This window comes from Borostomias antarcticus (genome assembly GCF_949987555.1).
Source record: "Borostomias antarcticus genome assembly, chromosome: 1".
In the NCBI taxonomy this organism is placed as follows: domain Eukaryota; kingdom Metazoa; phylum Chordata; class Actinopteri; order Stomiiformes; family Stomiidae; genus Borostomias; species Borostomias antarcticus.
This window is the reverse complement of record NC_140234.1, coordinates 11,892,495-11,954,994: the sequence shown is the minus strand read 5'-3', so window position 1 is coordinate 11,954,994 and position 62,500 is coordinate 11,892,495. Positions and strand designations below refer to the sequence as shown.

The 62,500-nt window shown below is 47.7% G+C and overlaps 5 protein-coding genes across 7 annotated transcripts in view; 3 read left to right on the top strand and 2 right to left on the bottom strand.

The window, feature by feature from the left end:
- The window catches only part of smtnl (smoothelin, like), a gene marked incomplete at both ends in the record, with an annotated part of 12,550 nt that extends 9,722 nt beyond the window's left edge, over positions 1 to 2,828 (bottom strand). The window contains one exon of the mRNA XM_084437778.1: positions 2,337 to 2,828. Within this exon, the coding sequence (XP_084293904.1) occupies positions 2,337 to 2,828 (492 nt within the window). The remainder of the gene's footprint in view (positions 1 to 2,336) is intronic.
- Positions 2,829 to 10,534: 7,706 nt separating this feature from the next.
- LOC311310442 (tapasin-related protein-like) lies at positions 10,535 to 14,597 on the bottom strand. Its single transcript, XM_084439946.1, has 8 exons — positions 14,495 to 14,597; positions 14,007 to 14,192; positions 13,601 to 13,864; positions 12,975 to 13,307; positions 12,565 to 12,894; positions 11,027 to 11,116; positions 10,897 to 10,916; positions 10,535 to 10,741 (listed from the first exon to the last, which is right to left on the bottom strand). The coding sequence occupies exons 1-8, from the start codon at positions 14,541 to 14,543 to the stop codon at positions 10,727 to 10,729; spliced, it is 1,287 nt and encodes a 428-aa protein (XP_084296072.1). The 5' UTR covers positions 14,544 to 14,597; the 3' UTR covers positions 10,535 to 10,726.
- Positions 14,598 to 29,336: 14,739 nt separating this feature from the next.
- Positions 29,337 to 33,862, top strand: eif3k (eukaryotic translation initiation factor 3, subunit K). 2 transcript variants are annotated; one of them, XM_084439768.1, is made up of 8 exons: positions 29,337 to 29,502; positions 29,886 to 29,984; positions 30,183 to 30,303; positions 31,769 to 31,843; positions 32,221 to 32,287; positions 32,443 to 32,520; positions 33,386 to 33,511; positions 33,713 to 33,862. In XM_084439768.1, exons 1-8 carry the CDS (start codon positions 29,441 to 29,443, stop codon positions 33,742 to 33,744), a joined length of 660 nt encoding a protein of 219 aa, XP_084295894.1. In that variant the 5' UTR covers positions 29,337 to 29,440; the 3' UTR covers positions 33,745 to 33,862. The 2 variants fall into 2 exon arrangements, with proteins under 2 accessions (XP_084295894.1, XP_084295893.1); XM_084439767.1 differs by having other exon boundaries at positions 31,766 to 31,843.
- A 580-nt stretch (positions 33,863 to 34,442) lies between these two features.
- Positions 34,443 to 47,307, top strand: LOC311308653 (calpain-9; the record flags this gene model as incomplete). The annotated part of the gene is made up of 21 exons (XM_084437660.1): positions 34,443 to 34,679; positions 36,081 to 36,150; positions 38,160 to 38,278; positions 38,565 to 38,698; positions 39,189 to 39,351; positions 39,807 to 39,878; positions 40,403 to 40,494; positions 40,816 to 40,890; positions 41,378 to 41,541; positions 42,418 to 42,575; positions 42,760 to 42,968; positions 43,238 to 43,283; positions 43,513 to 43,566; positions 43,673 to 43,747; positions 44,026 to 44,083; positions 44,182 to 44,246; positions 44,399 to 44,467; positions 45,880 to 45,958; positions 46,158 to 46,274; positions 47,014 to 47,072; positions 47,202 to 47,307. 21 exons carry the CDS (start codon positions 34,443 to 34,445, stop codon positions 47,226 to 47,228), a joined length of 2,142 nt encoding a protein of 713 aa, XP_084293786.1. The 3' UTR covers positions 47,229 to 47,307.
- A 10,049-nt stretch (positions 47,308 to 57,356) lies between these two features.
- The window catches only part of actn4 (actinin, alpha 4), a 55,352-nt gene continuing 50,208 nt past the window's right edge, over positions 57,357 to 62,500 (top strand). For both annotated transcript variants that reach the window (XM_084461748.1, XM_084461747.1), the window contains exon 1: positions 57,357 to 57,648. In XM_084461748.1, the coding sequence (XP_084317874.1) occupies positions 57,517 to 57,648 (132 nt within the window). In that variant the 5' untranslated portion in view covers positions 57,357 to 57,516. The remainder of the gene's footprint in view (positions 57,649 to 62,500) is intronic.

The window sequence follows — 62,500 nt, the reverse complement described above, 5'->3', positions numbered from 1 at the left end:
ACACACAGACTGACTCTGTCACTGCCTCTGATAGACTTACTCTGTCACTGCCTCAGACACACAGACTGACTCTGTCACTGCCTCAGACACACAGACTGACTCTGTCACTGCCTCAGACACACAGACTGACTCTGTCACTGCCTCAGACACACAGACTGACTCTGTCACTGCCTCAGACACACAGACTGACTCTGTCACTGCCTCAGACACACAGACTGACTCTGTCACTGCGTCAGACACACAGACTGACTCTGTCACTGCCTCAGACACACAGACTGCCTCTGTCACTGCCTCAGACACACAGACTGACTCTGTCACTGCCTCAGACACACAGACTGACTCTGTCACTGCCTCAGACACACAGACTGACTCTGTCACTGCCTCAGTCACAGACAGACTCTATTAATTCTATAGTTAAGTTTGTTTCAGTAAAAGTTCTGAATAGTAATATGATCCACTCTCTGTGTTTTTGATGTTTGTAAATATACGAGCTGTTTTGGCCAGGAGGGATTATGGGCTTGTGTTCAGAGAAACCTGACCCTGGAACACAGATCAACTCCTCTGTTTCATAGATCTCATGGTGTGCTGTTAAGATGTTTGTTTGGGTAAGTATGGTGTACACATGTATGTCTGTGTGAGTGTGGTTGTGGTTGTGAGTGTGAGTGCGTATGCGAGTGTGCTAGGTGTGTTCATGCGTGTGTGTGTGTGTGTGTGTGTGTGTGTGTGTGTGTGATGTCTGCAGTTTTTTGCCAGTGCAGACAGTTGCCTTCCCATGAACAGCTGTGGGTTTACAACCAAGACAACAAAGAGTCCTAGAGTGCTAGAGAGCTGTGAAGAAAGACTGCGGCAGATAAAAACAGCCTGTGTATCGGCCTCATAAAGGCTGAATGTAGCTATTCTAGTTTCCACAGTGCAGCCCCAGGGCCCGGTGGTGGTGGAAGCGTGTCTACTGGGCTCAGTGGCCCAGTCTCTGACACCCCAGCCTGGCTCGTGGTCTCTCAACACAAACATGTTACAGCACCTGTGAGGAACACTGGCCATGCTATTTGGCACAACGTGCTTAGCCTCAACACGCAATGTGAATGATCGAAAGCATCACAACATTCATGGGTAAACTTAGGCAGCACAAAGGTGAGTGGTTGCAGAGGATGTGTATCAGCCTCCTGTATCAGTCTGGGTCTTAAATATGACATCATCCTGTATCAGTCTGGGTCTTAAATATGACATCAGCCTGTATCAACCTGGGTCTTAAATATGACATCATCCTGTATCAGCCTGGGTCTTAGAGCTATCATCCTCCTGTATCAGCCTGGGTCTTAGAGCTATCATCCTCCTGTATCAGCCTGGGTCTTAGAGCTATCATCCTCCTGTATCAGCCTGGGTCTTAGAGCTATCATCCTCCTGTATCAGCATGGGTCTTAGAGTTATCATCCTCCTGTATCAGCTTCTTCATGTAGATAGAACAGATAGCATAGCACACAAGCACATGTCCATAAGCCCTCATGCGAACAGTTTCTTCTCACTGGAGAGTTTAAATATTTAGTTGAACGTGATACAACTTCCTCACAGTTGACCGACGAGCCAGTCAGAACACCGCCTTATGACGACCCAAGTCAACACAGTCCCCATGGCAACATCCCCCCCCCCCAAGGTAACCATAGTGATCCAACAGTAAGCCTTTTGCAGTCTGCAGTACCCGGGGAGCTATAGGAGCTATAGGTGGAGAAGGTCAATAGGCCTCGTCCACCCTTCACTACTGTTGAAGCTCCAATGGCCGCTGAAACCCCCAAATCTTGAATTTGAAAGGAACTATGAGAGAGAATTTAGATTGCTATTCTTGCACTTTGCCTTCAGCACTACATTATGTTCTTAGTCACTTGTTTTAGAAAGGAGATGCACTTGTGAGTTCTGGCAAGTAGTGGTACATCGGCTTTTCCTATGGTAAATGCAATTATTGTTAGTCGCTTTGGATAAAAGCGTCTGCTAAATGACTGTAATATAATGTCATGTAAAATTCAGGAGTGATGATTGGTTGTTCATCTGCGTTCTTGAGTAGCTGTCTGTACATTAACATTTATACGGACTGTTCTAAAATAAAACTGGCAACTGTCTACATAGGCCTACTCTTTGTTTTATGGACTTTTCTGTAGCGAAGAACCTCTGTATGACACTTCGCCATTAATTCACTTTCCTAAGGCCTTTCGAAATCCTGAGGAGAAGTTGGGGCTCATGGACAATCCCCCAGCCCTGGCATGTCAAGACACAGACAGCGTAGCACAGTATGGCATTGTCAGTGTGGCACATTATGGCGTGGTCATTATTTAGGCTATACTCACATTAGCCCTCTTGCTGGACACAGAGAAGGTGGCTTTGCTGGAGAAGCGGGCAGTGGAGGGGCTGCAGACCGGAGCCTGTACCCCAGGACCGAGGGGTCTCGCAGGACTGCTGGAGGAGTTGGACTGGCCGCTGTTTATCTGGGCTAGCTGGGCCTGGGCCTGTGCTTGGTTCTGGCTCTTTGTGAGTTCAGAGTCCTGGAGGTCCTGGTGGTGGTTGAGCAGGACGCTGTGGTCCAACAGTGTCCCGGTGAGGAGCTCCACCTGTCGGGTCAAAGCCTCCAGCTGGCCCCGGAGTTGCCGGTTCTCCTGCTGCAGCTGTGTCACGACTCGGCCCAGATGCCCGCTGAGCTCCGACTCCTCCAGGCGCCGGTCCACGCCTTGTTTGAAGGCGCTGACGTCGACGTGGATCTCCCTGACCGCGTCCCGCAGCGTGACCTCGTAGCGGGCCAGCGCCGCACACACCGTCTCCCCCTCAGGCCCGCCCTCGTCCATCAGCTGGCCACTGTCCATGACTGCTCTGGGTTATTGACGGGGAGGGGCTGGGGGGGTCAAGGGTCAGGGTCACACTCGAACCCTCCTGCCTGCCTCCTCAGGCTCACTGCTGGATTCTCTTCCTACTGTTTATTCCCTCTCTCTCTTGCTCCTCTCTCTCTCTCTCTCTCTCTCTATCTGACTCTCTCTCTCTCTCTCCTTCCCCTTGTCTGACTCCTCCTGAATGACCCCTGACCTCTGGATAGGGGGGAGAGTCAGGCTATCAGCAGCAGTCAGACCTCCAGACCTCCACCAGAGCAGACCTGAGGAGTCAAACACAGAGCAGACCTGAGGAGTCAAACACAGTGCAGACCAGAGGAGTCAAACACAGAGCAGACCAGAGCAGTCAAACACACCGGGCAGAGCAAAAGTCAAACAAGACCAGAGCAGTCAAACACAGAGCAGAACGGAGGAGTCAAACACAGAGCAGAACAGATGAGTCAAACACAGAGCAGATAATAGCAGTCAAACACAGAACAGACCAGATCAGTCAAACACAGAACAGACCAGATCAGTCAAACACAGAGCAGACCAGAGGACTCAAGCACAGAGCAGACCAGAGGACTCAGACACAGAGCAGACCAGAGGAGTCAAACACAGAGCAGACCAGAGGACTCAGACACAGAGCAGACCAGAGGACTCAGACACAGAGCAGACCAGAGGACTCAGACACAGAGCAGACCAGAGGACTCAGACACAGAGCAGACCAGAGGACTCAGACACAGAGCAGACCAGAGGACTCAGACACAGAGCAGACCAGAGGAGTAAACCCTGCAGGACAGAGGTATCAAACACATTTCTTTAAAACTGCCCTTACAGACCAAAGCATTCTGAGATCTGACAGAAACCTTCAACATAACATTTCACAGTTAAAACCAGTTAAAACAATTCAAACACAACTGCCAAAACGGTTAACCAAAGAGGTTGGAACGGGACAGATACTTTCACAACTATGAGTCTGCGTGTGCGTGCGTGCGTGCGCACGTGTGTGTGTGTGCGTGTGTGTGTGTGTGTGTGTGTGTGTGTGTGTGTGTGATAGCACTAACCCATATCCCAGTATTGGTAACCCAGCTCACCTCTCAAGCTCCGGTGTAGTTTCCTCTGCGTTGGCCAGCTGTGTGAGTGTCAGAGAGAGTGTGTTCCGCTTCATCTCCTTGGCCAGCTGTGTGTGTGTGTGTGTGTGTGTGTCAGATAGAGAGTGTTCTGCTTCACCTCTTCTCACACACTCCCCCTTCCCCTCTGCCTAAGGGGCGGGAACAGTGCAGAGGAGGGAGGGAGAGAGGAGGGAGAGAGAGAGGAGGGAGAGAGAGAGGAGGGAGAGAGAGAGGAGGGAGTGAGAGGGAGAGGCGGAACAGTTGTTTATGTCGCCTGTCCTCTCCTCCTTCTTCCTCTCCTCCCCTCCTCCAACTGTAGTTGAGTCATTCCTCAAGTGGTGATTTTTCAATAGTGGTACGCTCTCCCTCTCTCTCTCCCTCCCTCCCTCCCTCCCTCTCTCTCTCTCTCTCCCTCTCTCTCTCTCTCTCTCTCCCTCCCTCTCTCTTTCTCTCTCTCCCTCCCTCTCTCTCTCTCTCTCTCCCCCCCCCCCTCTCTCTCTCACTCTCTCTGTTTGGTCAAATCAAAAGGCAGACGCAACAAGAGAATCCAGTTGCCATGAGTCTGGTGTTTAGGTTGGACCAAACGGCGAGGCTATGTTGAGATTCTGTTGTGGTGCAGTCGTTTCAGACCAGGCTGACAGCAGAGTGTGGGCTGAATGCCCCCCCTCCCCTCCCCTCCCCCATGTAACAGGACCCTCACTGAACAAACATTCCAGATGAGATAGAGAAGTGTGTGTGTTGTGGGTACAATGCCTGACAGGGCCAATAGTGCCACCATCATGGGGTCACAGCAGACGGACGGATAATTAGTCAACATTCCGCCCTGACTGTAGTAAACCCTAACACTAATCCTCCTGTAGACACGGGGGAGGGGCTTTACAGGCAGAATGTTGGCCCTGGACATCTTCTCCTCCTGAGTCACCTTCAGACACTCTCCAGCCTCCCTCAGGCTCCCCCGTCATCCGCTGCCTCCCCAAGCTCCTCCAGACTCCCCTCTGTTTTCAGAATAACTAAAAATGACGTACCCTATCCCCAACACTGAATATGACTTACACTATCCCCTACACTGAATATGACTTACCCTATCCCCAACACTGAATATGACTTACACTATCCCCAACACTGAATATGACTTACCCTATTCCCAACACTGAATAATGATTTAACTAGCTCCCAGTTCAGTCCCCGTGCGCCTGGCTCAGGTTAGTCAAGTCAGCCAGGATTAGAGGGATTTTTACAAACTTCTGTTTTGCTCTGACTGGCTGGCTGGCCTCTCTGCTTCCAGCAGGTGTTATTGTAGCTGGGCCAAGGCTCTGTTCCCTGTAACCCAGTTCCCTGCTCTCCGAGTCTCACAGAGAGCAGCAGGACGCACACAGACCAGTGGAGGCTGGTTCTGCTGAAGACTGAGGACGGTAGGACGGTAGAATCAGGGTTAGCGCTAGTAGGAAAGGTATTGTAGGCTTAGGTTAGGGTTAGTACCAGTAGGGTAGGGTTAGGGCAGCGTAGAGTGAAGGGAGGATTAGGGCGGTTAGGGTTAGGGTAGGACAGTTACAGTCAGTCACACTTATGACAAAATGAACGCCTTGTGTTAAAGTGGTAGTGTGCCCTTTTTATGGTCTGTCTACCATGAACCTGAAACATAGAGATCATAATTTCACTGGTCGTTCCAGTATTGAGCTAGCTGCCGTTTTTCTGCAGGCTCTCACTGGGCTACAATGGAAGTCAATGGGACACCCGTAAATGAGTCTGAAAAACTATGATTTATGTGCATTTCCGAGACGGGAAACACAGGGTGTTATCTTACCAGTCCCAGTATGCTCTCCTGTGAAATGTATCACAATCCAAATATTTGTACATGTTTGGAATGGCTTGAACATAATCATTCCCCTGGCGCTTGTTTTCACTGTTTCCACAGAGGTCTAGTCATGCCAAACACCTAAAAGTATTTGGATGGCGTTACATTTAACAGGAGAGCATACTGAGACTGGTAATATTACACCCCGTGCTTCCTATCTCAGGAAAGCACATTCATTGTTGTTTTGGTAACACCAATCCCCCATTGACTTCCATTGTAGCCCAGTGAGAGCCTGCATAAAAACGACAGCTATCTCAATACTGGAACGATCAGTGAAATGATGGTCTCTGTGTTTCAGGTTCATGGTAGACAGACTATGGATCCTTGATGGAGATGACCAGTTCAGGTAGGCTGGCTGGCTGACTGGCTGGTTGTCTGGGTCGGTCACAAGATTAGGAGACAGGCTGGCTGGCTGAGCAGATTGGGTGGCTGGGGGGGTGGGTGGGAGGCTGTTGCACAATCAAGCATGACACATGCATAGACTGCTCTCTCTCCTGCCAAGCTGTCTCCATCGATGACACATTTACAATGATAACTTATCACAGCAGAGAGAGCGAGGCAGCGGACTGACCAGATGAGACACATCTGGTCACACATCTGGTCTATGACATCACATATCAGGTCTGTGACAACACACGTGGTAAGGATAGGGCCTTGGGCTGCAGAGAGAAACTATAAATATCAGCCAACTCTGGCAACACCACCACACACACACAGTCAAGGTGCAATGCTGTAGACATCTGACAATATAACGAGAAGCATCTCTTAAAACTGTAGTAGAATCATTACATTCACAGCCTACTCTCTAATTTTGGTAGATAGCATCAGCTTCTGCTGCAAAGATGCCTGGTGAACCACATTCCTCTACCCCCTGGTAAATTCAACCCCCTTCAGCTTTCATCCTTCCCTTCCCCACCCTCCTCCCTCTCCCTCCATCCCCCTCCCCTCCCCACCCTCCTCCCTCTCCCTCCATCCCCCTCCCACCCTCCTCCCTCTCTCTCCATCCCCCTCCCCAGCCTCCTCCCTCTCCCTCCATCCCCCTCCCCACCCTCCTCCCTCTCCCTCCACCCCCCTCCCCACCCTCCTCCCTCTCCCTCCATCCCCCTCCCCACCCTCCTCCCTCACCCTCCATCCCCCTCCCCACCCTCCTCCCTCTCCCTCCATCCCCCTCCCACCCTCCTCCCTCTCCCTCCATCCCCCTCCCCTCCCCACCCTCCTCCCTCTCCCTCCATCCCCCTCCCCACCCTCCTCCCTCTCCCTCCACCCCCCTCCCCACCCTCCTCCCTCTCCCTCCATCCCCCTCCCCACCCTCCTCCCTCTCCCTCCATCCCCCTCCCCACCCTCCTCCCTCTCCCTCCATCCCCCTCCCCCATCCTCTCCCTCCCTTCCCAGACTCCCCTTCCCGGTTTGGAGGCTGTAAACATTAACAAGGTTAGCTGCGCTGGCCCGGAGAAGAAGCTGCGTCATTATTCTATTAAACTGTACACTAACATGTCCAGTTTCTCTGCCAGAACACCCTTTAAACCCCCCGTACTCGGCCTCTCGCTCCTCGCCGGTCCACTGCAGCTCCAACCGGCCTCCGCGCTCTGATGACATCAGTTTCCATGGGAATCCAGCGGACAAACAGTCAACTTATGATGTCATCGACACTCTGAAGTAATTGAGAGAGAGAGAGAGAGAGAGAGAGAGACAGAGACAGAGACAGAAATGAAAGAGAGAGTATGGGTAGAGAGAGGGGCCAAGTCAGCAGGTGAGTACTGTTTTAACGGTTGATGACATCACCAGGGGAACACGTAGACAGGCCCCTTAATGCTGTGGATAGAAGCCCCCCCCCCCTCCCACACACACGTCTCTCCCCTCCACACGTCCGCCCTCACCCGCTCTTCACTCTCGCACACATACACACACACACACCAGGATCCACACACGTCTCTCCCCACTGCCCGCCCTCACCCGCTCTTCACTCTAGCACACACACACACACACACACACACACACACACACACACACACACACACCAGGATCCACACACGACGTCAGTGTAAGATATGCTGAGACACAGGAAATGATGTCAGAGAGACAACGAACAGACACACAAACAGAGGAAAGAGCGGCTCATGGTGAAGTGGAGGGGGGGTCGGGGGAGGGGTCGGCTGTGTCAACAGACCCAGACACTTAGCGAGGCTGATACGATGTGACTTAAAGTGCCTGGCTGAAACATTGGCCAGCTTTGCGCTTGTGAAAGGCTGTGACTCAGCTGTGGATGTCGTAGTATTTAGTACATACACACACACACACACACACACACACACACACACACACACACACACGTACACACAGACATACATCAGTCCACATCCGGCTTAGGCCTGGACCTGATGCTCTTAGCCTTTCTTGCTCTGATTTAAAATGTAATTTAATGTAATGTATTGCCCTATGGATGTTCTTAGCCTTTTATGGCTCTGTGTGCTACTAACCCTGTTCTGCCTTCCCTCTCCCTAGTGCCTCTCTCTCTCCCTCCTATCTTCTAACCAGGTCCAGTGGATGCACCACTGTCACCAGCAGACCTCCCTGAGTCCGATAGATACCCCTGTGTCTGCTGTGGATGTCGTAGCATTTAGTTAACACACACACACACGTACACACAGACATACAGACAGCCCACTTCAGGCTTTAGGCCTGAGCCATAGCAAACACACACCAGTATTTGCCATGTCTCTCCTAAGATGCTTTTTTAGCCTCTCTTACTCTGAAATGTAATTTAATGTAATGTACTGCTTTATAAATGTTCTTAGCCGGTAGAAAAACATACTCCTGGAGCTTGCTCGATCGCCTTGTTGAGAGGGGTCAGGGAAGAATTTTTCCAGCTCACTTATCTGGCCCCCGGGTGATACTGTTTTTTTGCTTCCCTCTGGAATATGTAGAGACTGGATCGTATGCCCACCTCCCTTGTTCTCTGTAAAGCGCATTGTGTTGCCTCTGGGTATGAAATGCGCTATACAAATAAAGCTTTGATTGATTGATTGACTTACACAAAGGTAAACACACAGAAAGACTAATAAAACACACATACTGTATACATGCACGCACAAATCGACAGAGACATACGCACACATACACACACTCATGAAAGTGCATAGCGTTCCCAGTGAGCAGCTTGAGGCTTAAACCTCAGCAGTGATGGATTCTCAGGAAAGCGTGCAGCGATGAGGTCATTCTCCCAGCTCTGGCCAAAACACTGCTCTGTCAGATCCATCTCCCACACACACACACACGCACACACAGGAGTATGTGACGGATAAAGCTGACTTTGGCTTTTACACACACACGCACACACACACACACACACATACCACAATCTGTTCCACTAAGTATCTACTGTATACCTCACAAACTTCCCATGTGACCCCCATCCTGACGGCCAAGCACTGATTCAGCATGAAATCAGACTCTGTCTGGGGCTCAACCACACACACACACACACACGCACACCCACACACACACGCACAAGCAAACGCACACACACCTAACGATACACTCACGCACACACACCTAACGATACAGATTGACTGGGTCCCTGAGGGTCTGATAAAACACTGTATGACCACCCTTTCTTCAGCCTGGGATGGGCAGAGAGTAATGTGTGTGTGTGTGTGTGTGTGTGTGTGTGTGTGTGAGTGCTGTTTTACTGTCTGGGAATCTGTCTGTCTGACCTTTCCCGTGTGGCGCTGAGTTGAGGTGGGGTGGAGGGGGGGGACTGAGGAGCCTGACCTCTGACCTCACGGCTGGCCTGGTTGCTGTAGAGATTAGAAGATATTCCTGACACATCTCCTGCAAGCTCAGTCGTAGCGACGGCAGGTTTGACCAACCAGAGCTCATCCTGACCAACCAGAGAGCTCATCCTGACCAACCAGAGCTCATCCTGACCAACCAGAGCTCATCCTGACCAACCAGAGAGCTCATCCTGACCAACCAGAGAGCTCATCCTGACCAACCAGAGAGCTCATCCTGACCAACCAGAGAGCTCTCCTGACCAACCAGAGCTCATCCTGACCAACCAGAGAGCTCTCCTGACCAACCAGAGAGCTCATCCTGACCAACCAGAGAGCTCATCCTGACCAACCAGAGAGCTCATCCTGACCAACCAGAGAGCTCATCCTGAACATAAGCAACCAAACCCACGTACAGTAACTAGTCAGTAACCGGATGGTTGCCTAACCCCCTACCCCCTCAAAACTAGCTCTGTACACCCCCCCAACACACACCTTCCCCAGAGCCAGGGGGCTCTGCCCCAGCCCTCAGCTGAATCCTGACCCCTGAAGCACGTACCTTTCCACTGGCTGACAGACCGCACTCGCACACACACTCCTCTCAGTGCGAAAGAAAGCTATAGTATGGGTGATAGTGTGTGTGTGTGTGTGTGAGAGAGAGAGAGAGAGCCAGCTGGCAGGCAAGAGAACAGCTGTCATTCCAGTATAAAGCATTTACATAGTTGACTCCCAAGACATGGGAGTTAACTAGAGTGATTCTCAGTACCTACAGTATTAGACAATATAGTGATCTTGAATAAACAATCTTCTGTTTTGTCAAATATCTTTTAATATTCACATTTGTACAGATATTTTTTAATATTCACATTTGTACGCTACTTTCTCATAGTTTCCTTGCTTACAAACATTCTCAATCATTCAATTCAATTCAATTAATTTAATCCAGGAATTTGGGAGCAGATCAGCAGACTTACACACAACTCTCCTCACATTCCAGTTCCTTCCAAGATAATCACATGGGAAGCAGGGGAGGAGGAGGAGGGAGGAGGAGAAGGAGGAGGAGGAGAGAGGAGGAGAGAGGAGAGAGGAGGAGGAGGGTCGGATTCATGGTGATCAGGTCCAGCCACTCTGCTGCGTTCTTTAGTAGGGTTTCCTCTGTACACACACACACACACACACACAAACCACACACCCACACACACACACCCACACACACACAACACACACACACACACACACACAGAAGCAATGAGCGTATGGAGCAAGAAAAGTCAGATACATTAAGTCATATACAGAATCGTGTATCTTACCTTACTAGCCTCTCGTCGAACTGTAAGAGACAGATTGAAAGTGAGACTTAGTGCTCCTCAGTGTCTGAACACAGCGTGCCGTCTAGAAGGCTCCAGGTCTAGTGGTGAGCTGTGATCCACGGTGCCTCACCTGAGTGCAGATAGGGCAGCAGCACCAACAGCATGGCGAACGCCAGCACCGCGAAGCCCAGGCCCATCAATGGCCACCAGCTGCCCGCCTCTAGAACACAACAGCAACCTTCCATGAGCTACAAAGCTACGCCCACGGACACAGCTACTCTCCCTATACAGCTACATCCATCTACACAGCAGCGTCCAACCCTGAGCTGCAGCCTGCTAACTATACTACCTTCCTGTAGCCTTGAGGTACCATGTAATATAATGTAACCACAGTTAAGTCTGTCTTCTGATGTTAATAGCTGTTACTGTGTACAGTTACTGTCAACTGTTGTTACTGTAGGGCAAGGGCACCCACACTTTTTGGGCTTGTGAGCTACTTTTGAAATGACCAGCTCAACAAGATCTACCGCCCAAACCCCGCCCCCGCGGTGGGCCCCAACCTCACGACTCCCGAACGCCTGCCCTTCTGTCACGTGTCACTTAACACTGGCTAGGTTTTAATTCATGTGTCATTAAAGTCATATCTTATCTTAAAAGAATCCCTTTCTGAAAACCCATAAAAAAATAACAACATACAACCGAAATAACAACGGACGGCTACTGTTTCAAAATAAATGATTATTCATTATTAATCAAGCTACCAATTACTTCACACTGGAAGTGGAATGTTAACTTTGTTGTATATTTGCCTTGAAAATCTTAACAGGTAACAGTCAGCTTAGTGGTCAGAACAGAGAACAGCTGTATACACTCTGATGACTTGCACTGATTGGATCAGCCAGGGTTGCATAATCCTGACTTTTTTCAAGTTTCTGACTGATTTTGCTAGACTACTATTAGCTATCAACTACACATGCAAGACTAAACAATGATGAAATCAGCCCACACATGATTAAATCATTTAAACACTCAGCTAAACTGCAGGTCACACTTGTAAACTACAAAGAAGCAGGAGGAAAAAGTTGCTCATTTGGACGACAAGAGAGGTGACGTGACTGCTTGCCTCCGCACACACAACTTGTGTCGCGTCAAAGTCGCCTTTTTATGGCTTTTCTTTTGAATGTCTCAAGATCTACCAGCATAGCCTCTGAGATCTACTGGTTGATGGTGATCAACGTATTGGGCACCCCTGCTGTAGGGAGATGACCACAGTCCTTAACCCCAGCTACCACCCCCCCTTCCAGAGGGACATTATCACACACCCTCATACCTGCTTGGCATGCAGTTGAATAGAGAAACATCATAGCTGAGCTTACCAGTGTGTAAAAAGAAGCCATAACCAGCAATGACTGGACAAGTATCACACAGGATCACTATATTACAGTGACAGTCCGCTATGTAAATGAAGGCCAACTGAGACAGAAAGTCCCATCGACCCAGGCAGTGTATGAATCCCGAAGTGGTATCGATAAGAGTATCGATAAGTATCGGTATCAATAAGCAACATCGGTATCGATACCGGTATCGTTAAAATCCTAACAATACTCATCCCTAGTTGTGTGTGAGGCGTGTGTGTGTAGTGTGTGTGTGTGTGTGTGTCTGTCTCACCAGTGACAATAAGGGTGAAGCTCTTGCGAACGGGCATGCGCAGCGAGCCGTGAGACACCCTGCAGAAGTATTGGCTGCCGGAGTCCTGGAGGCGGGCCTTAAGCCAGAAGAAGGCGGATAGGGTGTACGTTCCGTCCTGGTGGTGGCGGTGACTGGAGAAGAGCACATTCTTCAGCTTCTCCGGCAGCAGGCCCCTCCCCTTGGGCTCCCTCATCCACTCCATGTCCACGTCCAGGGGGTAGTAGCCCGACGCCTCACACACCAACTTCTCCTCCCCCCCCTCCACCAGCGAGATGGTAGAGTCCACATTCAGGGACACGCGGGGGGGCTCTGAGGGGGACATGTTACACAATCACATGATCTATCACACTCATATCGCATTGTGGCACACATGCATGCGAGGAGCGTACCGCTGACGGTCAGCGTGATGTCCAGGCTGGCGTGGAGGGGTCCCACGCGGACGGTGCACGCGTAGGTGCCCTCGCTGGCCATCCGGACGGACTGGAGGGAGAGGGAGGCATCCCCGCCCGCCAGCGCCCTCATCCCCACGCCCTCGCCCTGCGTGGGGCCCGATTGGCCGGCGGTGTAGCCGAACAGAAGGGAACGCTCCCCGCGCCTCTGCAGACGCCACTCCAGGCTGACCTCCGGACGCCGGTGGTCCACCGAGTAGCGGCAGTCCAGGCGCTGGTCAGCACGCAGACCCACACGCACGGCCCGGGACCGCGTCAGCACCAGCATGGTGGCTACACACACACACACACACACGCGCAAGGATGAGATAAAAATACAGTGGAGTGTGTGTTTATACCTGTGGTGGTGAGTGTTAGTGTAAGAAGTGTGTGTTGATACTTAACCTGCAGTGGTGAGTGTGTGTGTGTGTGTGTGTGTGTGTGTGTGTGTGTGTGTGTGTGTGTGTGTGTGTGTGCGAGTATATATATGTGAATGTATTGGTTTTTGCAGTGGTTAGTGTGTGAGTGTACGTGTGTGTGTGTGTGTGTTGGTATCTTTGGTGGTGAGTGAGAGTGTATTCTGGTACCTGTGGTGATGAGTGTGTCTTTGTCTCCTATGGGCCAGCTGTACCAGTCAGCCTGGGCAGGGGGCGTGGCAGGGGTGTATCTGAGGAAGCTGGTGAGGAGGAAGTGGCCGTCATCATGGCGAAGGGTACAAGTGAACCAGAGGTCGTTCTCCCGGGCCCCTGGCCCCGCCCACACCTGAGACACCTCGGGGAGGAACCTGTGGATCTCACACTGCAGCTGGTCAGCCGATCCTTCCACGTGAGCAGACAGGTCCACCTTAGAACCTGGACAGAACAGGGCGGAACCAGATTAGACAGGAATCAGGACAGAACAAAAATGAACTGGATGGAACACAATAAAACACGACAGAACAAAATAGAACAGAGCACGATGGAACGGAGTAAGTTAGAACAGAACAGGACTTACGCGTTACTAAGAAGGTGATGATGTGGGGGTTTAGGGGAAGGTCTCCTGCGTGGCCAAACTGCAGGCGAGCATCTCTGTTGTGGAAGCGGGTTTCATTGTAACCTTGAGTACCCAAGAAGACGTGCCGGTCCACCAGCTGGCAGGGCAGCCACGACACCTGCTGGCCAGATCGCGCTAGTGACAAAACTGGCATCAACAGCGGAGGAGGAAGGGAGGAAAGAGAGAAAATAAAAGATCTGTTTATTAGCCATGTATATGGTTCACACATAGTATGAATTTAAAAGTTATATTTATAGTAGTCTTGACTTGAAATTCAACAGGGATTTAAGGAACTAATTTGTAAATCAAGCAGTCTTAGGCAAATGTATGCGGCAGTCAGAAGTCAGCCTACACATGACACGTCGTTACTGAGGAGCAGTCCTTGGCAAATGTATGCGAGACAGTTGACGTCGTTACTAGAAAGAGAGAGTTAGAGGGGGGTCGCTTACCTGTGCAGAAGTGCAAATAGATTAATCCATTTAAGAAGATTGAACTCATAATGAATTATACATTGGTATCTCTCGTTGTCATACGAGCGTCATTCGAATAGCTAGGCAATCAGGAAGCACTTTCACTTTCGTTTAGCAACGAATCTCTACTTGTATTTAGGGGGGGTGGGGAGGGGGGGGACTTCTAGTGACTTGTGGTTTAAAGGATTAACATGGTGGTTCAATATAACACTTTCCAGGTATCTTTAGGCAACAACAAAACACATGTGTTTAACTATTTCAGAATTCATCCATACAAATTCTTTTAAAACATGTTTTTAGAGGTCTGAATCTGCCACTCAAAAAGTTCACTCACTCAAAACTGGGCGTGATTATTAACAACTGATTGACAGTTCTCTGAGCAAATGACCAACTGGAATCATTCTGATTGACAGGCGTGTGCCCCGTTACCATAGCTACCACCGCTCCGAGCTAGACAACACGAGCTAGATCGCACAACAGCCAGATCAATAGCCATTTTTCTAGCTGCTTACCAGGGGCATTTACAAAGTCCTTAATATTATATTAACCCCCAAACATTATAAAGATACACGCTACCTAACAGGCCGTATCCTCGAATTTGCATTAGGCCTATTTGGGAAAAGTACGATAAAAGTATAACGACGACACGTCTCCCCCACGACACAGAGGAAAAAGCACCCTGCAGCCGGCCACGCAAGCCTTGGGCTATTAGACTAACGTGATAGCTTTCAGCCAGCTACGAACAGTACCTATTTAGTCAAATAATTGCAATTGTGGGTCTTGCCAGAAGACAGATCATTTGCGCTGTGAAACCGACATAACATCCGCATTGTTCACCAGTCTAACGTTATTTATCTTAGTAGGTGTCCAACAAAGCCAGTTGAACACTGAAACGTTACTGTTCTGGGTTCAACATCTGTCAGTTGTGGTGATATAAAGGAATCGAGCGGAATACCACTGCAATAACTGATTATTGGTCAGATCAATTAAATCATTATAGCTCATTTCACATACAAAGGCAACACAATACATTTTGCAGAAAGGGGCTGGGGATGTAGCCTACATATAGGCTAGCCTACTGATCCTACTAATATGTGGCAGACTGCATGCGTAGCGCAGCGATTCAACATAATGGATGAGTTTGGAGACAGAGGGCCGTGCACCACGACTCCGTGAGCGCAGCGGTCAAGGGGTATAGCCTACTCCGGAGTCTGGAGACTAACAGGTCATGCAGTCAATAGATCTCGTTTTGAATGTTATTGTAATGCCCTCTGGTTATAATAGAATATCCCTACTGGAGCTGTTTAATCCCAAAATGCGCAATGCTTCCTGAAGTTGGGTCGGATCGAGGTGCTGGGATGATCAACATTATGTGGAGCAGATGCCACAGTGATGATAAGCCTTACACAACTTTCAGAATGTTTTGCAGAATTACAATTATTTGGAGTTGTAAATTATGAAAGGAACATAACTTGACTTAACATCTTCACCTCCACCCACCCTGAAATGTAGTCATAATTTTAGCACAGTAGCCTCTATATGCGCATCACAACGCTGCAATACAAGACCTTAGGACAAACGATTCAGTACACAGCAGGTGTGTTTGATCAAGTTAAGATCTCAATGTGAGAATAAATAAATGACAAAAACCCGCACGGGTAGGACTACGTCTTTATTTTCCGAGGTAATTGTTGCGCATACAACATGACATTAAATTAAGACATAGGCTACTTTCTCATAAAACAGGGCGGTGTTGTAACATTTATAATATCATTAGGTGACATTGGCTGCAACCTGCCCTCCAGGACCTGCACACCCCCAGAGCCCTGAAGCGCGGGACCTGGACCTCCCGAGTCCCAGTATTGGAAATGTAGTGATCTGGCTACAAGAAAAGAGGGCAAATTATAAAAGCGATTAGTAATAGCATCGTTATTTTGCATATGCAAAACAGTGTAACAGAGTTGTTATTGATAATTGAAGTTCGCCAAAATTATGTTTTATTTTATCTGCACCTTAGAATTGTTCTGGTTGTCCATACAGGCATACCATACATGTGACCATGTATTGGAGCGCCCCCGTGTGGTTTGGAGTGGGTGGTTGCTATGTATATTTGCTGTTAAGCTGCCTGCTCGTCCCTTTTGACTGTGACAACGGACGAGTGTGGTGAGTTGAGATCGTGCTCTGCCGTTTTGTAGATATCGTCGAATAAGATCCTATTGAGAGGATCTAAGATTGTATGATTTGTCAGATGTTTGTTTTCTATTTGTTTTCTGACGGTTAATTTGCTTCGTGTGATGTATTTTACTATTTTAGCGAGTGAGCTAACGTGTCTGTCTTGGAGCCGTTAGCTAGCTACAGTAGGCTAGCTACTGCCCGTCGCGTGGCTGGTGTTTTGACGGCGGGATCTTTTCCCCCTTTCTTTATTTCATTTTGTTCTTAGTATGTAAAGGGCAGCACAAATGAGTGACAGCAACCATCCCATCTGTGTTAAAAACAGGTATGTTTGTGTGGAGAAATGTATGTATGAAGTTTGATATTGTTGAGTGCATAGATACATTTAGATAAATTAGGAATAAGTTAGTAATAAGTTAGGAAACTATACGATCACTTTGCATCTGTTCAAATTAGTTAAATCAGTAGTAAGCTGCGTGCCCTTTTGACTGTGACAACGGACGAGTGTGTATGTAAAGGGCAGCACATCTGAGTGACAGCAACCATCCCATCTGTGTTAAAAACAGAGTGCAATAAAAGCTGGATGAGCGATGAACCTGGCGTCCTGACTGGTGTGTGAGGCAGAGAGAAAAGAGAAGGGTTACATCTGGTGCCGTGACTCCGTGACTACGTTGGAGATCAGCTTAATCGCCGGTCCCGGGAGAAGAGCTTCTGCAAGCAACTCAGTAGACGCAGCCCAGGTTACGCTGTTAGCGACAGTGATATTGAATGCTGTAATATTGCACGGTTGATGTCGTGAATTGTACTTTGATAAGCCTATATTGTGTTTTGTATATGATTAACAGTGTCAGAAGGGAGGAGTGATATGATGGCTGATGGGCAGGCTAGGATGATGTTAGGTAGAGGGAGGGCCGTTACTTATCATTCCGTTTTGCCATGTCCAGTTGGTTCACCTGTCCTGGGCGAACAGTTATTTACTGATGATGATGGGTGCAAGGCAGCACAGGGCCCATGTACATCCACTCCTTTACACCAGCCTAATGAGACAGATAATGCACTTAGGCATTTGAGTGTTCTAATCACAGAGTTGGGAAAGAACATTGGTGATTCTGTGACAGCTAGATTAATGTCGGACACGCACACGCAGTTCCGCAACAGTGATTGCAACAATGCGCCTCAGACGCACAACCCTACTACCATAGACCTCTCTCAGTTGAACGTGGTCGTCAAATCAGACGCAAGAGAGCCTACTGTCTTCCGTGGTGAGGGAGCTGACAAGTGTTCCGTTCAAGAGTGGATTGACCTGATGAGGGTCTACCTGAGAAAGAAGAATGTCTCTGCTGCAGATCAGCCCGACGAAATATTGAGTAGGCTGATGGGAAGGGCTAAGGATGTTGTGAGAATAGGATTGCGTAGTGACCCGTCTCTTGATGTCGCTCAGCGCGCTGAAACAATCTATGCTATCCTCAAGCAGCATTTTAGTGATCTCTCATATTCCTGCATGCCACTCGCAGACTTCTATAGCACTCTGCCCAAAGCCCACGAGAGCCCTGTTGATTATTGGATTCGTCTGAATAATGCCGCTGACATAGCACATGAGTGTCTCCGACGTCAAGGGAGGGGGATGGAGGACCTGAATAAAGAGGTGGCCATGATGTTCGTGAGGCACTGCCCTGACCCATCTCTGTGCATTGTGTTTAAGAGCAAGCTTGTTGGCAGTTGGACAGCGAAAGAGGTGCAGGAGAGGATCGACGAGCATCAGCGGGAGCTGAAATCCGGTCCCAGTAAGCACACATTTGGCAACCAGTCCAGACAGGCCGTTGCTATGGTGAGTGATGACATACAGTCAGGGGCAGCGTGTGATCCGGTCCCACCCGTGTTGCAGACATGCAAACAGACCATGCAGCATTCTCAAGGGAGTGGTGAGACTGCCTCATTGCAGAGGAGCATGGATAGAATGGCTGATGTGCTGGGTCAGGTCCTGAGCACACTATCCGAACGAGCTACTGCCACTCACAGCCAAGGTAGGCCTCATCCACAGCAGAGAGGGAGGGCCACAGGGCGAAGGGAATGTGAAATATGTCATCAGCATGGCCACTCCACCATTTCACATTGTATGCGGCACAACCTCTGTTTCAACTGCCATGAGCCAGGCCACATGAAAGACCAGTGCACTTCATCTTCGTCCCCCAGGTCACGGCCAGTCGCCGCCGCGGCTCCCCACTCTCCCAGTTCGGGAAACTAGACAGCTCGCATTTGGAGAGGGGAAGTGTGGGCTCTAGTGTTAACTCCCTCGGTAGCACACCAGATTTACAGTCGTTATATGAAGCGGTCAGTGAAGGGTTACCCAGTGGTTCTCAAGTCATAGTTCAGAACACGCAGCGTGTATGTGGTAGTGATAGCTTGTTTTATACCCCAGTTGTTGTTAATGGGTGTACCACAGTGAAGGCTATGCTGGACACAGGCTCTATGGCATGTACTGTGAGTGAGAATGTAGAGAAAATGCTTGTTGCTGCTGGCTCGCTAGACTGTGATCTGCAGCAAAGTACTGATGTGATTTTAGTCGGATGTGGGGGGAAGAGAGTCTATCCAAAGGGAGTGTGTGAGTTGAGCCTTGAAATATATGGATGTAATGTGGTGGTTCCCACTCTGGTTGTTCCGGGTCAAGAGGATGACCTTATTATCGGAACCAATGTACTTAAATACCTCACTCACAGATTCAAGGAGTCAGAGAGATACTGGGAGATGGTCTCGGAGCCAGGCAGCCCTGATGATGGAGGGCGTGATGAGTTTCTCGCCATGCTCGCTGGTGTCGATCGGTGGAAAGGTGAGGAAATTCCGGACGTCGTCGGGACTGTGAAGCTCAACCGAGCCGTCACCCTGTTGCCTGGCCATGAGCACCTGGTTTGGGGTAAGCTCCCTGAGAAGTCACGTGGACACCCTGGCTGTACGGTGTTGGTTGAACCCACTAAGTCTCGCTCCATCCCTCGCAATATCCTGGTTGGCCGTGTCGTGACTCCGCTGTGGGGTGATGGATGGGTCCCTATGAAGATCATAAACCCTACTGACAGACCTGTAACATTACGTAGGAACGCCAAGCTAGCTGATGTGTATCCATGTATAGCCCTGGAAGATGTAGTGACAGCAGACAGTACATGTGTTAAGTCTAACCAGCAGCACATCTCTTCTGAACGGTCCACTCAGCTGCCTGCAAAGAAGACTGACATATCTGAGAGACTGAGACAACATGGACTGGGTGACTTGGACCTTGACTCGTGTGAGGTGTCTGACAAGTGGAAGGAGGAAATGTGCAGACTCACCTTGGAATACTCCGATGTTTTCTCAAGAGACAAACTTGACTGCGGTGAGGCAAAGGGCTTTGTTCATAGGATTCATCTGGTGGATGAAAAGCCGTTCCGTCTGCCCTACAGACGTGTCCCGCCAGCTCACTTCCAGAAGCTGCGTGTTGTGTTGAGTGAAATGGAGGAGAAGGGCATCATTAGGAAGTCTATGAGTGAATATGCATCACCACTTGTCCTGGTGTGGAAGAAAAATGGTGACCTGAGAATCTGTACTGATTTCCGCTGGCTGAACGCCCGGACGGTGAAAGACGCTCATCCTCTCCCACACCAGGCTGACTGCCTCGCTGCCCTGGGGGGTAATGCACTGTTCAGCACGATGGACCTCACCTCGGGATTTTACAACGTCCCTCTCCACGAGGATGATAAGAAGTTCACTGCCTTCTCCTCGCCTATTGGTCTGCATGAATACAATCGCCTCCCTCAAGGTCTCTGCAACAGCCCGGCCAGTTTCATGCGCATGATGATGAGTATCTTCGGGGATCAGAACTTCCTGTCTTTACTCTGCTACCTTGATGACTTGATGGTCTTTGCACCAAATGAACGGGAGGCCCTGCAACGGCTGGAGATGGTGTTTGTGCGGTTGCGTGCACACAACCTCAAACTTGCACCGAAGAAGTGTCACCTCCTCCAACGCTCTGTCCACTTCCTTGGTCATGTCATAGACAGCAGTGGTGTGTCCACAGACCCAGCTAAGGTTGAGGCCATTGCTAACGTAAGAAAAGCAGACCTAATGTTTCCTGATGGCCGGACTCCTAACCCCAGGAAAATTCAGTCATTCCTGGGCTTAGTGATGTGGTATCAACGTTTCATCCCAAATTGCTCCACGATGGCTAAGCCTCTCTTCCAGTTGACAACAGGGCCTGGAGAGAAGAAGAGGAGGAAAGGTCATGGGGACAGGCAGAGGCGTGAGAACAGGTACCGGAAGCTTACCGCAGCAGACTGGACCCCTGAGTGTGAAAGGTCCATGGAAAGCCTCAAGGATGCTCTGTTGGCTAGAGTTGTCTTGGCCCATCCGGACTTCTCCAGACCCTTTGTCTTATCCACTGATGCGTCAACTGATGGCTTAGGTGCCGTGCTTTCTCAGGTTGCTCCAGGCGAAGATAGAGCACGCCCTATAGCATTTGCCAGTAAGTCATTGAGCAAGGCTCAGAGCAACTATCCAGCGCACCGTCTCGAATTCCTGGCTCTCAAGTGGGCAGTTTGTGAGAAGTTTAGCCATTGGCTAATGGGACATGCCTTCACTGCATGGACTGATAACAACCCCCTCACCCACATCCTGACCAAACCAAAGCTGGATGCCTGTGAACAGCGCTGGGTGGCAAAGCTGGCAGCTTATGACTTCGACCTTAAGTATGTCCCTGGTCCGAAGAACGTTGTCGCTGATGTGCTCAGCAGAGAGCCCTTTGCAGGTCGAAGCATTGGAGAGCGTCTCCTTCAAGAGCCATATGAGGATCTGCTGTATGGATCGGTGAAACTGACGGGTGTTGTGGTTCAAGATGCCTTCAGGTCGTCCAATGTTCGTCAGTGCACTCAGACGACCAGGAAGAGTGGGTGTGCTTCCACAACTCCACCCCACTTCAGCTCGGTGTCCAGTGCTGAAGTCTCCGCCATCTTTGACAGTCACGTCACCTGGGATGCTGCTGCTAGGGTCAGAGCCACAGCCTTGGCGAGCCATGTTCAGAGTGTCACTGACATAGGCCAAACTGCACTGCCATCTATCCCAAAACAGGTCCTTGGGGCCAGACAGCAAGCTGATGTCGAGCTCGCCCATGTGCTCTCCTACGTCGAACGCCGCCGGCGACCTTCCAGACGGGAGAGATCTGGTGTGCCGCTCAATGCCCTGAAGCTATTGAAGCAGTGGGATAAGCTAGTGTTGGAGGATGGACTTCTATATCGAGTGTCAAAGGACCCAGTCACTGGAAAGAAACGGCATCAGTTCGTTGTGCCCGAAAGTCTGCGGGAGGACACCCTGCGTGGATGTCATGACGATGCGGGTCACCAAGGCCAAGAGAGGACACTCCACCTCATCAAGCAGAGGTTCTACTGGAGTTCTGTGGAACGTGATGTGAGGAACCATGTCAAGTGTTGTAGTAGATGCGTCATGAGTAAAACACCTGAGCCGGAGGGTCGAGCACCACTCGAGAGTATCAAAACTACAGCGCCGCTCCAGCTGGTCTGTATAGATTTCTGGACGGCTGAAGACTCCAAGAACAGACCTGTTGATGTGCTGGTGATAACAGATCACTTCACCAAGCTTGCTCATGCTTTCCACTGTCCAGATCAGACCGCTAAGCAAGTAGCCAGGAAGTTGTGGGACAGCTACTTTTGTGTCTACGGTTTCCCTGAGAGGATTCACTCTGATCAGGGTGCCAATTTTGAGAGTGAGTTACTAGCGGCCCTGCTTCAGATCTCCGGCGTGAAGAAGTCGCGCACCACAGCTTACCACCCCATGGGGAATGGTACAACTGAGCGTTTCAATCGTACTCTGGGGAGCATGATCAGAACACTCCCTCCGCGAGCGAAACAGGCATGGCCACAGATGCTGCACACCTTGACGTTCATGTATAACAGCACTCCGCATGAAACAACTGGATTTCCACCCTTCTATCTGATGTACGGGAGAGTCCCTCGCCTGCCTGTCGATGTGCTGTTCAAGTCTGCCTTGCGGGAAGATGGTGATGTCTCCTACCCGAAGTATGTGGAAAGCCTGATGAAAGACCTTAAGGAGGCCATGGCCTTTGTGGAGAAACATGCCAGCGGTGAACAGAGACGGCAAGCTGAGATATATAACAGGAGAGTCAAGGGTGCGCCGATCGAGCCAGGTGACAGGGTTCTTCTGGCAAACAAGGGAGAGAGAGGACGGAGGAAGTTAGCGGACAGATGGGAAGACGTTGTGTACACTGTCGTGGAGAGCAACCCAAAGACCCACACCTTCCAGATCCGTAATCCTGTCTCTGGTCAGACAAAAGTGGTCCATCGCAACCTGCTGCTGTGTGTGAACTTTCTACCGGCCCTGCCGCAGGGTGACGCTGACAGTGTCTCCACCGACTTCAGTGCTGGTGGTTCGGATGGAAATGACGTCTCTGGTGTGCAGTCTCTGACCTCTGAGGGGGAGATGGACGGGTCAGCTCGGACACAACACTGGGTTTCTCAGATCCCTGTGAGTCATTTGGCAGTGGGTAGCAACCCGCCCACCCTTCCACACCAAGAGGGTCCTGATCATGAAAAGGATGGGAGTGGAGTGGCTGAAGAGGACACCAGTCAAACAGCCGATGGCATGAGCACAGTCTGTCCTTCAGATGCCATCAGCATGGCTTGCAGTGGTACGGACTCTGATCCACACACTACACACAGAGCCTCACTTGAGCCTAGCCGCGTTCACGACGGCTTTAGCACGGTAGTATCCAGAGCAGGCCGCGTGGTTAAACCTGTGAGCAGGCTTATTCAAACTATGAGCAATCAGAAGCTTTTGAGCATGCGAACACATAAGTTTAGTACATGGGCTAGTTCATTGTTCAACGTCAAAACGGCCAATTAGGAACGAGACCCAGCAGTCGGGTAAAGTTTTCTTTTCTTTGTTTTGGGTCTTGGGGAGGTCTAGGGGTCCTCTTTTGGGAGTGACTTTTGTGAATTGTATAGAATGTGTAAGCTGGCACATTTATGTCATCATTGAAGGGTTAGTGACAAGGCCTGCATTTTCCCTCATGAGTTCTTATGGAACAGCCTTGTGGCTTGACAGTACATTGTTGAACAATGTTGGTTCGATTCCTGTGTGTGACCTGACCGTTCTTTCATGTGTTCTATGTATTTTGCCGAATTCAGGAGGGGAGTGTGTAACAGAGTTGTTATTGATAATTGAAGTTCGCCAAAATTATGTTTTATTTTATCTGCACCTTAGAATTGTTCTGGTTGTCCATACAGGCATACCATACATGTGACCATGTATTGGAGCGCCCCCGTGTGGTTTGGAGTGGGTGGTTGCTATGTATATTTGCTGTTAAGCTGCCTGCTCGTCCCTTTTGACTGTGACAACGGACGAGTGTGGTGAGTTGAGATCGTGCTCTGCCGTTTTGTAGATATCGTCGAATAAGATCCTATTGAGAGGATCTAAGATTGTATGATTTGTCAGATGTTTGTTTTCTATTTGTTTTCTGACGGTTAATTTGCTTCGTGTGATGTATTTTACTATTTTAGCGAGTGAGCTAACGTGTCTGTCTTGGAGCCGTTAGCTAGCTACAGTAGGCTAGCTACTGCCCGTCGCGTGGCTGGTGTTTTGACGGCGGGATCTTTTCCCCCTTTCTTTATTTCATTTTGTTCTTAGTATGTAAAGGGCAGCACATCTGAGTGACAGCAACCATCCCATCTGTGTTAAAAACAGGTATGTTTGTGTGGAGAAATGTATGTATGAAGTTTGATATTGTTGAGTGCATAGATACATTTAGATAAATTAGGAATAAGTTAGTAATAAGTTAGGAAACTATACGATCACTTTGCATCTGTTCAAATTAGTTAAATCAGTAGTAAGCTGCGTGCCCTTTTGACTGTGACAACGGACGAGTGTGTATGTAAAGGGCAGCACATCTGAGTGACAGCAACCATCCCATCTGTGTTAAAAACAGAGTGCAATAAAAGCTGGATGAGCGATGAACCTGGCGTCCTGACTGGTGTGTGAGGCAGAGAGAAAAGAGAAGGGTTACAACAGCATAAATTACAACAATAGGCTATTTATCAGTAAGTCTACATTATATCGAATTAAGTTTGATCGAGAGATAATCGGGAGATTCTTGTGGAGACAAACTGACTTATATCCAACTTTGACTTGGATAACTATTGGCCTATACAACAAAGCACGCTCACAACAGTTATGGTAGGCTATCGCTTCGGAAACCTTACAGCACAGTTTGCACCTGGTGCAAGTAGATTTTATGCCAGGGAAGAGTACAGTATGGTGCACTGTGTTTATGCCAGGGAAGAGTACAGTATGGTGCACTGTGTTTATGCCAGGGAAGAGTACAGTATGGTGCGCTGTGTTTCTGCCAGGGAAGAGTACAGTATGGTGCGCTGTGTTTCTGCCAGGGAAGAGTACAGTATGGTGCGCTGTGTTTCTGCCATTGCACTGGAGGGCTAATGTTACCAAAAGCAAATGCATTGAGAGCTAACGTTAGCATGCTAGGATAATTAACACAGCTAGCTGACATTCCAAACATTAGGCTAGCTAACGTCAACATGCTGGATAAAGACAAATAGCTAGCTGGATCAGACAGCTTTTTAAAAACTGTTGCCAATTACAGCTAACGTTATGGTTCGTTTATATAAAGATAGACTGTAGATATCTAACAGTAGCTAGGTTGGCTACTCAGACACGGAGATCATGGTGAAAACTTCCCAATATGTATGACAACCACAAATACAATTAGGCCTATAAAACGTACAAATTATATAATATTAAGAGACTGCAACTATTCAATTATTCTCAAGATGAGAAAGGGTTCAGAGCTGCCTTACCATGTTGGATAGATGGTGAAACGGCGCAGACAGCAGGTGCGGGAGGCAGACAGATTTCAGTTGGAGGCGGTGCAGGGGAGTGGAGGCGGGATTTTCAAACTTTAGGGTGACGCCAAGAATGGGAAAAACGTCACGAATTCGGAGTATTTTTACCCCGAGTCAAATTGGACTGAAAATGTTACGCTTCCAGTTTCTCAAAAACGACAAAACGGATATATTTAATGTTTTTATTGTGTTTCTTCAATGTCCTATTGTGCAAATAGCACGTTCAAACTCAAAAAAAGTGAAAATCACCATGTTAATCCTTTAAGCTCTGTAGCCTACACTCGAATACTGACATATACTTCAACATTTTCAGGTAAATTGATGGATTTGATATGCAAACAAGACACATTTGAAAGAAAGACATTCAATATAAATGTATTCAAACCCACTCAGCAGCACTGCTAAATTAGTACAAATAAGCCTAAATGTCCCATATGCTTTGTTATGGGTTTTTATCAAGCCCCCAGGATCAGTTTGGCGCATTGAAGCCACCATGGGCTTAGAGGCCAAGCTCGGTATTGCAAGTCACGTGACGGCATGCAGCCCAAAAGCCTTATTTCTATAAGAAATAGATTATAATAGATAGGGCTAGAAGAGGAAAACATTTTTTTCTGGGTCCCATTCAACATCAGAGACCAATCTAAAAAAGATCAACTCTTAACTCATGTACCTATTTTTTTTTTTTGAAGCCACCAATACCTGTATCAAGCCGATTTTAGAAATATGCTGTGAACGAGCCTCGGGGACACTGGGCACGCGTTCATGAGTCCTGCGAACTCGGCGGAAAACATGTCACCAAAGGAAGACCCGCACTACTCTAGTTCTGATTGGCTAGTTTAAGGGAAGTAATTAGGTATTCTCCTCAGTTCTTAACTACTTCTTCATACTTTGTGCTAGAAACTTCATTCGAACTTTAAAATGTTCATCGTCTTTAGCTGTTTCCCGGATGTATTCAGATTTTTTAATAGTTTTTATAGTTTTTTAGTAATTTAACTTTTAATAGTAATTTTTGTGCCATTGAAACTGCTGGCGGAATGTTCAGTATCATTATGTTTTTAGAGTGGTGGCAGCTGTTGCTTTGAAAATATTCACACATTTTGTAAACTGCTGGCACTACAGTTTTGAAAGCTCACACACATATTATACATCAAAACATTCACACAACTGTGCTGACTCGTACAATGTAAGTATCTATGCTGTGTGACTTATAGTTTTCACGGTATGACGATTTGTTCGGCAACTGTGCTCCCCATTGAAACATGTGGCGCCGGACTCTAACTTTTGAGCTGCTAATTTGGCATTTTTACACTTTTTCTAACTTGTTGCTATGCCTACAGTTTTAACAGCTCATACACATATTATACATCAACAGACCGGGAGGGGGTCTCCTACCACTCTGTAGCATAGAACCTTGGCATCTTGGGTAGTTTTCTTTTAATCCTGATTTAATCCTGTTTTAAGCAGTTTTTGATACTTTAGAAGGCTTTTATTTTGAAATGGCACATCAGAATCTCATGACACTCCACTAGTCCGACTGTGAGGAGGTCTCCTACCACTGTGTAGCATAGAACCCGTGACATCTTGGGTAGTTTTCTTTTAATCCTGATTTAATCCTGATTTAAGCAGTTTTTGATACTTTAGAAGGCTTTTATTTTGAAATGCCACATCAGAATCTCGTGAAACTCCTTGAGTCAGACTGGGAGGGGGTCTACTACCACTGTGTAGTATAGAACCCGTGACATTTTGGGTAGTTTTCTTTTAATCTTGATTAAATCCCGATTTGAACCTTTTTTTTAAGGTGGACCGGATAATTCCAAACGGGTTCTGAGAAACGGGTTCTAACTTCAGCGTCGTCATGTGTATTGTAATTACCTGAAGGCATTATTACCATTGCAAGTAAGCATGCCATGTAATGTGTAGCTCACGTTACAAATTTTGGCCTAAAATGATTATATGAATAGGCAGCCATGTTCAATGCCGTCTCCAGTTATATGATACCTCCATGGTTTTTGTGTGTGGCGACATGCACCAAAGATAGCAAATGTCCGGTTGTCACTCCCTCCCTCCCTTGTGTTGTTGACCTGCAGTTCTATGTTGCCACCACAAGAGGCAGTGGTCACAGAACATCAAAATAAAGTCACTATGACACTTTCCAGATCTTCGATGTAGTGGAAAAAGTGCCTGACTCCCATGTGGAGGGGCAGGGGTTCAAACACTGGTGTGGGAGACTTTTTGTCACTGGATATTATAGAAGCTATGTAAACATGAGGTTACCTGGTGGTGCTATGTCAGTTATTGAATTTATGTGCAGTAATTGAATATTTGAAATACTCCTGTTTTGAAATTATACCTACAGTATAGGTGTCTCAGTAATTACCCATTATATATATTAGGCTATACTTTGCATGTATTTACCAGGTAAATGTTTAGAAATTGGGGGACTATGAAAGGAAGGGTTACCCCAAAAATGGTCGGAGTAAGTTCATTTAGCAATAGAAATCCATAAGCCTAGGGCCAATGGGCCTAGGATATAGACAATAAACTACTGGTGGAATGGTGGTGGAGCAATAGTGGGAGCATTTCCGCTGTCCCTGACGCTAATAATCTGCCAGAGGTCCGCTTGCCATTAGATCTGCAAATGGCCAGGAACCCGCCAGCAGATTCAGCCGGATGTCCGCCAGCTCGACCATCGGGGACCCGCTGTAGGTCCGCTAGCCTTGAGCCTGTTATCTGGGTTTATCCCTAGCTCTTCTCAGTCCCGTTGTCGCATTACGCTCGCTCATGCCAGACAACAGTCCTTTGCTGGTCCATTCACTTTGCCGTCAAAATAAATCGGTGTCGGCCTATTTAGGACAGGCGCTCATGTTTACAAGTGTCAGATAAACATGAAACTTCACTTACCTAAGCAAAAGGGTCTATTTTAACAAATGCTGGGTTTTGAAGCCTTGGCGGTACCATTTAATAACTTATTTAGATGCATTCTGTCCAAGTAAAATTATTTTTCCGAGGTAGTCTTCTTCTGTGATGGTGGCAGTGCTTTGAAGCTTCAAAGGACTGTTGTCTGGCATGAGCGAGCGGAATGCGACAACGGGACTGAGAAGGGCTAGGTTTATCCCTTACCTTTGTCCAGAAACAGAAGTTGAACCAATTGCAGCAAAATAGCTAACGTTACAGGAATCATCAGTGTAACTGGTTTAGCCACTTGGTGCCATACCATTGTTCCGACATCTCATTAGTCTGACGTCTCACTAGTCCGAAACATCCCATTGTCGGTTGGACTCTTGAGCCGTCGGAACAATGGCATGTCTGATGATCGGTGAACAAGTTTCGGACTAGTGAGACGTCGGATCAATGGTATGTCGGAACAGTGGGCAGTCCCCTAGCCACTGACCGCTACCATTAATGTTATGGAAGCTGCTGCTAGTTGTTGTGAGCTCATGAGCTAACTGGCTATTATGCTCTTATTGTGCTGGATTAGCATTGGAAGCATTGGAACTGATGTGTCCAGGAGACAAGACCTATCTTAATTCATTAAACATTATTTCATGTCATTTCAATTCACAGCTACTTCAGTGGCATGACAAGCTTCCGTCCTACCAGTCCTGAACAGAAACAAGCCAGCCACGCACATAAGCCAGGCTGGGCCTGGTCTGGTTATTCTAAGCGGATCCGGAACTGTAGGCACTAGCACGTCTAACTTCCGGTCCGCACTACCACCGTTCCTTCCTTTCCGAGCGGTTTCTCCCTCCGCCGCTGTTCTGCCTCAACGTCGCTCCACGTGTGGATTTTATTCGATTTTTCCCCATAAATATCATAAATATCGACATCCAGATTGGACCAAATGGCGACATCGTTCGAGCAGCTGAGAGCGAATGTGGGGAAGCTCCTACGAGGAATCGATAGGTACCGATACCTTTGAAACATGACATACAAGCAAAAGCTAGTAACGAGGCTAACCGTAACATAATCTGATGAAAAGTGTGTCTAAAATACTGATATACGGACTGATTTACTGTTGTATCAAAGTGCGCAGCATCTCTCCAGTAGTTGACAGTCGAGCCTGATGTATAATGCTATAACAGCTAGCTTAGCTAGCCAGTCCAGGGAGTGATGGCCAACTAGTTCCAACAACCATTTGCTAACTAGCTAGTCACTTGCATTCAGCTAGTTAACGTTCCCCTTGCTAGTGATCGCTTTTTGTTGTTGGAGGTGCCTCGTGATTGGTATGCTGTGTATGTTTTTGTTGTTGTCATCTATGCCTGATATCTGTGATCATCATCTCTCAGGTACAACCCAGAGAACCTCGCTACGTTGGAGCGCTATGTGGACACGCAGGCTAAAGAGAACGCGTACGACCTGGAGGCTAATCTGGCCGTCCTCAAACTGTGAGTGGTGACCTGTTGGGTCCATTCTTCTTTTCCCTAAACTGCACTTGCCCGCCTCTCTACAAGGATCTAAAGCCAATGCGTTGTTGTAGGAGTCCTTCCTGTCATGGGAAATGGCACAAAGGAACCCAGCAAGACAATTTGTCTTACGCTGTTAATAATGATAAGGTCTGTCTCATAATGATGATGTGTCTGCAGGTACCAGTTCAACCCCGCCTACTTCCAGACCACAGTGACATCACAGATTCTGCTCAAGGCACTGACCAACCTACCCCACACAGACTTCACGCTCTGCAAGTGCATGATTGACCAGACACACGTATCCCTTTGGTGCTTGGGAGACACCGCTGTCAGTCCTTGATGCTGACTGGTTTTAACTTTTCCTATAAATCGACACCTCCCCTATTATATACCTTAGCAGACATTAATAATTAGGGGAGGTGTACATTTATGGTTTAAGACAGTTTTTTGGGGTCAGTCTGGCTTTGTTCACACGGCAGTGAAATGTGACCCAAATCCTATCTTTTTGCCTACATACGACTCAGTTCAGATTTTTTCATGACCGTGTGAACAGCAAGTCACATGAAATCTAGATAAAAAAATAAATAAATCCAACCTGGGTCGCTTTCAGAGGTGGTATTATATCGGATACGTGTCTGATGTTTTGCAACGCGCCCGCCGTCTGAACAGTCATGTCGCGTTTAATGCAACTTTTACGTCATTCTAGAGCAACAGAGTGACAATCGTCACAATTCTGTGCCGGTTCCTTGGTGTTAACTGCAAAATCGACAAGTTATGTGAACAGCTTAACGAAAAAAATCTGATCTGTGTAAAAAAAACAGAATTGAGCATTAAGACCTGCCGTGTGAACTAAGCCTCCTGTCCTGTAGCTTTTCACCAGCTTCTTATAGTGTAACCTGCTGCAGGGTTTCTCAAAGTAGGTGCCACAGCATCCATGGGTGCCTTGATGCAAGTCCAGGGGTGCCACAAAATCCTTTGATAATATTTGGAATTTACGAGTGTCACTTATAATGTTATTTTATATCAGTTTAAAACGTCAACTACAGAACTGTTTTCAATCAGTTCTAACCAAGATGGATATTTTCTCACATTTTTCCATGGTAGCCTTCATATCTCGACAAAAAATTGATAGCCACTACTTTCGGTTGAGGGGTGACGTTGTAGGCTAGCTAATGCAAATGCGCTCGCTAATGTTGCCTGTCGGCAGATGTCAGAGGCTAGCCTGATAACAGGGAAATATGGATGTTTCTTAAGAGAACAAATAACGTGGCACCCATTCAGCAACGCACATCGGAGACAGTGCCCGAGCAAAACTACACAAACTGAGGCTTTACAGCGATTGCTTCCTCAAGTTTGATTTTAACTGGAGTGGTGCTGCTACGTGACCCACACCGGTATGCCTGATCTGCAGAAAGAAGTTGACTAACACATCAATGGTACCAAGTAAATTAGCAAGGCCCTTTGAAACAAAGCATCCAGCATCCAGTTCCAGAGACATTTTAAGAGACTGAAACCACAAGACATGAGCATAGAACGTAGAGTGGACATAACTGCCTAGAATTGTGTGTTGGGTGAGAGACACTGTCATTGGTCCCCTGCTAGTGTTGCTTTTCCCTTGGTCTCAGGGACTGAGAGCTAAATGAGTTTTGGCAGAATCCTAGGGTCAAGGCCTGATCCTGAAGATGGGGGCGGGGGAGGGGGGGGGGGGGTTCTCTGGGGTCGGCTGTGGGGGATAGTGTGTTTCCTTGACTACAGTGTCGCAGCAGGAGGAACGCCCCATCAGGCAGATCCTCTACCTGGGGAACCTGCTGGAGACCTGCCACTTCCAGTCCTTCTGGGTACGGAGACATACACACACACACACACACACACACACACACACACTCTCGTCATGTCTCTCTTCTCCATTTCCAGTCCTTCTGGGTACGGAGACACACACACACACTCTCTGGGTACGGAGACATGCACACACACACACACTCTCGCTCTTGTCATGTCTCTCTTCTCCATTTCCAGTCCTTCTGGGTATGGAGATGCAGTCTCTCTCTCCATCTTTCTCCCTCTCTGTGGAAATAGACTATCTCTCTCTCTCTCTCTCTCTCTCTCTCTCTCTCTGCCACATTTAGACCTTCTGAATAGGGGGATATACAGTTTCTCTCCTCTCTGTGTCGATGCCCCACTCTCACGTCCATCTTCATATTATTGTCTGCTCCAGTCCAGCCTAGAGGAGAACAGGGAGCTGATTGACGGCATCACAGGCTTTGAGGACTCTGTACGCAAGTGTGAGTACTACTATCATTTAGGCCTCTTGTGATTCATTTGATTAGCTTCATATTGCAATTGTGAACATATGCGTTTGGGACTATCGCAACTAAGAGTCGGTGGTCAATTCTCTCTCTTTTTCTCTCTCTTTCTGTCTCTGTCTTCCTCTCCTCAGTCATCTGCCATGTGGTTGGAATCACCTACCAGAACATCGAGCACCGACTACTGGCCGAGATGTTGGGAGACCCCCTGGGTGAGACCACCTGACTGTCCCGGTTAACTAATTAACTAAGGCCTCAATGCAATTCATAAATCAGTTTTGCATTGAGTGTGCTGGGCGCACGTGGACGAATCATGGGCGTTTATGCTGTCTGACCAATCGCATGCGTTTATGCTGTCTGATCAATCACATGCGCTTATGCTGTCTGACCAATCACATGCGTTCACAGTGCGCTGTGAGCAATTTCACAGACAGACAGCAAACGTTTCTCAAATTTTTGTTCTGATTTTTTAATATATATGAAGGTGGCAATATCAGGCAAAAATAATCACAATTATTATTTTTTGTCATAACCTCGCAGTCCTACTCTCCAGCCAGCTATGTCTCTCTCCAGACTCAAATATCACGTTGAATGGCTGCGCTCCTCATACTACACAATAGAGTCTGTGCCACTTAGCCACCCAAGCTGGTGTTCTGAGGGCGTATCGATGGGTCACAATTGAAAGTGACAGGTCATAGCAGCAAATGAGAGACGCTAGCTCAGGTTAGATGGGCGGGGCATATCTATGGGTGGGAGCGCCTGATCGCAACAGTCGTTACTGATTGGTGTCGCAGGGATTCCTGCGAAACCAATGAATTGCCAGGATTTGAGCACCAGATTTTTGCATGGAGTGTCCCAGACCCATAGAGAGATCTGCAGCAAGCAGTAACGTAGTTAGCGTAGCTTATGTAGCGTATCAGCGAAAGAACTCTCATGGGTCTGGCGCTGAGACTGTCTCTCTTTACGTAACTTGAAAGTGACAGGATTCATCTGTCTGGACGTCCTTTCCTGCTCACTGCTATTCTATTCTATACTTCCCCCTCTGGCTCCTCCTGCTCACGGTCCTGGTCTCTGCAGACACACAGGTGAAGGTGTGGATGAGCAAGTACGGCTGGACAGAGAACGAGGAGGGGCAGGTCTTCATCTTCAACCAGGAGGAGAGTGTCAAGCCCAAGAACATTGTGGAGAAGATCGACTTTGAGAGTGAGTCTCTGCCTTTCGCCACAGTCACGTGGGGCTGCGCCTGTTTGTCTCTCCATGAGAAGGTTGTTTGAGGAGGTTTTGGCGGTTGTCTATTGCACATCTTCCAAGTTTTCAACTTATTCTCCTCTCCCCATTTCATCTCAATCTCTCTCTCTCTCTCTCTCTCTCTCTCTCCTTCCCATCTATTCCTTTCTTTCACAGGTGTATCCAGCATCATGGCTACATCTCAGTGATTCTCAGACACCTCAGCACCAACACACACACTCACACACACACAACCACTCACAGAAGACTTTACCAACCAGGTCATTTTTCTCAAGCCAATATTTTCGCAATAAATGTAATTTTCCTTTCAAACTGTGGGTTTAGTGTGTCCAATTATTTTTATTCCATTGTCTGTGATAAGAGTAGACATTAAAGAATTAAGAATACAGGTATGTGCTATTTGCTTATGTGCTATTTGCTTTGCTTATGCTGTCTGACCAATCACATTAATCACACACACACACACACACTCATCCTTGGGAAAGTACACAATTCTCAGTATTTCCTCTCCTTGGTTCCAAATCAGGGTGTTCCCTGATAGAGCGGGTATCTTATATCAGAACCGGTAGCCAAAATACACTGAACTGACAATGAAAGATGATTTATGGAGTTCTAAAATGTTTGCATACAATATTTCATAACGTTGGAGGCAGTTATTGGTAACAAAATTATACCCAATTGGGCAGCAGAGAGCGTAGTTGCACCCACTTTCACTATCCTACAGGTGTACTCTTTCTCCCGAGAGGGAGTGGCCAGCCGACGTACAAGAAGGTATGGACCAGGAATAGGAAGGCAATCTCAGGAAAATCTCTCAGAGGCCTGCTCGGTAAGTATTCAGCAATAAGAATATCCAGTGTTTGAAAGGCAACGGGAATTTTGTGAAGCTATGAGTGACGGTACAGAAGAGGTCGTTTCCGCTGTCGAGAAGGATACCGGCGAGGCTGACGAGGGACCGGGAGATGAGCTGGGAGGCTCGGGACGGTGGCTGTCGTCAATTCTATCCGGCTATCCTAAAAACGACCATGAAAGTAATGCTATGATCGTGGATGATGGGCTGTTTGTGGACCACAGCTTTCCAACGGGGGATATCCTACAGCCTGCAATTAAATGGAAACGTCCAAAGGTAATACGACACAAAACGGACGGATTTAAAATTAAAGTTAACCGGTATTATTTGTTACGAGAGGGAGAAACTTTGTGAATTGCATCCTTGAAATGTTAACTTTATTCTTGTCAATGAATCAGACATTCTATTAATCATACCCACAAACATAACATGTGATATATAATTGCCAGTATGTCGGCGTGAAATATTTTTCATTGTAAGTAAGTAAGTTTTATTTATATAGCGCCTTTCACAGCACGAATGCACAAAGCGCTTTACAATACAAATAACACATAAAAAAGGAAGAAAGAGCGATATACAAAATACAAGGCAATTACGACATACAAAATACATTAGGCAGTTACAAAATACAGTACAAGGCAGTTAAAGAGGAAATACAAGAGCAGGAGCAAGCAACAAAAGCGTCTGCTCTGAACGAAAGCCGGAAGAAGAAGCCTACATTGGTTTCATGAGTGTGGATCTGTTCAATAAGTGATGATGAGGCAGAGCAGAAAGTGTCACAACCACAACTTATGCCACATGTGGTTTTTAGTCTCTCTCTCTCTCTCGCACACACACAGGTTTTTGTTGCCTGTAATACCTGTCGTCTAGTAAATACCAATCAAGTAGTAGCAGCTTCAAGCTCTCTCTCTCTCTCTCTCTCTCTCTCTCTCTCTCTCGCACACACACACAAAAGGGTTTGTTGCCTATAGTGTTGTCTAGTAAATACCAATCAAGCATCAGCTTGAAACAGTGTGTTTAGGTAGAAGCAGTGGTGTAGTGGAGAGTATATGGAGTATACCCACATCTTTATGGACCCACAGTATACCCAGTTCACTACTAATGTAAAAACGACATTTCTGCTGCAGTACACCCACTTGTTTAGTCAGAATATATCCACTTCTTTTGTCTCCACTACACCCCTGGGTAGAAGGTATAGTATTTTCTTCAGAATGCATTAAATCAGGCTGTCATGGTTCCTGGTTCTATGAGCATCCAATTAGTGCTGTGGACAAAGATGATCCTGTCTAACTGGTTTTATTCACCAGGCCCTCAGCTAACATACCGCTGACCTATTTCTGCTTGCTGTGGGCTGTCTGTTTGTTCTGTGCTGTGGTGAATGTGTGGTAACCAATAAAGTCATGCCAATCAACCAATAAAGACTTATATTAGAGTTAAGACATCTCTATACACTCTTGCGCTGTATAATCATACCTGTACTGAACCAGCAATGTGTAGGCCTACAATATGTTTTTATATCCATGATCATTTCCTTTTTCCTGTCCTGTCTTAGACTTGCACACACACACACACACACACACACAAACACACACACCCCTCATCCCAGCGGTGTCGAATAACACTTTGAAACAGCTCATTCTCTGACATGTTGTGTCTTGCTGTGTCTCTCTCCTCCAGGATATCTGCCCCACACCCCTGTTCATAGTTGATGGAGCCACGCGCATGGACGTGTGTCAGGGACTCCTCAGTATGTACTACCTAACAGCCCTCTCCTCTCATCTAAATAATAATAATAACAATAATATTAATATAGTAACAATACAACAATACAATAATAATAACAATAATACTAATATAATAATAAAAACAACTAGAAAGTACATTTCCTGGAGAAAATGTGAGGTGCGCTAGCTGCTGCAGCTGTATGTAACAGCTACTGCTAGTACTACTCCAGACCGGCCAATCTCCATGCACCCATCGGCGAAGACCGTGCGTCTCTAGCCCACTCAGGGGCTGAGTTGTGGGGTCCGTGGTGTGGACAGTGGCGTGGTGGTGAGACTCCGCCCCTTTTGGTCATAGCCAGTCAGGGACGGTGTACTCCTCTCCAGGCTACCTACCGGCCCCCACCAGTGAAGATCATGTGTCTCTATTCCACTTTGGCTGAGTTCTGTGCTACTACATTAGTTATAAAAGGGTGTATGTACCTTTAAGAGAGGCTGCACATGCACACAAATTAAAAAAAAGCAACAGCTGCCATCACTCTAATCCCAACTGACACTGATCCTAGACATGGTCCAATACAGACAGCTCTATCTCGAAAACTATAAATGTTACAGCTTATATATTGACACCACAGGAATCCTGAGAACTTGCAGGACATTTCTCTGTATAATATGTCCGTATAGCTTAAACACATGGTGACAAGTTAGAAAAAGGGTAAAAATGCAAAATTAGCAGCTCAAAAGTTAGTGTGGCACCATACGTTTCAATGGGGAGCGCAGTTGCCGAACAAATCGTCATATCGTGAAAACTATAAGTCACACAGCTAAGATACCTACATTGAACGAATCAGCACAGTTGTGTGAACGTTTCGATATATAATATGTGTATGAGCTCTTAAAACTATAGGCATAGCGACAAGTTAGAAAAAGAGTAAAAATGCAAAATTAGCAGCTCAAAAGCTAGAGTGCGTTGCCATACGTTTCAATGGGGAGCGCAGTTGCCGAACAAAGCGCATGCGCACAGCGTGCTGGAGCAACTATGCGCGCTGTGTGCATGCGTGCTGGAGCAAGTGGGGAAGCTATTTCGTTTCTAAAGACTTTCTAAAGACGTTTCTAAAGACGTTTCTAAAGATCATATTACAGAGGCATGTGAAAAAACACAACAAGCCCTCGCTCTATGTAAGCACAACTAGCGATTCATAAAGACAGATTGATGAAAACAACGGTTTCGCTGTAGAAAATAGATTTTTTAGAAGCTGCATTCTCAATGCCCCGTCCGCCGCCATTACATGGATATACTTGGCTCGCGCTGGATTTTAAATTTCTTCTACAGGCCTCCGAATTACACCAAAGTTATCTCGGTGAGTGAAACGTCTTATAATATGCCGTAAATAAGGTCCAGGTTGTCAAAAACGAGCATTCTCCTTTAACATGTTTTTGAATGATTTTTCAAGGTGCCCACCCACATCCATTGTATGACCTAAACGGTGGTAGAGCAATTATCAACTTTCTCAAAAGTGCTAGTTTTGTCAACTTCTTGATCTGAACCATTGTATATGATCATAAGTAACCTTAAAACAGTGCTAAACATGATTTTTCCCTTTACTACACCTTTAAGCCTCCTGCCACCATGTCCAGGTTCCTGCAAGCTGGCAGATATTTATTTGGGACGTGCATGAAGCAATAGGGCCTCTCTGACCAGCCTGTGTCTGAGCGAGGCTGGTCTACCTGTACATAATCTAGCCTCTACTGTACCTCTGCGGCCTCGGCCTCCTCTACCGGGTGCCTCTGCGTCACTCGTCAGTATTGCTTCCGCCCTCACTGAGTTTGGTTTTGGGTCCTCTGATATATTATGACCACCTGCCGGTTCGATCCCGGCATTGTGATGAAGTGTCCTTGAGCAAGACACTGACTGAGCAAGACTGACGTACCGGTAGTAAAAAGTAGAAGTATGCGATTTGGAACACAGCCTCTTTCTCTCACCTGCCCCCCCCCCCCCCCCCCCCCCCTGTTGCCCTGGTCTTCTCTGTTTTAGATGACTGCTGGTTCCTGTCGGCAGTGGCGTCCCTCTCGCTGCATCGCCCCCTGATGGAGAGGGTGGTGCCTGCAGGACAGAGCTTCCAGAAGGGATACAATGGCAGCTTTCACTTCCGGGTCAGGCTCTGAACTGCTAATTTGTCAACCATTAAATGGACGACTGTGCAAAGAAGAAAGAATGGAGTTAATGAGCTGTTTCCCTCACTGACATAAAAATGAATCTGTTTCTCCCATTCTCTCTTTCCCTGTGTGTGCTTGTATGCATGTGTGCCTGTGTGTGTGCGTTCGTACCTGCGTACATGTGTGTTTGTGTACTGTATGTGTTCATCATGCCTGTGTGTGTGTGTGTGTGTGTGTGTGTGTGTGTGTGTGTGTGTGTGTGCGCGCGTGTGCGTGTGTGTAGTTCTGGCAGTACGGCCAGTGGGAGGAGGTGGTAGTGGATGACCTGTTACCCACCCAGGAGGGGAAGCTGATCTATCTGAGCTCCTCAGAGAAACAGGAGTTCTGGAGCGCTCTGCTGGAGAAGGCCTACGCCAAGTCAGTCTGCGTGTGTGTGTGTGTGTGTGTTTGTGTGTGTGTACATACAGTCTACATATTCCAGAGGGAAGCAAAAAACAGTTTCACCTGGGGGCCAGATAAGTGAGCTGTAAAAACTGTTCCCTCAAGTCGTGAAGGTACCACAGTGTTGAGAGAGTGGACGACATGGTCAGGACACCAAATCGAAGAGTTCATAGTTTATCCTCCGTATGGCCAGCTGAGAATTCCACACTCTGAAAATCTATTGGTCGGCGCGGCGAGGTTGGCGCCCACGCTGGGGTCAAAGTTGAAATAATTTGAACATTGAGCGCAGGAACTCTGCAATAAAACTGTAGTAAAACAATAATAGAACATGAATTATCCCTACTCGTCCTGACAGGGAGGTGTGTCTGTTGAATTCTACTTTGACACGCCTCTCTAATATCTGGCTGACCGTAACCAATGTCGTGTTCAGAGTGTCCCGTTGACAGTACTGACCCTGTCCCTCCAGGCTGAAGGGGGGCTACCGGGCCCTGAACATGGGCTTCCCCCACGAGGCCATGGTGGACATGACAGGGGGGGTGACAGAGGTGTCTGCCATACCCAGGGACGTGCTAGCCTTCCTCAAGCCACTGCTGGCCAAGGGAGCCCTCATCAACTGTGCCAACTCTCAGGTGGGTGGGGGACAAAGCCCTTTATATTTGAATAAATAAATAAATAAATAAATAAATAAAAAACCCATAAATATTAAGTGTGGTGTTGATGTAGCCTGGCATCGCCAGCCTGATTGGGTCTGGCAAGGCCAGGCTAGTGGTGATGCTCATTCTGCAGAATTCAGTTTATTAACTGTGAGCTGTAAAGTATTGAAGTTTGTCAAAGACAGCTGAGTACGGCTTCAACTAGATTCTTTTCTAACCTTCATTCTGAGGCGAAATTCGCATTAAAGTTCACCAAAGTTGAACTCCACGCGAAGGACCGATGTGAAGTGAATGGGAGGCGAATATTAATTTCGCCCCATGTGTGACCGTACCATTATTCTTCTGACATTTGAGAATTGTGTGTGTGTGTGTGCGTGTCTGCGTGTGTGTGCCTGTGTGTGGGCGGCCTGCTGGGTGGGGGTCTTCCTCAGGGCCCTCTGGAGCAGAGGAATGAGCAGGGCATCATGTTCAGACACGCCTACTCAGTCACTGGGGGGGAGAAGGTAACAGCGCCCCCTACTGCTGGATCCGAGTAACACATACATGCAATGTAAATGATTACAAGTGTCCCGTTCACAGCCGTGCTGCTTCACCCAGGCTGCTTCTAGGGCAGAACACATGGGATAAATTCGAAATATAAGAAATAAGAAATAAGTGAAATAAGCATCTTGAGTTACATGTCTGTCTAAATTCAAAATATAAGAGCTCCAGTGCACACCGGGGGTATAGAGAAGACTTAGCTTAATGGTTACCGCAAACAAGGCGTTTCGCTCTGGGCTTCCTGCCTCATTGTTCGCAGTAACCATTAAATAAAGTCTTCTCTATATCCCCGGTGTGCGCTGGATCTCTTATATTTTGAATTTAGACAGACATGTAACTCAAGATGCTTATTTCACTCTGACGCACGTTCTCTCCCCATCCACTCCCTCCCTCCTCCCCCCTCTCCCTCCTCCTCTCTCTTCCCCCTTCCTTCTCATCTTCCTGAATCCCCCCCCCCCCCTATCCAACCCCCTGGTGTCTCCCCCAGGTGAAGACCAGGTATGGGAGTGTAGAGCTGGTGCGCGTCCGGAACCCCTGGGGCAAAGTGGAGTGGGTTGGGCCTTGGAGCGACAGCAACGGGTCAGCAAGCAATCAGCACGTCGCAAAAGGTTTATTTAGCATGGAATATGTTGTAATAATGTGTGTGTGTGTATGTGTGTGTGTGTGTGGTGTGTGAGCGTGCGTGTGTGTGTGAGTGCATATGATGTGTTTGTGTGTGTGGGGGGGGGGGGCTGAGTGTGTATATGTGATGTGTCTGTGTGTTTGCGTGTGTGTGTGGTGTGTGAGTGTGCGTGTGTGTGCGTGCATATGATGTGTGTGTGTGGGGGGGAGGTGCGTGTGTGTATGTGATGTGTTTGTGTGTGCGTGCGTGCGTGTGTGTGTGCGTGCGTGTGTGTGCAGGCCGGAGTGGAGCAGCGTCAGTAAGGAGGAGCAGATGCGTTTGAACAGAGTGGCGAAGGAGGATGGAGAGTTCTGGTGAGTCAGTCTTCCTCTCTCTGCTCTCTGCTCTCACTCTTATCTTCTCTCCCCCTGGCATCTAGCTTCATTACCTCTCTATTCATCTGTCCTAAACATCCCTCTCTCTCCCTTTACCCTTCATTCTCTCTTTCTCAATCTCTTTCTCTCCCTCTCCTTCTCACTCTCTCACTCTCTCTCTTTCTTCCTCCCCTCTTCTCTCTCTTTCTCTTCTCTCTCTTTCTCTCCCTCCCTCTCTCCCTCCCTCTCCCTCTCCCTCTCCCTCTTTCTCTCCCTCTCCCTCTCCCTCTCCCTCTCCCTCTCCCTCTCCTCTCCTCTCTCTCTCCCTCTCCCTCTCCCTCTCCCTCTCCCTCTCCCTCTCACTCTCCCTCTCCCTCTCCTCTCCCTCTCCCTCTCCCTCTCCCTCTCCCTCTCCCTCTCCCTCTCTCTCCCTCTCTCCCTCCCTCTCCTCTCCCTCTCTCTCTCTCTCTCTCTCCCTCCCTCTCAGGATGGAGGTACCAGACTTCCGTCAGAACTTCGAGCTGATGGAGGTGTGTCACCTGACAGAGGAAACTCTCAGTGAGCCTGGCAGCGCCCAGCACCCCTGGCACTGCACATTGCATCATGGGAGTTGGGTCGAGGGCCTTTCCGCAGGGGGATCGCCCAGAGAACGTAAGAACAGATACTGCTACACACATGATCATGGGAGTAGAATTTAGGGGGGACACTGGGGACATGTCCCCATCAATATTCAGAGACTACTGAATTGTCCCCAGCAATAATTTGGTACACAAACGCTTAACAGATCCCCTTCTCTACTAGTCCTGCCTCCCTAGCCCAATATCGCTAGTAGGACTGGTTTGCCGTTTCTTGCTAATGCGTGAGAGGCTGACTGTAGTATCTGGTTGAATTTGGTTGTGCGGCTACAAAGTTCAGAGCCTCCGTCAACACCACAGTTCTGTGCACATAAATACAGGAAATATATATACGGTATGTGTATATGTATATATGGGAAAATCCTCATGTCTTGTATTGATTCAGTATTGAAAGTGCATTTTATTTTTCAATACGGGACAATCACGTATTAACGGTACCGACTTGCCTACTATTGCAAACATGGCCAGATTTGAGCCACAACGAGGCTCACTCACCTACTGAATTGCATAACGTTAGTAAACAAACCAGACATGTAATATTTAGGTAGGTTTTTTGAACTCTATCAGTTGTATGCAGCAAGTGCACATGTGACCCAAATGCATGATCATCAGTTCAGGAGGTTAAAGAACCAGCCGTCAGGATAATTAGATCTGACTGTAGCTCAAATGTAGGCTTTTTTATTTTATATAGTGCAAAAAAAACCTGCTTGCATTTATGTCTCTACCAAAGCCCAAATCAAAAATATACCTTTGCACATCACATTATCATCTATGTAATTGAAATGTATGTGTGTGCTTGTGTGTGTGTATCTTTGCACATGTATGTTTGTAACTGTGTGTGTGTGTGTGTGTGTGTGTGTGTGTGTGTGTGTGTGTGTGTGTGTGTGCGCAGGTTGGTTCTGGCAGAACCCTCAGTTCCACCTGACCCTGCTGGAGGAGGACGATGACCCGTCGGGCCCCGAGCTGACCTGCTCCTTCCTGGTGGCCCTCATGCAGAAGCACCAGCGACGCAAGGGAGTGAGCCTGGCCATCGGTCTGGATATCTACCAGGTACACACACACACGCGCGCACGCCGCACGCACGCACACACACACACGCGCACGCCACACGCATACACACGCACGCACACACATACATCATATGAGTGTGTTCCTTTCAATGTGTGTGTGTGTGAGTGTGTGTGTGTGTGTGTGTGTGTATGTGTGTATGTGTGTATGTGTGTATCCTCCTCAGGCCCGATCAGAGCACAGCTACCTTTCCTCTCTGGACCTCAGCTTGCTCCGCCCCGTTCTCAGCACCCCTGGCTACTTTCAGCGACGGGAGGTTGTGATTCGTGGTCGCCTAGCGCCCGGCCATTATGTCATCATCGCCTCCACCAAGCAGCACAACCAGCAGGGCGAGTTCATCCTGAGGGTGTTGACAGAGAAGGGGAACACTGCGACGTGAGTGGACGTTTCGACGTGCCCAGGGTGGGATTCAAACCCTGGTCTCCCGCTTCCCGGCTACGCCGATGAAAAGCTAGCTCTACCAACATAAAGAACACAAAGATGAGATGTCTACTGCACAATGAGCCTTCAGGGATGACAGACATTTTGTGGTTATCTACTAAGTAAATATAACATACTAAGTAAATATACCAAGTATTTACTTAGTACTTCATGTAGTTTGGTTAAGTTGATATGTGGTAGATCTGACTCAGCAGTTTTTGCAGGCCAGCAGAGAAGCCTGGTGCAGAGGAGGAAGCCACGCCCATCAAGGTAGAGAAGAACAACACGGTTTCTGACAGTAGATACCAGACCTGGGTCAATGCTTAACTGCTTGTTAAAAAAGTAAGACCTGCTTCAACAATGGACGGTCTTGAGCCTTGGTCTGGGTCTGGGTGTTTAAACTGCTCTGGGTCTTGAGGCTCTTGGTTTCCAGGGGTTGGGCTTTGCTATGGGTCTAGTGGGTTCTAGTTTTGACTCCCATCACTGGTCTCTCTTACAGCCCTTGACCCCACACCTGGCAGCTTTCCCTTCTCCTGGCGCAACCCGAAAACTGGTCTGGGTCTTGTCATGGTCTTGAGGGTATTGGTTTCCAAGGGTTGGGCTTTGCTATGGGTCTAGTGGGTTCTAGTTTTGACTCCCATCTCTGGTCTCTCTTACAGCCCTTGACCCCACACCTGTCAGCTCTGCCCTCTCCTGGCGCAACCCGTGAACTCTTCATGAAGCACTGCAACAAGGTGAGATGACACCCACCGTGTCATGCTTTTAGGGTGCAATCCTCATTAGAGCGGAGAACCACGAGAGCGCATGACTTCCAGGGCGCAGTGATATTCGGATGTGAACGACTTCCGGGTGCGCTCGTTTTCACATCCGGATATCACTGCGCTCTGGAAGTCATGTGCCCTCGTGAGCCTCTGCTCTAATGAGGATTGCGCCCTAAAAGCATGACACGGACACCCACACTATATGTGTTCCTCATGTTTTCACACCCTATTTTTGTACCTCTCGCCACAAGGGGCAGTGCAGGCCGTTGGAGCTGTTCAACCTGCTGACAGAAGCCATCCAAGGAGGAGGTCAGTGTTTGGTTCTGTATAACCCATGACCCCTACTCCCCTGTAGTGCTTTATCTATCGAGCAGTTACAGTTACAATTATTGTATTTGTGTTTGCAGTGCTGGCCGGCAGTGAAAAGAGGCTGGTCCTGGAACACTGCAAGAGCTTCGTGGTCCTCATGGATGTATCCTTCTGTCTCGCAGCCCCACAGTCTACTCGTCATGGTAGTCGGGCTCAGTCTTCTTGATCATCGAGGTTGAATCATGCATGTTTGTGCTGGGGCTCAAACCAGAAGCCACTGTTCTGTGCCACTTTCTTGACCCCCCCTGACCCCAGAGCCAAGGTCTGGCCCAGCTGGACTGGCAGGAATTCCAGATGCTGTGGAACAAGATCAGGAAGTGGACGGTAAGGTCAAAGGTCAACCGTGGTCAACTCTGACCCAGCCCAGCCCCTCTGACTCCATCTGCCTGTCTGGAGTATTTACAGTATCATCATGATTGTTGTTCTTGTTTTGATGAGTATTTACAGTATCATCATGATTGTTGTTCTTGTTTTGATGAGTATTTACAGTATCATCATGATTGTTGTTCTTGTTTTGATGAGTATTTACAATATCATCATGATTGTTGTTCTTGTTTTGATTAGTATTTACAGTATCATCATGATTGTTGTTCTTGTTTTGATGAGTATTTACAGTATCATCATGATTGTTGTTCTTGTTTTGATGAGTATTTACAATATCATCATGATTGTTGTTCTTGTTTTGATGAGTATTTACAGTATCATCATGATTGTTGTTCTTGTTTTGATGAGTATTTACAGTATCATCATGATTGTTGTTCTTGTTTTGATGAGAATTTACAGTATCATCATGATTGTCGTTCTTGTTTTGATGAGTATTTACAGTATCATCATGATTGTTGTTCTTGTTTTGATGAGTATTTACAGTAACATCATGATTGTTGTTCTTGTTTTGATGAGTATTTACAGTATCATCATGATTGTTGTTCTTGTTTTGATGAGTATTTACAGTATCATCATGATTGTTGTTTTTGTTTTGATGAGTATTTACAGTATCATCATGATTGTTGTTCTTGTTTTGATGAGTATTTACAGTATCATCATGATTGTTGTTCTTGTTTTGATGAGTATTTACAGTATCATCATGATTGTTGTTCTTGTTTTGATGAGTATTTACAATATCATCATGATTGTTGTTCTTGTTTTGATGAGTATTTACAGTATCATCATGATTGTTGTTCTTGTTTTGATGAGTATTTACAATATCATCATGATTGTTGTTCTTGTTTTGATGAGTATTTACAGTATCATCATGATTGTTGTTCTTGTTTTGATGAGTATTTACAGTATCATCATGATTGTTGTTCTTGTTTTGATGGGCCCCATACTGTAAATGATCTACGGTACAAACATTTTACTGCAACTTGGCTGACCTGCAGCAACTGGTTAGGGTTGGTGGATTATAAATTGAATGTATATTGTTTTTTGTTTAAGCATCGGTAGGCCCTCTACACTATTAGGGGAACCTTGTACACCACAAATACATTGCACCGAATATGATACTGTATGGTTCTTTATCTAATAATAGGTGCAGTTTGAGCACCGCACCCTGGGACAGAAAATACTTTATGATAGACATCCACGACTTGTGACTCCCTTGATTCAATTATGATTATCTGTGTCTGAGCTAACTCAATAACGACATGATGACTCATCTGATTCAGTCAAGACGTCTATTTACATTTCACTGTGGTGATTCAGTGGCGACTTTAATCCGCTGTGTGTTCACTTGACAGGATATATTCATGACGTTCGACAGAAACAGAACTAAGTATCTGGAGTACCCGGAAGTGTCACCAGCCCTGAAGGCTGCAGGTAACAGAACACACACCTGCTCAGACAATTCTGTTGTATACCTCTAGAGGGCGCCCACACACTATTTTCACACTTATTTCACACTCAGACCACAATTCTGAGCGCAAGCCAGCAGCATTTTACAATGCCTGAACAGCAGGGGACTGAAGCAGAACTGGTGTATTGATCTGTGTTCGTTTGGTCTGGTCTGGCAACACAGGCTTGCAGGTGGATGACTTTGTGTTGCAGCTGATCGGCCTGCGCTACACGGAGCCAGACATGACCATCAGCTACCCCGGCTTCCTGTACCTGCTGATGAAACTAGACAGCATGACCCGTAAGCAGGAGGAGGGAGGGGGAGTGGAGAAACAGCGTGAGGGGGGAGAGGGGGGAGGGTTTGGGGGGAGACAGGGTGAGGAGGGAGATGGGGGAGGGTTTGGGGGGAGACAGGGTGAGGGGGGAGAGGGGGGAGGGTTTGGGGGGAGACAGGGTGAGGGGGGAGAGGGGGGAGGGTTTGGGGGGAGACAGGGTGAGGAGGGAGAGGGGGGAGGGTTTGGGGGGAGACAGGGTGAGGAGGGAGAGGGGGGAGGGTTTGGGGGGAGACAGGGTGAGGGGGGAGAGGGGGGAGGGTTTGGGGGGAGACAGGGTGAGGGGAGAGAGGGGGGAGGGTTTGGGGGGAGACAGGGTGAGGAGGGAGAGGGGGGAGGGTTTGGGGGGAGACAGGGTGAGGGGGGAGAGGGGGGAGGGTTTGGGGGGAGACAGGGTGAGGAGGGAGAGGGGGGAGGGTTTGGGGGGAGACAGGGTGAGGGGGGAGAGGGGGGAGGGTTTGGGGGGAGACAGGGTGAGGAGGGAGAGGGGGGAGGGTTTGGGGGGAGACAGGGTGAGGGGAGAGAGGGGGGAGGGTTTGGGGGGAGACAGGGTGAGGAGGGAGGAGACGAGGAAGGAAACAGTGGAAGGGAAGTAACAGGAGTCAGATATTAGATTGTACGAGAGTAGACATACGAGAGTACCACCGTTACATGTGCATATGCATGATTAACCCATCTTTGTTCTTGTGATATGTTTGTCCTCTGCAGATAAATTTCAAGCCTATGACATGGTTGGAATGGGCACTGTATCTGTCAACTACAGACAGGTATGGGTCACACAGAGGGACACAACAAAGTGCAGAAATCACACACAGCATGATCACACCGCATTACAGATAACAACAATCTTAATGTTGAATAATGACTGTCTCTCTTTTGATTTTCTCTGTTTCTAGTGGCTCCACATGACAATGTACAACTGACGCTCTCGCTGGACCTCATTTTTTCTGCTGTTGTTTTGTTTTGATTACAGCCGATCATTGCAATAAAGATTTTATCCACCCATGCCAAACATATTATTTTATCCACCGACTCAATATAACAACGTTATGAACATCGCAGCCATGGCAACCAAGTATAGCCCATGTAATTTCCCTCTGTGTAATCTGTTCACAGCCTCTATTCCCCTCTGTCCTCCCAGAGAGCAGGCATGTATCAGAGGTCTGTAACACTGGAGATTATCCAGAGAAATGATGTTCTGTGTCTGTGTGTAGGGCCTTGACGTTGGGTGTGTAAATATCCGTTTGGAGGCATCATGCTCCTGTGATAGTTGTGCTGGCCAGCGGTACACACACACACACTATACCCAACGCAGGGGGACTGAGCAATTTCCTGTTGATCCATTGTTATGCGCTGTTCATGAGTTGGAAACTGAACTTGAAGAAGTCCAGCTGCTGGACTTTGGGTAGACTAGACTGGGCTGCCCTCCACACACACACTCTCTCTCACACACACACACACACACACGCTCTCTCCCTCTATCACACGCACGCTCTCTCTCACACACTCTCTCTCTCTCTCACACACACACACATGCTCTCTCTCTCTCTAGCACACACACATGCTCTCTCTCACACACACACATTCTCTCTCTCACACATGCTTTCTCTCTCTTTCACACACACACATACACACAGTCCCATCAAGTCTTAGATGTAGGACCTTATCATGCAGAATCACATGGTGTAGACTTATTCAGAATAACTTAGTAAAATAGTCCAGACTAACAAAATAGTCTGGACAATAAAAAGCTATAATTCCATTATGGATAAATAAGTTACAATAGGCTTCATGCACATCACGCTCTACCTCGTAAGACCAAGGCTTTAGCCTATTATGGGACGTGGTCCAATGCCCACGGGATTCCTGTGAATCATGCAGAGAACCGATTAGGAATGTGGCACTATTTGGCCCCCGAATAGAGTACATCACACAAACATCAAAGGGGTTCCCTCGGCCTGCCTGCGATCATCTAAATGGTATGCCAGTTGACCGTAATCGACATGGACACGCAGTTCGAACCTGACCTATTTCCTGTAGTGTCGCGGCGTGTCACCCAGGCCAGCCTATGAAATGTTAATGGCAAAAATATAAGCCGCTTTACTGCCCTCCGGGGACATGCAACTACGGCTGCACGCCCACACTGCAGGGAGGAGACGGCGGCAACCCCCGGTCTCCTTCATGCACCTGCTTGTAGGCCACAGAGCAGTAGGGCTAGCTGGGACATTGTACAGGCTACAGGCGTCTGTATGCTCGCAAGGGGCGACAACGGATAACTATACAAAAGGACTGTCTGTTAAATTATGCAGAGTGTAGCCTCGCATTGCCTTGTGAATAATACATGACCTGGGCGTGGCTATAAGCCTCGCAGGGCGTCGATGGCGATTTTGGAGTTTTGATTGCCTATTACCGCAATTTCCTGCAATCTAATGAACCTTGAAAATGTATAAAAGATATAGGCCCAATACAAAACACAATAAAATTTCTAGACAATGTTGCATTCAAAACCGAGAGTAAATTCCACCAACGACTTTCATCACAGCAAAACTGGATATGGGGACAGGCAGAACAGAGTAAATGGTGCACGTAGGCCTACAGCCAAATAACTGTAAAGCACAATGTAATACAATTGCATTCATCAACAAGTGGAACCGCTGATTGCAAAATGTGACCAAAGCACGAGATGTGGTCTGAGGTGGGTCGTTGCGATCTCTGGTAGGAAGCAAAGCTTCTGTCCCAGGTCTGCCAGAAGCTTCCAGTCCCGTGCTGCTCCCAATTGGCCCATCTGTGTCTTTGGAGCACAGGCCTTGGGTATAGCTGCACACCTTCACAGACAAACTGACATGTACCCGCTGGATGGGATGACGTGGGAGGCAGGGCATTGATGGTTGCCCGTCTGCTCTCCAGCGTAGCTGCTAGACACTTCAGTACCTGGTTATGCCTCCAGGTGTACCGGCCTTGTGTGAGGCTCGTCTTGCAGCCAACCAGGATGTGCTTCAGGTTGGCTGGAGATGGACAGAGGGGGCACGTAGGGTCTTCGCCATATCATTGGCTGAGGTTCTTAGGAGATGGCAGGACATCATACGTTGCCCGTATGATGAAGCTGGTTCGAAACGCCTCCATGTCCCATAACTCCTTCCAAGAGAGCTTCCTTTTCTCAACTCCCTCCCACCTCATCCACTACCCCTGCCTTGCCTGAGAGACAGCCTTTGCACACCTCGCTGCCTGCTCCTGCCGGTGTACCTCTTCGACCACGAGGGCTCGCCGCTGAGATGGAGTTGCCTTGTACCAAGCAGGTCTGCCACCGCTGAGATGCAGTTGCCATCTAACCCTAACCCTAACCAAGTTGTACCAAGCAGGTCTGCTCTCACCAAGGCCAAGGCCTCCTCTCCCTTGTTGTACGTGGCCAACGATGTCCCTGTGCTTGAGCGCTGACTTCGCCTGCTGAGTCGCAGTTGATGGGGTCCATTTCCTCCCCGTTGCCAGGGTGGGAACAGTTGGGGCCACACATGGATCACGTGAATCCAGCAGTGTCATCTCCAGCCTTACTTTAGAGCACTTGAACTCCTCTGAGAGACTGGAGATGGGCAGTTCCTGCAAGCCTCTTCCATAGAGCGCTATATTGCTGAGATATCTGGCAATTGTCTCCAGACCGCTGATGATATCCTGCTTGAGCTGGTCCACTTGGTCTGTGTCTTTGAGGGTTGCATCATACCAACGTCCCAGGCTTTTGACTGGTTTCTCTGACACCGTTGGAATGGGTTTGTTACCGATGTGGAAACGTTGATTGCCAGCTTCCCCCTGACAATTGATAAGCTCCTGGACTTGATAAGCTCCTGGACTTGATAAGCTCCTGGACTTGCTCGGCTTTATCTTCATTCGGGCCCACTCGATGTTCTCCTGCAGCTTTCTCAGCAGTCACATTGTACACACCTTGGTTGTAGTGAGAGTAGTCATGTCATCTGTGAAAGCCCTGATGGGACGGAGGCGTAGGCATGGTTTTAGCTGCTCTCCTCCCACCACCCAGCATGAGGCTCGAATAGTAAAGGCTAGTGGGGAGATGGTAGAACCTGCCACTATGCCCACTTCCAGGCGTTGCCATGCTGTGGTATACTCTGCTGTCGTCAGGCATAGCTGCACGTCTTGGAAGTAGGCTTTGACAAGGGCGGTGATAGGCTCTGGGACCCTGAAGAAGGCTGCCCAAAGGGGAACTGAGCCGAAAGCGTTGGCAAGGTCCAGGAACCGTGGAGATCTCTTCCATCCCGTTTTGCGGCCTGGATTTGTTGCCATATCATACTGGTATGCTCCAATCACCCAGAAAAGCCTGAGATCCCTGCTTTCTGCACTGATGTGTCGATGAAGTGGTTCCATTCTAGGAATGCAGACAGCCTCTAGGCCATGACGCTGAAAAAGATTTTACCTTCAACGTTCAGGAGGCTGATTTGGCGGAACTGACTGATGTCAGTAGCATCCTTCTCCTTTGGGATTAGGATACCTCCTGCTCTCCGCCATGCTGTTGGTATTGTCTGCTTCTGCCACGCCACCTTCAAAAGTTTCCACAAGAATCGTAGGACATCTGGAGCGTACTTGTAGACGCTGTATGGGACCCCATTGGGGCCAGGGCAGGATCCGGCTCTTGCCCGATGAATGGTTCTTTCCACTTCACTCCACTTGGGAGGGCTGACATCCATCTGGTGTTCTGGGGGGTGTATTGGTGGCATGTCCGGTGGCAGGGTGACATGTTCATGGTGTCGGCTGTCGGTGAGGGTTTTTCCCAGGTGGGCCTCGAGATCTTTCTTCGATGTTACAATCTTTCCGCTTTTCTCCTTTGTGAACATGCCCTTAACGAACTTGAAGGGGTCTCTGAAGAAGCTTAACCTTGCTTGGTCCTTCTTCCTGCGCTTTCTTCTCAAGTTCTCCGCTCTCCTCAGTGTTGTTAGTCGTTCCTTGATCTCTGCCTGCAGCAGGTCAATTCCCACCTTCTCCTCCTCCGAGGCTTTCCTCCACAACTTCTTCAGCTGCCTTCTCTCCTTGATCAGCCGATCAAGCTCTTGCTGCCTCTTGGATTTAGGTGGGGTGGGTGATGTGTTGTTCTTCTTCCCTGCTGCTTCTCCAAAGCGTTCGGCTCCATAGCTGTAGATCAGCTCTCTCATCCTCTCCAACTTCTTTACTGCTGTTCATCCCATGTGTGACAGTATCTGGTAGAGGTCCAAGTTGACCGTTTCCCTTTCTTTTTTCTCACAGGCTTTTGGCCACTTGATTAGCGACTTTCGCCCCTGCATCTTTGACTCGGCTGCAGGTTGTGGTGGGCTAGGGTCAGCTGTGCTTGTTTGCTCCTCCTCCTCTGGGACAGGGGAATTGATGTCCTGCGGACTGTGGTTTCTGCCGCTGAACTTCACCCGACTTCTTAAGAAGTAGCGGTCTATGCGAGGTCCCTGTTCCAGAGCCTTCAAGCACTTTTTCCTGCCTTGATGTATTCGCAGGCCTGCCGCAGATGTTACTTTAACCCAGTCACAAACACACTGCTATAGCTTCTTTCCTGGAGCAGATCTTGTAGTTTGTGGTAACGTGATCATCGTATTCGTTATTGGTTTAATTCCTGGGTCAATAGCCATGTCTGCTGATGAGTCGTCTTTCGCCCCCGCTCTTGTTGACTCTAGGGGTATTTTTCTTGTCCCAAGAATGGGATGAGCTGAAAGATATGCACAAATGAATTTACAAATATAATACAAATATATTGATGAATTTTACAGTCAAGTTAAATAGATCAATATATTAACCTTTATGTGGCTACGTATTAAACTATATATATTATAGTTTCATTATTTTTCTAAGTTGTTTCTAAGGAAGTATGAGTAGTTTTGGGAGCTTTATTCATTTATTTAGAAAACATTATACTTTGCCCCTTTTGATGACGTCATTGTTGTGCATGAGTTACTAGGTTACTCTTTCTTCATTTTGTTTGCATCTCTTCATCTGGGCTGAGTTCATCCCCAACAAAATGTTTCAAAACGGTTATTGAAATGGAAACTGTGGTGTGTTGAACACCATGTGTGTTATGCAAGCGTTGCAATGGCAGCTGAGAAGATAGGGCGGGGTTTATATATCAGTCTACTGATTGGGTAACAGCTCTGACATACCCAACAAATGAAAGTCCATCCAATTCAATCAATTTAGTCAATCGGTGAATACATGCTTAATCAATCAATTATTGTAAGAGTTATTAATTAGGAGTCCCACAACTCATTCCCATTACACTATGCACTAAAATGTTCATCCAGGATTCTTAAGGTGTAAATATCTCAGTGGTTACAATTATACTTTTTGAGTTAGAGCTATTTGACCTGGCCATGCTTTCCTCAGAAAGAATGATAATGGTACAGTACTTGAGTGAGTCAAAAAACAGTCAGCTCACACCAAACCCCAGGGGACTGTAGCAGACTCTTAAAGGTACAGAAACCCTTTTTATGACTAGTCAATGAGCATGAAGTGAGCTCTACTTGCTCAACTAAAGTGTCAATGAGCACAATTTAGCATTTGTATTTACTGTATGATTTAACTCCTCTTCTTCCTAATCCTCACTATCTTCCTCTTGCTGCTCAAAATGCCCTTTCTGCACACTTCCTCATAGGTTCAATTAGCTTAACAGTTAGCGTTCATGCACACTGAGGGTCTTCTGTAGCCTAGTAGTTTTACACTGAGGGTCTTCTGTAGCCTAGTAGTTTTACACTTAGGCTCTTCTGTAGCCTAGTAGTTTTACACTGAGGGTCTTCTGTAGCCTAGTAGTTTTACACTGAGGGTCTTCTGTAGCCTAGTAGTTTTACACTGAGGGTCTTCTTCAGCCTAGTAGTTTTACACTGAGGGTCTTCTGTAGCCTAGTAGTTTTACACTGAGGGTCTTCTGTAGCCTAGTAGCTTTACTTATCATTTGTAACATTATTTTCTTGGACTTTGAAGAACTCAAAAACTCATTGACCAAAAATTATATAAATAACCATTAGTAACCATGCCAGAAAGAATGATCATTCATCCATAGGTGGCGCTACAGTAACCGATTCAAAACACACATTTTTACAATGCTAGCATTTCCAGCCCGTTGGATGAAAATGAATGAAACCAGGCATGCTTGTGTCTTTCCTCAAGGGGAACAAATAGTCCACAAGAACCCATACTGTACAGTGTGGCTTGCTGGATTTTTGTGCAGATTAAAAATTTGGCAAAAACTATACTAAAATGTTTCTAATAAACCGCAAGTCCGATTGGTCTGAAATTGCTCATGTACATGTTTGGTGCATGTCTGCTTATAGGGTGTTAACAGCTAAGAGATCCTTTCCAAGATGGTGGAGAAACTGGTATTTAAATAAAATAAATATTGAAAATTGAAAATTCATGATGGCTTATATCCAAATTGTATTGTGCTGAATGTACAAAATGTAGGCTATGGATTTATGGGACAAAAAACAATCTCTGAATATCAAATGATAGATCTAATTTATGTGATGTTCAGAGAGATGGGGGGGGGTCTGGGGAGAGAAAGAGGGAAGGTCAGCCTGAAGATGCACCTGCTATGTGCTTGCTTGTCTGTGTGGAGACATTCACTTGTGTTTGTGTGGTGTGTGTGTGTGTGTGTGTGTGTGTGTGTGTGTGTGCGTGTGTGTGTAGACATTCCAAGTCTATGTTGTTGATTTATTGGAATTTTTTATCAATCCTGCAGAATAGTGATGGCCCTGGGTGCAAAGAAGAACATGATTCCTGTCTCAGATAACTTCCTGTGGCCCGATCCCAACAGTCTGCCTGAGGATATGAGAACCATCGTCAACTTCAACGGCATCACGTGAGTCGCAGAGATTACAAAGGCGGGGTTTGACTTTTCCTTTTGTCCAAATCACGCCTTCAGAAAGAAATGATAGCTTCGAGGGTGTTAATCTTTTAGACTTTGTATTAAAGGCCTTCTACTTAGTACATTAACAGAAACGTATATGCACACTGCACAAGCCAAAAAACATCATACTAGAAGAGTGGCTAATGTAGTACCATTATGCAGAGAATATTCTAATTTTGTTTTAACACCAGGCATATTAATTTACTTGAAGACTATAAAAAGCATCTTAGTAAGAATAGGTTTATGATACTTACTTACTTACTTACTTACTTACTTACTTACTTACGTAATCCTCTTTGTTCCTTGAGGAACATATCTGCTTCCATCTGGTCCTATCGCCCTATAGGTCATGTGGTGTTGAATTTATGCACATCACTTGGGTTTTGGAGGTATTCTTCTTCTCATCTGTTTGGCAAATATGTCAGTCTTATCTGTTTTTTTGTCTTGCAGGTGAGTATAATTTGTGGAGAGGATGGCTAGGTCATCAACATAGTCGAGATCTTCCAGCTGAGTCCACTGGATGCCTCTAGGTTTTTCTGAGGTGGTTTTCCGCATGGACCAGTCAATGGCAATCAGGAAGAGAATGGGGGAGATGATCCATCCCTGGCGTACACCAGATTCCACAAGGAACCAATCAGTGAGGTTGCTGTTTGTGATGACACTACACTCAAATTGATATCACAGGAATGACATTTCTTGTCCCAGATATTTCTGAACAGGTCTGTGAGAACCTTAACTGAGGTGTTGAGGTCAGCTTTCAGCATCTCTGCATGGATGGAGCAAAAGCCTGATGCTTTACCATACTTTGTTATTTGGCTGGTACTTCTGTTTAAGTAGGAGGGCTGGTGTTGATGTTGAGTAGACCCATGTTAACTGCAGATCTAGAGTTAGCAGGATGTTCTGGTTCAGAGCAGGTGAGGACTTCAGGATCATCCATCTCGCTGCCTGTTCTCTCTGTTAACAGGTTGTTACCAGCCTTGTCTTTGACAGGAGCAGATTGGCTGGTGTTTTTGCAGCCGTATGGTGATTTTATATACAACACTCATTTTGCCTCTTCATGTTGCCCCTTCTGCTTTGCAGGCTAGCATCTCAGCAAAGGCAATTTTGTCATTCCTTGCACTCTTTTTGACTTCCCTATCCTTGGTCTTATAGTCTTCTTGAACCTGTTTCTGGAGCCTCTGACTTGGCCTCTCTCTGTCAGCTTCATTTGTTGGTGCATATCATTGTATGATGGTCAGTTTTCAATGTTTGGAATTGAAGTGAGCCCTGATCACTCTGTCACTCACAGGTTCCCATTCTACCAAGGAGCAAGACACTGAACCCCAAAATCGCTCATGTGCGGCACAGTGGCATAGTACCTAGTACTGTCTCCTCACAACCAGCTCTCTGGGCCATTCTGTGCAGAGTTTGCATGTTCTCCCCGTGTTCGCAAGGGTTTCCTCCCTAAGAACCCAATTCAAAAAACCATGCCGAAGAACAGATCACTAACGCTTCACCCCTGGTGAAGACGGACAGGAGCACTTGGATTGGCCCCTGGCCCCTGGCCCCATGCACGCGCCTTGGTCCGCCCCGGCTGCCCCTGGGGGAGGAGGACGGGATGGGAAAAGAGTGGAGAACGTTTCATCGGCGGTAGCCTTCTGCATGTGTGTGTGTGTGTGTGTGTGTGTGTTCATGTCACCCATTGCATGCATGTGTTGGAGTGTCAAGCCGTATGACAAATAAAGCCTTGTTCTTCTTCTTTGTCACACTCCTAGCTTCCTGTTGAGGGCTTTCACTAGGAGTGGTCATACTGCCAGAGATTTGGTTCGAGTTTACTACAGGGCCCGTGGCATTTGTAGCATTTGTCGTTTCCGTAACGTATTGTCTTTTTCCGGGGTGGAGTTGTTGGCCCCACGCCCAACCCCCAGCCTAAAGGGCCAGGTGTTGCTTTTCGTCTGGCCTCTACCCTGAAACCTGGTTGAACCTGCTGGGGGGGTAGGGTGGGGGAGGGGGCCCCCGCTGGTATAGCCTTCATGGTCATGGAGGCACACAAGCCTTCCCACCACGACAAGGTAGCACCACGGTGGAAGGAGGTTTATGATAGCTACATACATGATGTTAAGTGAGAGCCCTCCTTGCATTTGGCTCTATTGTATTTACTATAAATCAGTCATATTTCCACCAGTCACTGATTTCTCTTCCCTCCCTCTCCCTCTAGGTGGTCCTGTGAGTATCCTACCAGAACGCCACCATTGAGAGGATCCTGTGTTTTCTCAAAGGCGTATAATTGTAGCCACACTGTGAATAGATGTGACTGGTTAGAGTCAACTTGTTCAAAAGTTACTGTACAGTGTTGCTCACCGCCATCATTATCTCTGTATGGTCTCTGTTAGTTTGTGTCTTCTTATGCCTTAACTGTACTGTATGTTTGTGCTGCTCTCAATATTGGTGTGCTACTGTACATGGACAGACTTGGGTTTGTTTTCCATCCAAGAAGTTTGTTTTATGGAGAAACAATAAAAGAACTAACCCAGAGGATCATTTCCTGCTGTTGTGCTGAGTATAGCTGCTGAGTTAAATCTCTTGCTTAACCTGGTTTTTCCATAGACAGACTTAACATTGCATAGCTTGTTTTCATGAGATAATCCAGAGGGGCGCTGTCGAGCCCATTGAAATTGAGAGGAGAATATAAGAATATTGGCAAAACACAATCTGAAACGAAGGCTTACCTTGGCGTACGGGAGAAAACCACACCACAACAGAAACATATGTTGCATATGCTGTAAAGATACAAGAAGCTGCGTTCTAACATTTAATTCGAAAATATGGCTACAGGCTCTGCCACAAAGTAACATGCCACGTTCCAATACAATGTAACAGTATTATCACTTAAAGGGGCGCGTGGAACGTTCATGATATGAACGTTCCATCAACATTGATACAACGACGGTTTAAACTCAGCCACAGTTTCATGCGTACGCATCTATTAACCCTCAGCAATGAACTATTCCAATTTGGTGCCCTGAAAGTTATTTAATCTACAGGCGTTTGAAGGCGCAGTGTTTCAATCGCTCATGAATAATGCCTGTCATGGATAGGATGAATATTCATGAGGTATTTGGGCCTACGTAGGCTATTCGAACTTGTAGGAGCGGCTCGTTGCTCTCGACCACACCATTCTCTCCTCGGGTGGAGAAGCATTCTTCTGTAACAACGATTTAGTCAGTGCACGGACCGGATATTCCTGACCAAACGTTGAAAGCGAAGAGAGTTGCCGCAACTGGGTCACATCCCTTTTGTTTTTTCGTTCGAGAGAGAGAGAGCTCGGTAGAATACTTCGGTCAAGCTGATATGGTAGATTATCACGCTACTAATAATCAAAACCAGTACACGTCGGGCGGACCACCGACATACATGGAGCAAGAAAATGACTGGGATCGGGACTTGCTCCTGGATCCTGCCTGGGAGAAACAGCAGAGAAAGGTAGGTGGAGGAGAGGGAAAATGGCTGGGTTTCGGAGGGAGAGGTCGGGGACGGAATTTGGGCCCTAACCTACATCCTATGCATGCAATAGAGAAGCAGATTTTTTGATCCAGACTTGGATGTAGCACGTACTCAACTGTCACAGTGTCACTATGGGGATTTCTTGCCTTTCCTACATAAAGCGCTCTTTCCACACGCGTCACTGTCGCCAGCAACCTGTCTTTCTCACCCAAAGACAGAGAACAACGGAGATTTCTCCCCGTCTATGAATGAAACAAAGTATCCAGTTGTCTGCCACTGGGCTACCGTTCCGTCCGCTATTCCTGTCATAAATATGCAAAGATAACCGGATGCAATGTGATTATATCGCGTGAGATTAATTTATAGCCTGTGAAAATGAATTCCTCCAAATGCGGTCGCATGTTCTGGGTGGAGGTTGATAAGGCAATACAGAGTTTGTCTTTTTTGCTCAGTAGGAATCGGACTTTCGTGGTGGTAGTTTAGCTACACCGTCGCAGCATAACCTAGGCCTCTATCCCCCCAAAAAAAATATTTAACGTTTTTTTTTCTTCTCAAACTTGTCTTTGATCCCATAGCGTTTGCGCTCAAGTCGTTTAAAGTATTACTACCAAGCCCTGAAATTGTGAAATGTTGAGCGCACACAATTGAAGATAATTCGAGGCAACATTGCCCAATAGTGTGGAACGATTGAGGGTGTGTTAGTGCTCCGCATCTGACTGACGAGATTATTTGAATTCTTTTCCTTTTCTTTTTCTTGGGTGACAACATACCGTGCATTACGCGTTAGTCGGCGTTTAGGCTGTCGCCTCAAATCATTTTCAATGATTGATCTCTAACCATGACTTCAGCTTCCAGGCCCTGTGCACTCTGAACGTGTTTATATAGGGCAGGACAAAGTTTCTGAGAAGAAAAAAAAAAAATCATGTCAATGATTAACAGATATGGAAGGGACACAAACCTGGGTCATTATTTTCTTCCGCCCACATTAAACAGCGGTTTCTGATCTTGAACCCGTTCACGTAGGCTTCTTTGATTGGACCAGTCGCAGAGCATCGGCCCTTTGGAGGCGTGACGTGTGGGCAACATAGACAGGACAGGACATTTATTTGAGCAAAGTCGGGCGGGTGGGGGGGGGGGGCAAGGGCAAATTCCTGTGGAGTTTTCACTCCTGCTGTGCCAGTTATTGCATAAAAGTTAATGAATGCCTCCCTCCGTGTATCAGAGGACATTGAGTGTGTGTAAATAAAAGGTCAAGTCCACGCATAGTCGCCAATCTTAATAATATGAAGCCCTAAGTTCAAGGAAGTCTTGACAAACCGCAGATAAGCCGTCAGTAAACCATTGCTTAAGTAGCATTTTTAACACTTTAGTAATGTATTTCTGCTCAGCCCAGTTTTGGAGTCTTGTCCAGCGCAGTCCAATCCGGTCAGCTACACTCTTAACAGTTCAACGCGCACCAGCTCACCAGAGACCGATGCAGCCTGGCAAACATGTAATTTTAGCAGTAGTTAATGCTAGAGAATATGCCACATGCAGGGACACGCCACAGAACACGCTATCCACTGCGACGCCACCGCTCTAAGTGTTTTATTGCTGCGACAGACGCACAAGACTACATGTAAATCTGCATGACTGTTAAGCCATGTCAAGACTGCCAGGTATGCTAAGCCAGCACACAGTTAACACATGATGGCATGTCATTATGTATCCTGAATGCTATATTAGTGTCTCCCTCTAGCTTTAGGTGTGTATCTCATCGTCCAGGGGTGTATTATGGGTAAAGAATCACCGTGGACCTGCAACTGTTTCCTCATATGCCTACATCTGTGCCGGGGTCAAAGTACAGCGTGATTGCCTGTATGGGTGTGATTATGATTGTAGGTGTGAGGTGTGTGTCACACCCTAACCTTATACCACTCTCCCCCTACACACACCCACACCCACACACACAGATAAACACTAATTCTCTCTTTTCACCTGGCTCACCCGTGCCCTGACTCTGTCAAGGGGTTGGCTTGTCCTCCTCCTACACTCCTAGTTGAATATACTATTCTGCTGACAGGGAGACCCTGGGTTTGCTTGGTCACCTCAGAGGCAGAGGGACATTTTAGGGGAGGTAGAGTTTCCCTCCACTGCTAACACGACCAGAGATGTTGGAAAGTCTAATCGCTGACATGACTATCTAGACGACGTTGCTGTAGTAGGCACATGTCCGGAGTTCCTCCTCTCTGGTCTGGTCTGGAGTTCCTCCTCTCTGGTCTGGTCTGGAGTTCCTCCTCTCTGGTCTGGTCTGGAGTTCCTCCTCTCTGGTCTGGTCTGGAGCTCCTCCTCTCTGGTCTGGTCTGGAGCTCCTCCTCTCTGGTCTGGTCTGGAGTTCCTCCTCTCTGGTCTGGTCTGGAGCTCCTCCTCTCTGGTCTGGTCTGGAGTTCCTCCTCTCTGGTCTGGTCTGGAGTTCCTCCCATCTGGTCTGGTCTGGAGTGGTAGTATGAAGACTGAGCCCGCGTGCTCATCCAGGCCTTGGGTAAAGCCATAGGAACGGTGCTGTAGTATTTCTATAGTTGAAGAGGAGAGAGATACAGTGACCTCACCCTCCAGGTATCAGGTCTGTCCTGCTTCGCTCTGCCAGTGCCACAAACACACAGTGGACAAAAGAACAATCATCCAATCAAGGGCCCTTTTCAGATGAAAATCATAGCAGCCACTCCCAGTCTATAGTACGCTGGGTGTGTGTGAGTGTCTCTCTCTCTTTAGAGAGACATAACCCTATAGACTAATCTGGTTTCTATGCCTTTTCTCTGAAGTAGTCTGCGACGACCTCCTGCTGAGCGGTATGGTTTGTTGTTCGTGCTCCGGTAGCGCTCGCTTGCGTACTTGTTGTACTCAGACCCCTGGGGCCTACGTGTTCCAAGTGGTTCCCTCCTGGTTCTCCTTTCCCGGGGCAGTGCTTGACTGGCCCTCACCCGGCCTCCGAGCCACACAGCTGACCCTGATCCGGCGGTGCCGGTCCCTCTTGGTGTCGGAACAGGCAGCCGGCCAGCTAGTCAGCCAGTCAGTCAACCAGCCAGCCAGCCAGCTAGTCAGCCAGCTAGTCAGCCAGTCAGTCAACCAACCAGCCAGCCAGTCAGTCAACCAGTTAGTCAGCCAGCCAGCCAGTCAACCAGCTAGTCAGCCAGCCAGTCAGTCAACCAGTTAGCCAGCCAGCCAGCCAGTCAACCAGCTAGTCAGCCAGCCAGTCAGTCAACCAGTTAGCCAGCCAGCCAGTCAGTCAACCAGTTAGTCAGCCAGCCAGCCAGTCAGTCAACCAGTTAGTCAGCCAGCCAGCCAGTCAGTCAACCAGTTAGCCAGCCAGCCAGCTAGTCCACTAGCTAGCTAGCTAGTTAGTGGGACGGACAGGGAGAAGAGAGGACGGACTAGAATGGAATGTGATCCCTCTCTCTCTCTCGCTCGCTCCCCCTTTTTCTCTCGCTCCCTCTTTCTTTCTTTCTTTCTTTTCTTCCTGTCTTTTCTCCCACAGCCGGAGCATGCGGGGGAAACATTCCGTTACGGCCGGCGAGGGGGAGGGGGCTTCCAGGGGGGGCGGGGTGGCCTGTTTTTTCGCCTGACTGGAAAAGAAGAGGGGGTGTTCGGTTTGCAAGGCAGGCAGGGCTGCAGATGTGGCCAATGAGAGAGAGGGAGAGAGAGAGACCTATACTTCCAGGGCAGGCAGGCTGGTTAAACCTCATAGACATCCCTGTAGTTTATGGAGCGGTGTTGCCATCGTCCCCATCCTGGCGTGGGTCTCCCTCTCCCCCCATGTGTGATGTGGGCAGTGGAGAAGCTGTTTGTGTGTTTCTGTGTCAAAGGCATTCCCTCCGGTCTGTTTCTCTCTCTCTCTCTCTCTATCTCTCCCTCTCTCTCTCTCTCTCTCTCTCTCTCTCTCTCTCTCTCTCTCTCTCCTCTTTGTGAAACAACATTTTGGAGTGGGGGCAGAGAGAGATCCATAATGACTGATAACTGGATGACAGTAATGGGGTACTAGTAACACATAGAGTAGGTCTACTACTCCTTGTTCACAAAGTTCACAAACAGGGAGACCTATGCACTGTCAGCGCGTGCACACACACACACACACACACACACACACACACACACACACACACACACACACACACAGAGGATTGTTTAATTCCAGCTAGTCTAATGATGTTTAATGTTCAGCCTGCTCCTCTACTTGTTGTGTGAGTTATGTACACATACTGTACTTGAAGTACTGCGGGCGGTTCAGAGGTGTGTGTGTGTGTGTGTGTGTGCGTGTGCGTGCGTGCGTGTGCGTGCGTGTGTGTGGGGCCTTGCAGGCAGACAGGGCGATTCAGTAGTAGAAAGAAAGGAATGTGTTTAGGCGGATGGTGTGTGTGTGTGTGTTGTGAGTGGAGGGGGGGGGGTCTGCATTATTTAGGGGTTGGGGCTTCGAGGGGAAGAGTATTTTCCACAGAGCAGGGACATTGCTGTGGGTTTTCAGCCACGGCTGGGTGGTAAACATAGTTCTGTCTAAATAAACAAAGTTCCCCGTCCTGTTGTCATGTTCTGCCAGTGGAACACGGCAAGGTCCTCCAGATTAATGTGTGTGTGGAACTCCCCGAGCTGCTCGTCAATTTGTCCTTCCTCTGTCGCGTATCTGTGTGTGCATGGCATGCACGCAAGCTCTACAAGTGCACGCGATCACACACCGTCCAACACCGATGTGTGTGTGTGTGTGTGTGTGTGTCTCTCCGTGTTGCTCGGCCGCCATCTGTATTGTGATATAGCAGCGCTCTGCCGGCGTCTGCAGGTGTGTTTCAGACAGGAGCTCTCT

Excerpts from the sequence above, each read along its gene's own strand:
- eif3k (XM_084439767.1), top strand. The coding sequence starts at position 29,441 with ATGGCGACATCGTTCGAGCAGCTGAGAGCGAATGTGGGGAAGCTCCTA. Across the intron at positions 31,844-32,220 it reads GCCACTTCCAGTCCTTCTGG|TCCAGCCTAGAGGAGAACAG; the intron begins GTACGGAGACAT and ends TGTCTGCTCCAG. Across the intron at positions 33,512-33,712 it reads GGAGAAGATCGACTTTGAGA|GTGTATCCAGCATCATGGCT; the intron begins GTGAGTCTCTGC and ends TTTCTTTCACAG.
- LOC311310442 (XM_084439946.1), bottom strand. The coding sequence starts at position 14,543 with ATGAGTTCAATCTTCTTAAATGGATTAATCTATTTGCACTTCTGCACA. Across the intron at positions 13,865-14,006 it reads CATCACCTTCTTAGTAACGC|GTTCTAAGGTGGACCTGTCT; the intron begins GTAAGTCCTGTT and ends TGTTCTGTCCAG. Across the intron at positions 12,895-12,974 it reads CATCACGCTGACCGTCAGCG|AGCCCCCCCGCGTGTCCCTG; the intron begins GTACGCTCCTCG and ends TGTCCCCCTCAG.